We start from the raw sequence: 72,089 nt of genomic DNA, 5'->3' as shown, positions 1-72,089 counted from the left end.
TTTATTTCATTCTATTAACATAATTTATGTTTGTCAGAGAGCCCACCTCTGTGGAAGTCAAATAGGGAGGGGTCTTGCCATAATTCATCGTTACATGGCTCTCCGTGTGTGCACGTATGTGTGTGTGAGACACATGATAGCGGCTGTGCGCGAGACTCGCAGACATTCGACTTCATTACTCAGGTCTGAAACATTGATGAGGCAGAGAATAGACTCAGCCGTCACCATGTGGAGTCTATCATGAAAAGATGAAGCACTTTTTTCTTACTCAGACAAAAAGTTGATGTGATGTCATCTCGATTTAAGCCAATCACGGTCAAAGATTAGACCCATATGACCTCTAGGAAGTGGACAGTGGGTATGATAGCAATAACATCTTTCTGAACTGCCCCTTTTCCTCAAATCTGTACAACATTTTTGTTACCTTTCATTAAATACCAGAAAAACAACTGTTAACTAAAAACAAACGTCTTTGAATATTGGCTTGTCAGTGTTTCTAGGTCATTGAAAGTGTTTTGAGAAGTTGCTATGCTCTTGTTTGGCCCAGAGTAATAATTCATGCTTTTTTTCAATGTTGTTTTGTTTCAAAAATCTCACAATCCAGTCCATGAGATGTTTTCTGTTGAAGAAAAGACTTGAGAGAATGAGATTGAGAATTCAAGCTTAACTGAGACTTGAATTACCTTGGCCACCGCTTCGACGTATTTTCTTTTTAAATTATGTACAGAAATTAATTGACATTTGAGTGTCAACTATTAGCTAAAGACAAGCATTGCAACATATTATGAATGTTGGTTTGTCAAAAAGTTTATCAGTTCAAATTTAATCTACAGTATCAATGCATTTGATCTAGATATAGCCTGTTGTCAGGTAGTTAGAAAGGTGAGTGGTTGGTAGGCTGTTGCTAGTTCCACAGTCCTTTCCAATATCCCACTTTTATTGGGGGAAGAAGTTGAAATGAGATTAAGAATGCGTGCCAAACTCCAACTTGAATTTCCCACATGAGCACCACAGCTCAATGTACCACTTGGCCACCGCTCTGACATGTTTTCCATTTAGAGTTGTCAAATTGGATTCAACCAACCTACTGTACAAACTTGAAAATCTGAAGATGAAAGTGACATTGAAGGCTCTGCACACACAAAAAAAACTTGACCTCAACAATTTAATCTTGGGAAAGATGTATTTGATTTATTTAACAATATTGTTGTATTGATTAGAGCGAATAGATTCCAACAGCAGTTTTCTGTGGATCTATTCAGTTATGTCCCCAGTATATGCAGCAGACCTTCAGTATTCTTCTTTCATGACCCCATTGGGCATACACACATCACACCTGAGACCTTGTGCTGTTACAGTGGCAAAAGATTCAACTGATTTAGCTTCTCCAATGACTTTAAATGCTTTAATACGGCAGATTTGTTATGTATGTCGCTGTGCATGAGAGTGTTATACAAAAGTTGTTTCCTCTGTGGATGAATCTAGACTTTCAGAGCTCCAGGGAAACAGTATGTTGTGCGCTGCAGTGAAGGTGGAACGGGATTGTCTCTCAGCATCAGCTCAGCTGCACCTTCATGAGGCCATGATCAGAGACAGAGCTGAAGCCAGTCTGAGGCCCCTGTTTGGAGCTTCGCTGCCTACTGAAAGAAAATCAATAACCTGGAGGCAAGCTAATTAACTGAAAATCATTTAACCCTGTCTCAGCAATACATAAAAATGTGGCTGCTATGAGGAGCAGAGTTAATAATAGATAAATCTGCCCGGTTTTATGAAAGAAATAAAAGCTCTTTCAGAGGTTGTGAGGGACCTGAGGGAGACCGCTGGCAGCTCAATCACTCTGGAAATATCATTCAAATCCATCCTGTCAAAAACTTCCAATAGGAATAGTACTGGACACAACCAATCCGAGATGTCATGATAAAAGGGAAATTGATGCTGTCCAGCTCTGTCAATTATAGGACCATAATAGACTGCATGTTACAAAGGTGTTGCAGCATTGTACATGCGTCTTTACAGAAGACAGCACAGTCCACTCAAACCATTCAGTCTGACGGAAAAGCAGGGAAAATCATTTTGAACTTGTGGTGCAGATGTTTGATTTCTGCCTGACATTACAAATAATTGTGGTTTTAGCATCCCCATTACCGTCACAAATGTAGGGAGTCGAAGGCATAGCCTAAAAAGTCCTAAGAGAGATTTATTTGGTCTTCGTATACTGTGTTTTTGCTCACCCTGTGGCACTCGCCAATCAATAATTGAACAGACCGAGGAGAATAGCTTCTACGCACACCGTACCGTTTCTGAACATGCAGAAACACGGGAGAAACTCATCTGGAGGTGAAATAAATTGCTTGGATTCCAAATACAGCCTTGAAGGATAGAAAACTTCAGAATGACTGACATGTAAATGTTTGGCAGCACTTTTTTTTTAGCATTAGAGGTAAAAAATCACAATTTTTTTTACTTTTGAGAACTATTAGATATGTTTGAGAATCTAAATTAACATCAAGAAAAGTAAAAGCAAGAAAATAGATAGTTTAATTGCATCAAATTACTGTACTTCCCTTAAAGTTTTGACAATCATGTAAAAGATCAATATTGAACAGACCAAACAGATTTATAAACTAAAATTTATAAATGTATGTATTTATAAATTTTAATGATAAAATGTTTCACATTTTGCGTGCAACCCTGTTTTGCATCATTTTTCTAATTAAATTGAAGTTCAATTTCTTAAAATTGACACCTATGATGTAACATCATTTGGACCTTAATTGATCTACAATTTTTTTGATATATCATCCTTCAACCCTGGTACTCAATTTATTGTTATAATTTTCTTTATTTTATGGGGAATAGAATTTGATCTAATACAGAGTGACTGCTTAATTTTCACTAAATTTGCAACTCTGTTACTCATTCTCATTTATAGTATAATGATTTAGTGTAATTTGATAATCATCATTGTCAAATCCTCTGTTCTCCTATTGTATATGTAGAATTCATTTGGAACAATAAATAACGGACCATGACTCTTACATGAGACTTGCTACTGCCAATACATTCAAAGACATTGCTGTGAGCATGTAACATACAACCGCGTAGCAGATCTATACAGGTGGAGCTGGGGAAGGTGGAGGTTTTTGAAAGCGTGCTGCAGTTTCTTAATGGCAACACTACCGATTTTTGAATGTTGAGCCGCAGCTCATTGGCCAGCCAATCAGCTGCGCTATGTAGACAACGATGTGATCGCTAACACATTGAGTTAAGGACCAATCAGCCTGCACCATTTAGAGTTTCATGACAGAACTTTGTATTTAGTAGAATGTCTAAAGTGGATTAATGAAGTAAAGTGTAACCCTATTTTGTGAACCCTTAATTCTTAGTATTTCTTTCTACACATAAAAGTGTAAATCAATATTTTTGCATTTATGTGATTCTAGTTGTAGGACTTGTACGAAGATCTGAAGATCTAAATGTTGGTCAGATTTATGCAGAAACACAGAAAGTCCACGACCACGACTGTAATGGTACCTTGAGTTGTTGGGAGTTCAGTGTTGTGGTTCAGATCTGGCTTAGGAGATTGTGATCCAAACAATGGCAGAAGTCCTTCTAGACACAAATAGGGATGAACTCCGTGTGCAGGCAGGCAGGTGATAACCAAACACCATTAAGTGCATGACCTGCAAAAGCCTCCATGAGCTGTGAAAAAGCTCCATTACTTTAGGGTAAAGAGGGGTGAACGCAGAAAGGCACTTTTCTGCCGAAGAGCAGGCCTTAATGTGGTGCAAATGGGCAAGAGTGCATTGTCACCTTCAGACTTGATGCACTACCATTTCAGCCTGACAGACGCAGTTCACTTATTGCCTATACATGCCTGCTTCCAAAGAATAGACTGTGTACCACCCATCAATTCTTTCAAAAAATACTTGGGGTTTAGGCTGTGTTCGAGCCATTTTTAACACTTTCTTGTTGAGCTAATGGTTCGGTGTGTATGCCAGTAGATAATCCACAGTGAGCTTTCCACCCAATTACGACTTTGTGCTTACAAAGCATCACATAATTGTTGATCAAAAGGGAACGCCATGGATTCACTCTCATTGGTTCAGCCCGTCAGTCATCTGAACCAATTGTCACAGCAAGGATACATGGTCTAGATTACTCTGGATACCTGGGCTCTCATCCCTGCCGAGACCAAGAGCAGATTCCTGGGCAGAAAGAGGAAGAAGAAGAAGTGAGAGAGAGGGTAGTTACATGAGTGCTTATTACTTCTCACAAACCTTGTCAGTGAGTCCCAAGCGCAGAGCGTCAGATTAATTTTTGACGATGCAATCGATTGCGAAATACTTTTTTTCCCTTCCTCCCATCTCCCTAACAGACAAGTCTAATTTGTTGCTTATCTTACACCAACTTTGAGCATTGTCAAATTGTACCTTTCAGCTGTTTAATATCACTTACTGCCTCTTAAACACTTGATATTTTACTGGCAACCCCCAAAAAGGGTGATGAAGAATGTGAAATCAAGACGCCCAGGGTGCGATTGGGATCGTTCTCATCCTAATATGGCCTCCACCTCCTGTTTGGAGTCTCTTTCATGACCTGAGGTGCTCGTGTGAAATGCTGATGTGGAGTCTTTCCCTCTTTACACTGACTCTCTCCCTCAGGTCTTTCTTCTCCCCATTCTTCCTCCTGGCAATAGATATGATCTCCTCAGGGGAAATCATTACATGGCATCATTACCATCCCAATACTTTCATCCACCAGCCCTTGTTTCAAGCTCTCATCATTTTATTAAGTTTAGGGTGGAGAGTGTGGGGGGAGGGAGGAAATAAAATGGCCGAACGAATAAATAGCTCCTGGAGGACTCTTTTTAAGATCGGGGTGCTCGCAGGATAAAGAGAGTTGAGTATGGTCTAGAGGGATGCTCTTTATCTCCACGTGGTGCTTGTTTATGAGCAAAGAGCTGTGATTGTGAGTGGAGATTCAAACTAGCAGATGTTCTGCACCTCCTTGGCCCATTTGCAATGGAAATGAGAGTTGTGGGCTGCTACAGGAAAGTCATTTGTGTCTAATATTTCCATTAATGTTTCTATCAAGCACAACAAGAAACTAGATTTTCACATTTCCTTCAGAAAAGTTAGATGGTATTTGTGTGAAAATCATCTATGATGCTAGAGTAGTTACCAGGGTGTTGCTATGTGGTTTCTAAAAAGGTCCTGAATAGATTTAATGTTGCTACTTGTTTGTGAAAGGGTTCTGGGTGTTTGCTGGAATGTCAAAAGAGTCCACCATCAAGTCTTTATTGCTGGATTTCCATCCAAATGTTTCGGAGTGCATTTCTAAACATTCAACTAAAGGCAATGCGAAATATTATTAAATATGTTATGCACTTCATCTTTAAGTTCCTTATTGGTCCATACTTCTCCAAGCTCAAATGGTTGAACTACATCTCTGATAACAGGTTTTTTTTTTAAAAGAGAAAAAAAAGAAGCTGTTTCCATTACTATAATGCGCATTGAGTTTTGAGGAACTCCACCTTAACATCAATGGATGGACACATGTTCCTTCCTTCAATGTAAAGGTTTGGTCACATTAAGAAGATTTCAGCAAATTTCACGGGAAGAAAGATTCATTGTCAGTATACAGCAATACATGAATCACAGCTCACACAGAAGTCACTTTCAAACCAAGCAGCTTTCTGTTGTGGCAAATTCGCATGACCAACTTGAACACAAGCAGAATCTGCAAGTGGAACTTTTCCCCCCTCTCACAAAACTCCTGATTGTGTGGATTTCTATTGAATTGAATGGATTTTTCCGAGACATTTTGCAGAGAAATGGTAAATATGACTGCACCTTAAGTCTTAAGTCTTAAATCGCACACCTCTCGTATTATTCATGTCTGTAGAACCAAATATGCCTCGTGAATTCTTGCCTGGTTAGCTCTTTATTTGTTCAAATTCCTAATCCCAAGAAAACTTTGTAAAACTTTCCAAGAAAAATTGTAAACAGAAAACTGAAGAAGGGTATAAGCGAATGGAACTTGTGTTGAACATTCATGTGGTCTGTTGCAACAACTTCTTTTGTGTTGTGCTGTCCAGGTATTCTCTGAATTGTTCTTGTGCATAGTTTTCTAAAAGGTGGTTCTCGAGGGTGACGTGGAGAGACAGGAAATAACTGTGTGCTTTATTTTCCAAAGCCTGCAGTGCGCTGGCAATAGTAAAGCTTTCAGACAACCATCCAAGAACTAATCACTCACATTTAGAATTCGCTATGTGGTTAAGAGCGACACACACACACACACATACACTCTCTCACTCTCTCCATCTCTCTACTGCTCTCTTTGCCCAACCCACGTATCTGACCCAAGACCAGAAAGCACAGCAGGAGTGTGGGCGTACTTTTCCAGCTTCATCCAGAGGTCACAGGTCACCAGTCGAGGAGGAAAACAGACGTCTTTTATCCCCATTTACTAATATAAACACATTTAACCGGCAAATAAACAAACAGCGGAGTTGAGCGGACAGCAACGTCCTTCATTTTGTGATTGAGGGAATGAATTCAGAATTCCCTCGTTGTATTCCTGCTCGAAAGACACTGTCAAAATCTATTGTTTTTGTTGCGCCTACTTTTTTTCTCTTGATGTTAGCTTACAATCTCTGATCAGTTAGTGATGGATCAGTGATGAGACCCCAGTGTAAAGCTAAAGTCTCGTCAGGTATTACAGCCGTCACGAACATGATGGTGAGAAGTATAGATCTCCGCTGCTCTGTGGTGATTCCTGTGTCAAAACGGACGTCGTGAATTTGCAGGGTCCACTGGCCCGGGTCTCCTGGGTGCCCATTAGAAACATGGCTTAGTGGTCTGATTAGCAACTCATACTCTTTTTGTTTTCTCTCTATCTCTCTCTCTCAAGAATGTGCCTTGTGTGAACGGCCCCTCAAAGTTGCAAGTATGCATTTATTTTTTGCTATTACGTGTTGTATTATATCTATAGTATCAGGATCAGTGCAAGCAGATGGTAGTTTTAGGGCACTTAGTCAGTGACACTGCTGTGCATTCACCTATTGTGGTGGCTGGTTTGTTACGTTGAGTTTACCTTTGCATCTGGGTCACACTTTAGCTTGCAATTCATGCAATTAAGTGTAAGAGAAGCGGCATATTTAATGTATAGTCTATTGCTATAAATCAAGCTGAAAGAAATCTATATACATTCCATAAATAAGATATAATTCATGACTTGCAGCTCTGGCACCCCACAAAGTTGAGAACCTCTGGCCTATTGCGTTTGTTGCGACAGACTTTGAGCTTACAAAGTTGAGTCCATGCAAAGCAGTAGCATTTGGTTTACATATCTGAATCCTGTTCAGGCTCAAATCGCAGCAGTAGTGTGCTGAAATCATTGGGCCCAAACATAACCTTCACAGATGTGGTAGTGCACAAGCTCTCCTCTAGTAAATGAGGCCATAAAAGCCAGGAGTCCAATTATGCACCTGAAATAAAGCTCTCATCCACCGAAGGGTTTGGCTTGACGCTCAAGGCCACACGTATGCACCGGCCCGGGGTTTTCTAGCGCTAATGCCTAACAGATCAACATTCTTCTCATATCGCTCATCGGGCGCTTGAGAAATCACAAGCCCATCTGCCGCAAATAAGTCTCGCAGGAGGGTTTGCACTTGTTTCTGGGGTTGCTCGAGATGAGGTAGTGCTGTTCTTATCTCACCGGACTCCAGTTTAACGGGCTTTAGTCGGTTCCCATAGCAGTGCAGCAATGTTTGATTACTCTTAAATCACCCGCTGAGAGAACCCAGAGCTCAGCTCTCCCTGTTGCCGCAGCCACTTCAGCCCGGCAAAATAAGATGTTTCAAGTCGTTACGCCTGTCCAGAGAATGCAAGCTAGAGGTAGGGACGGTAAAAAATTGCCTTGAATAATCTCAAATATTTGCTTTGAAAGGTTTTGTGAGGGTGTTGTCAGGAGCCACGTGTGTCTCACACCCCCTGCTGAATACAATCATCTCTCCAATTTGGTATAAATTAGGTCAAATGGGAATAGCGCGTCATAAACGGCTAAAGCTATTCTCAGCTCCAGCTGTGTAGCTGTACTTGAAAGAAGGTGTTAACTAAGACACTGAAATAGCCATTAGCGGTGCTCTGCATGACTGGATCGCATGCAATCTTCATTTAAATTCCACAAATCTGTATATTTATAACTCAAGGTCTGCAATAAGATGTATACATGCTGACATGACATGCTGAGACTGAGATGTAGATCCTGGTCTATGGTTTACTGAGCTTTCTAAACTAGGGGCCACTAAGGGGTCTGTTGGAAAGTAATGAAACGAATAGTGTAAAATAAAAAATAAAAAATGTAAAAGCGTGCATGCACACACACACACACACACACACACACACACACACACACACACACACACACACACACACACACACACACACACACACACACACACACACACACACACACACACAGTAGTATATATAGATATATATAGATATAGATATGGATATGGATATATATGGATGGATATATGGATCCTTGGTATCAAATTTTGAAAACCCTTGGCTTAGTGCACTATACACTTAATACCTACTGTCACATGACCTTATTATGTGCATATTTAATTTTGGAAATTGTGTCCAGTTATCATTCTCAAAATAAAAAAGGGTATTTAGCATTTTAATTAAATTGGTTTTGTAAAAAAAAAAGAAGAAAAAAAAAGAAAGTCTTCGAAGAACGGTTTGTGGTAATTTAAGGTATACAAAATATTCTTGTTACTGGATTGTTGTATTAATTATTTGATGTAATCAATGCAAAAAATGCATTAAATATACATTGCATACATTTCACAATACAATGCAATGCAATATAATAAGTGCGCGATTAATCAATGTAAATGTAAATTAAACAATGTAAATAAATAAATATATATATGTGTGTGCACACACAAATATATATATTTACAAACTTTTATGTTAGATGCGATTAATCAATATAATATAATATAATATAATATAATATAATATAATATAATATAATATAATATAATATAATATAATATAATATAATATAATATAATATAATATATGGCATGTTTTAGTTCTTTGAAATTAGGCCACAAAGCTTCTCTCTGTATTTACTTTTTGAGTAACATCTTAAATCTTAAAGATAAATCTAAATTAAATCTAATATAATTTCTTATAATTCTTATAACTGTAAATGCTGTTCCATGTCTTTTACCAGGAAATCAGTACATGCATACAAAAGAATTCACATACTGTACAGTACTATACACTGCAGAAATAGTAAGAGCAGTACGCAGTTGAGAACAGACTCTGGTGCTTTTGTTACTTAAATGTGTTTGTGTGCATGTGACAGTTTCCTTATATCTCCATTTGTCTGGCATGTGCAGTTCTGTGTCATTGCTGGGCCTCCCTGGTGGACCAATCCTGGTCCATCTGGAATAGATTAGTGTGCCACATCAAAAGACAGAACTTCACAGGGCTTGCGAACTTCGAATCTCCCTCAGTTCGTTTGTCGGCACTGTGCTATCCAGAACACATTACTGATAATGGCAGGCCGCTTTTGCAGATCCGTCTGTGTCGATAACACGTCTTGCATTCTTTAAATAACAGATCACAGATCAGCTGAATGAACGGCATGGAATAAATTGCCAGTGACATTTAAGGTGAAATAACTAGCATTCTTCCTGCCTAACAGCGTATGATGAGCCACTTATGTGCATCTGCAGAGTTGAGATTGACGTAAGGATGGAGAGGCATGTTTATATGTGTCTGAGTTCAGCCTAGGATGTTGGTGGTGTGTGCATCTTCATTACGGACCCCTGAAGGGCCTTTGGTCATGAACCATGTGCACAGATCACAGTGTTAATTTTGATGGTAATGGTTTAAGCCGTGATAATGGTATCACAAATGACTTCTGTGATGTATGGCTTTCTTCACATTGAACACAAAACTGATTTGTTTTTTTTTATCTAATCTATGTAGGCCCTAAGAAAAGAGTTATCAAAAATGAGTTTGTTAGGACATATGCATGTGTTTGCTTATACAGCTTCACAGGAAACGATTAGAAATGTTTGATAGGTCAAGCATGGATTCAATAATGGTTTGTCCTTATTCTTTATGGGGTTAGGTAGTTTTACAAAAACCGGGCCTAAGTGTGAGAATTTAGCTTTTAGCATTGAATAGTAAGCTACAAACAATATATTTTCTGGCTCATTCCTGACTAGAATCCACGTAAGACAAGTAAAATAAGTTGTTTTATACACTAATCTAGGTTTTAAAATTAGTTTTTGGAAGCAGAAATAGTTCGTAAACTGTCATGTCAACATTTGGCCTATGCTAAGCTAAAATGCTATTTTTAGCCCTGCCATGCCACTGTTACCAGACACAATTGTATTTTATAATGAAGTCTGTCCAAAAAATCAACATCAGATCACAAACATTTTTGTTATAGTGAGAGATTTGATACAATGGTGATTTATTTTACAGTTTGTTATTACAAATATCGATCCTTTAATACAAGACAACACTTATTTCTTTTTCAATTGTTTTCTTTTTTATACTTTCCACGTTGTGCCTGAACAGTTCCTGAAAGTCAGATTTCAAACCACAAATAGATGAATGGATTTGGGTTTTATGTGAGTTTTTCCTGTTCAGACTGCTAATTTGAAAACGTATTTGAGTTGGATGTGCCAATATTTTTTTCAGCTTGTCAGCCAGATTTGAAAATGCAACGTGTGATTCAGGGAAGTGTTTTGTACTTTCTGTACAGTGATTACCATTATCCAGACTCCATTACAATGTCTTTATCAGGTTTTTGTTTTAGAGGAAGCAACTGTCATTGTGTTTCGCCAATACCAGCTAATGATCCGCTAATCAGGAATGGGAAAAGCGCTCGTTGAGCATCCCTTCTAGCCGTTTGCTAATCTATCTGAGGGCTGTTTTCCACTGGGTAGCATACACTCGAATTGGACCAAAAATTCTTAAGTCCATTATCGGCGCAATAAAGAACTAATGACCCAATGACGGGAATATATTTGCAGTGGCACCCATCTCTGCGAAGAGGCCGAAGGATAAGGAGTCATTAAGACAGCGTTATCTGGTCCAGATAGCATTGGCATGTCTCCGCAGATCATTATTTTCGCCCCTGGAGCCGTTTGCCAAACGAGAAGAGCCGTGTGAGCAGAACGGCCGCTCAGACTCGACGGTCAGCTGCGGTGTGGAGGGGGGAGCCGCTAACGATACGTGCCCTGGCAGATAATTCTCTTTCTAAATGCCCCAAATGACTATTTTATGAAAGAATCTTGCATTTTATTATTCGATTTGCTTTAGTCGGCTTTCTGTTTGCTGGAGGTTTGAGGGCGAGATGTTTACACACACAAGCATATTATATATTTTATTCTTTTGTGGAGCACAGGTCTCAAACAAACACCCCTGTGAATAGCCTAGATAAAACAATAACATTGCATTAAATGAGACGGTTTGTGCCGTCTCCCTCAATGCTTTCAGAGTGTTCCTAAGTCTCTCAGAGTATTAAGATGTGATGAAAGAAGCCATATTTACATAAAGAAGTACAGCACTGCAAGGCGAGGACTTCAGACAGAGAAACAAAAACCGAAATTGGTGCACTGTATTTATTTTGGCTTTGCTGAAACATCTTTTTGGTCCATCTGACTTTAAATCAGTTTAGTTTATTTGTTGTCTGAACAATGGCATTTACAGACTTGATTCAAACCACATCCAACAATTGAAATTTTATAAAAAAATGTTTTAGGTAAATGTGCAACATGTTCCTGGAAAAACATTTCAATGCACCAATCAGATTTGAGGGACAAGTTTATGTCAAGTTTGGCTCACAACCAGGGTTAGGTGTTATTTACCAATCATTTCCCTCTGATTTTAGGGATACTTTAGGGGTTAGGTTTAGGGGTAGGGAAAGAGTAAGGACAACTTTTTCAGACATTAATTTTGTTCCAGGATCAACAAAATATGTTGATCCAGGAACATGTCTTACTTGGAAAATCAACCGATCCAAATCCCATTCAACAATTGAAAGCTGATTACATTTTAAATATTCATTTGAATGTCAAGATTTGATCCAAACCACATCTAACAGTTAAAATCGTATTAAATATATTAGTTAGTTAGTAATAACTTAAAAACCTCATGCATGCATTCATTCTTTTCTTCTTCTTTTTTTCAAGATCTGCACTGTAAAAAGTAAACAGTTCTACTTAAAAAAAAAAATACTTCACTTGATAACACCTAAAAAAAGAATTTCAACTTATTTTATTTCTTTTTATCAACTTAATTTCAGTAGATTGTTTTATACACATACTCCCATTTTTTGATTAAAGATTACAAGAGCATTCGAATAATAATAATAATAATAATAATAATAAAACAATGACGTGCACAGATAATTTATAATAAGCACTGCAACATTCTGTTTCAAGAATTTTCCATTTTGATTTCATGGTGACTTTAACTGTGTGTGAACACTCATTTGTTGTCCACCCTTTTCATGTGATAATCACTAGTGAATGAATTAATGAGTCAGTAGTTTTGGACACGTTTGTGCATGAATGTATATAATAACTTTAATAAACTTTAATAATATATATATATATATATATATATATATATATATATATATAAATATAGAAATATATATATATATATATTTCTATATTTATATTTATATTATAATGCACCACTGTATTTTTACATCATTACGATAGCAAACGATTAAGATGCATTGGATATTGATTATTCTGAGACTATATTGAGTAAATGGATTAGATGTTATCACTTACAAACTTGCAGTCTATGATTTGAAACCCAATTGTATTTGCGAGCACAATTAGTTCTACTAATTGATTAGAATATTTATGCATCCTTTTCATCTCTGTGTTGTACTGTTCTAAATTCTTTTATGCACAGCTGTATTGTGTTACAGGGTACTATATTTGAATGTGTTTTACATTGCTGCAATCAGTAATTGTCATGACGTATTTCATACTGTACAGTCACATCACTCTAAAGTCAGGAATGACCACAGTGTTACCGCTAAAAGAAAGGTTTCATTTGTATCTTCCTTCAAACACTTCACCATATGAGACAATTATCGTAAATTAGCGAAGTAGATCCCCTAGTTCCTTTAGACTGGATTGTTATCTAGTGAGGTTTCAGAGCCGTCTCTGCTTTTTATGGAAGGACTTAACAGCTTGAGTCTAATCAAAGACATTTTTCCCTCTGTGTTTCAGGCTAAAGAAATTCAATTAGTTTAATTGGTCTGCTTATTATAGGCTGTAATGTGATGTGAGTGCCGCTGTTGTCAAACTTCACAGGCTACTTTAAACAGCCTCCTTAATTAGAAGGAGAACTTTAATCTCAGTGTTTTGAATTGTACAGTGAAGAGGATCTTCAAGCAATATTCTGGCTTTGCTTGCAAAGCAAACTACAGAAGCTTTTAAATTGCTCGAGTGTAGGCCTTACTTACACAATTGCATTGGTTTATAGGCAGACGAGATTGCTAGTTTGTTACACGACTCCCTGGAATACACCATTCTGATGTTTGTGTGCTAATGACCATTGATATGTATAACTTATTGTCTCAGGCAACCAATTTATAAAGTAGTTTAATGTCTCAAAGCAATATCATACTTGAAGTTGTGCTGTTTTTTGGAATCCCAGCACAATATACATCATGCTATTCAGAACAACAGTCCTCTTGATTGTTGCCATATATGGCAATTTATCAGTTCAATAAAATACCTTACCTGTTTAGTAATAAAAGCGCCAACACCACGTCACTTTGAAAACATTTCAAATCCCTCAGTTCTCGCTATCTCCAAAAAAGCCAAGCCAATGTTGATTCTTATTTTATTACAAGCTCTGTCACATTCTCTTTTTGCAAGCCGAAGCTCCACTGTTCACCGTTTTTTTAAAAAACTTTAAAAAGCAATTCCCCGGAGGTTCGAGATATAACGCTCTCCATGTCAACCATTCTAGCTCTTTGTGACAACTAACCTATGCCACTCCCACATGCCGGAGCAACTTTTCTGTTTACGGATATGATGAGACACACAGGCAAGTTACGTAAGCATTTTCGCGCCAAAAGCATCCCGCTCTGTCTAAAATATGAACACTTATAAAGGACTAACCGTAGTATTAAGACAAAAACATGTTTTGGAAGGATTGATGGTGTATTTGACTCATTATTTAAACTTTGTTAATTTCGAAAAAAACTAAAGTTACATAGTACACCTTAAAATAAACCCCCTCAAGAGCCCCCTGTTTGTTTTAGGGCCTTAATCACCAAGGTAAAGGTTAATTTTGACCAAGTCATTACCTTTAAACCTCACTTGAAATCGTTTAAGATAACGTTGAGCAATTCGCTGTTAAACACTCAGCTGTTTTTAGCTGGACTGGTGGATCCGTTTCTTTCTCACTCGCCCGCTTTCCCTTTGCGCAGACTAAAGGGGAGGGAATTTTTGAGGGGCAATGACAAAAAAATGGATGACAAAATGACAAATTGCACTTATGATCAATCACAAAACCGGAAGTGCAGCATGGTCTGGTGGATAGGCTAATGGAGTAGAGACCTGAAGGTTCACCACTGGCTGTTCGGCATCTACAGTTGTGCCCTTGAGAGAGGCACTTAACCCAAATTGCTTCAGTAAACACTCCGTCTTAGAAATGACAGTGTATGCAAACTGGCCCACTGAAAGAGAGAGATGGCATCCTCTAAAAATCGTTTTCCGTAGGTTTTGGTGTACCATGACATTTTTAATAGCACAAATGCACCATGCATTTTTTTGTGTGAGAGAACTAGATATGTTTGGTAAACCATTAATATTAGATGCATAAAATGTCTGCATACTCTCCTTAAAATGAGGATTTTTTTTTTTTTTATCAGTTCCAACTTACTGGCTGTATCAAACAATTAAAATCAGTTAATAACAATAATATAATTTGGAAAATTTCAGTTTAACCATTCAATCCTATTATCCAAGTTATATAAACAAATAAAAATCAAACAAATATTTTTCTTCAATTACTTTTAATAAAATATGTACTGTATATATTTAAATGTAATTAAATGTTTTAATAAAAAAATTTGGCAAAACCAAAAAATGTTTTACTTAAGCGCTTCACGGTCTATTTTGTACCATTTGTGGAAAGTGCCAAATGCTTTTTGGGAAAAAACAAAAGACACAAAGAAAGCCACCACACAGTGCTAACACAATAAAACTGTATTACATTTGTGCTTAAAATGATTACAGTACAGTATGTACACGTCCTAAAAATAAACATCTCATGCTGAATAACACATAAAAAGAAAATCCATATACAATAGCAAGCAAAAAGGATTTTTTTTTTTTTAAATATGTACAACCACCATATACAAATTAAGTTTGTCCTCATATTTTCTCTAGACAATGCCCTCGGTTTCCAAAGGTAATCATAGCCCATAAAAAGATTATCAACATTGTAGGCTTCAGTAGTGATTTGCGCTTGAGTGTCGCCTTGAATCGATAGTAAACAAACAAACATCCTCCGACCAGGTATTCACGTGCTCCTAGTTTATGCGACCTGATTATGTTTAAAGAGGATTATGTCAGCTGATGAGCCGCACAAAAAAATACGATGTGACGTTCGTCATGTCTGGAGGAGATGCTTGGCGACTAAGCTGTCTTTCAGTTCAAGTATAAACATGTCAATGGACAGAGCCTTGAATTACGCGCAATGATGAAAAGCCTATTAAATAAATACAGTGAAGACAGTAACAAACCCATCGTTTCCCGACCCACAAAACCACATTACATATGTGCCAAACCCAAATGTTCCTAGAGTTCGCATTTTGAGGTATAAAACAGGGTGATTTTTTTTTTTTCAAAATGTCACTAATGAAATCACGTCACTTGATGTTGAAGATGTCGAAGCCCAAAGATTGGTAGTAAAGCGAACACCGTGTTTTAACCAGGTGCGATTTTGTGAAGCTTTCGCCAAGCTGTCCTAAACAGCCAGGACATTTAGTTTATATCTGTGCCACTGTGCTCGGTAGCACTGTGAGACCTCATTGGTTCCCGGACCTGTACACTTAAACCTCAAATTTCTTCTGATTGGCTGATTGTGTTTATTCCAAATAGCTTGTCGCTGGTTAAGACGCAATGTAAACGAAAAATAAATTGTAATTGAAAGGACAGTGAGGAAACTCATTCAACCTGAGTAATTATGTTGACATGGCTCCTTTTCTTCTCGCAAACTTGTTCGCCAATAAATACAGATTTTTTACATATATTTTTAAACTATGTGGTCTTCACCCTGTAAAGCAATTGAAATAGCATCATTGTGTTTTGGACAGAGGTCTTGCAGTGGATTGTATGTTTGTGTTCACAAAAGTCGGGCCATTGAGACATTGAGCCGTCAGGCAGCGTCATTATAACAGAACCACAGTCTTGGTCCGTCTTCAAATGCTCTCCCACATACAAAAAAACGTCTCTATGGCTAATCTGTACAGTACACCATCCCTTATTTGGGCTCTTCGTATATACAATGTGTTGGGGACATGGGGCTGGAGAGGACACTAGTGCTTTTGTGTCTGATTGCATGTCCCCTTCAGGTCCTCTCGCAGCTCTTTCCCCAACTGCAAACGGCGGGGTAGTGGGGGTGGTCAGCGGACCTGCGGCGCATAACCCTCCTTCATCAGTCCTTCCTCGTAGTCTGTCTGGCACAGGATCATGTTGTTCTTCAGGAAGAACTTGTCTCCGACGCAGAACCTGCATGGAGGCGAGAAACAGAAACATTGTGTTTACGTAACTCGAAAGGGACGCAGAAGGACTCATTACTAGCAAAAGTTGCAGGCTTCCCCACAGAGCCGCATTCCGCCCCCTCAAATATTAGCGTACGTTATCCTGCGGACACATCGGCTGGTCTGGAAAGAGTATCTCCAGAGTGCACCTAGCATCTTCTCTACCTGCAGCTGTTTCATAAATATACCCCACAGACGGAGCGCAGGCTTTAGCACTGCCTGATGGGCCGCTGTCTCACTTGACCTTTTGGAAAGAAGATTATGTTGGTCAGGCAGAAGAGAGAGACAAAGAAGGCGGCAGAGGGAACGAGAGCGAGAGCGAGTAGCTCTGTGTGTTTAGCCGTCCTGAGGGCCGCTTATCTTGCTCACAGCGAGAGTTCGACAAGGTCGGAGTGCCAACGAATGCTCGTGTCTACTGGCCAGCTTTGCCTACAGAACCCTCCTGCCTGTGGACGAGGAGGAATACAATGCGTTTGAGTGTCTTCTGGTACCATTTTAATGATTAAAAGTTTGTATTGGGAATGCAATGTTTGGTGAACATTAGACGCTGTATTAAAGGAATTGTAAGAGAGGTTCATTACAAGTCGGCATGAAATGTAAAATCGATTTTCTAAATGAATGTTATTGATCTTATTGTGGATGATTCATCTATGCATGCTTTATTTTTTTTTAATTAGATTTGAGTGTCATGACTCGAGAGACTTCTCCAATCATTTTGTTTGCATAAACCCCACCCATTTCTTACAAACATCTGCAAGCTCTGATTCATATCTGCCTCCAACTAATCAACAACGAGTGGACTGAACCAACTTCCCACCCTACTTATTTTTTTCAATAATCGATAATTCACTCAGATGAATGTCAAAATATGGAAGAAAGGATCTGTTGCTACTTCCATTCGCAGCTTTAAGCTTGAAGCTTTAACAGTTAGTTACCAGATAAAATAATTTTGGCTCGTCCCTCGTTTTCTTTAAAGAAAAAAGAAAAAAGAAAAAAGAAGCAAAGATCAAGGTTACAGTGAGGCACTAACCATGAAAGTGAATGGGGACATTTTTTAAAGGCTTTTAAAGCAGAAATGTGAAGCTCATTTTATAAAGGCAATTATTCTGTTAAAACGTGTGTATTATTTGAGCTGTTAAATTATTTTTAGGCACATGGTCATGGAATCAAAGTTAGTAGTTAGTAAACAGGTTAGTAGCGATTTTTTTCACACTAAAATCATATTGTTTATATGTTATTGAATACCATTAAAACTGTGTATTTTAACATTTACGAATTATCCCTATTTGCTTACGTTGTTAACCCAGATTTTATTTTAGAAGTAATCAGAATTATGCCACAAGTGAGGCTTTTAACTTGTGTTGAACCCGCAATATTCCTTAAAACATCCTCTGGAGGGGTCGGAACCAAATCTGAGAGCCATTACCCTTTCCGCCATTGTTGAATATAATGAGCGAGCGCCAGGATACTTTGTAAACGGCTCCCTCCCTCCCTCGCATGCACTCCGGAAAACTTTTTTTTATTCGTTATGCATGGCAGTGTCAAGCAGGAAGGTGCAGCCATTAGTTTGGACCAAGTATCAACAAGTAATATCCATTAATCGTGCTTGTTGACACGGTGATTAACACAAAGCAGAGGTGTGCTTAATGTAATGGTGTCATTCACTCCAATAAAAACGTCCTGTTTAAATGACACATTCTTGCCAGGAATCCATTAGTGTCTGTCTTCTCTGACATCCTGGCCCTCTCCACCTCCTCTTCTGAGCACCTCCATCTCGCTCGTTCGTTCTCTCGCTTTCTCGACTAATAGGATCTCTCTGTGTTTATTTACAGCCTGTGTTTTCTGTTCCCTCTTAGCCTCGTCGCCGCCCCGTTTCGCAGCGCCAAATTGTTTCTGCTTGGTGAAATGTCAACAGCGTTTGTGACATCTGTGTGCCAATTATGACGAGGATATTGCAGTCAGCCCATCAGAGGTAGCGGTAATAAATGCCCTTGTGCTGCCCTCCGTTTTTCTACTCGTGCAGTCATTACCGATCGCCACATGTTTCCGAGCACCTACATTACCCTTAGCTTGATGCGCCCCCCGCGCCCTCCCCTTTCAATCTCTCCTCCCAGATGAGTTCAACTTCAGATTGCTTTAATTGCTTTTTAGTATTTCCCATCAAGTGGAGGAGAAAAAAGTAAATGCATTTGATATAGTGTTTGCTCAGGTATGACCGTAAATTCTGGGCTTTTTATGTGTTTTCTAAGGCTGTCATTTTAACACATTAATTAAGCGTGATTTAATTATAAAGAAAATAACATGATGAAAGCATGAACACAGTTACCTCCCCCCGACCCATATGCAAATTATGCATTTTAAGATATTATTTTAAATCATTTTTGGTAAAATGTGCCTACCCTTTATGACAAGGTTCAATTTGTTAGCTTTAGTTAGGCTAACAAATCATTAAGGATCATGACCTAACAATGAAAAATACTTTTACTGCATTTATTAAAATTGGTTGAATTCTACACGTACATTTTTAACATTCCAAGTGAATGAACATGAATTTGACATTAACCTACATTAATAAATGCTGTAAAAACATTATTTGTTGTTAGTTCATGATACCTAATGCATTAACTAATGTTTAACAAATTTAACCTCATTGTAAAGTGCACTTTTTTCCCCTACCATCAGAACCATTTAAGTACCACCTTAATTTTTGTGTAAATTTAGCATCCCATATTTGTAATTTTGTAGCTGACCACATGCAACCTGGCCTCAACAAATTATTAATCAAGCAAATAATTTTTTTTTTTTTTTCAGATTGAAAAACTAGACTGAAAAAAGTCTATTGAATGTTTTTGTCTGCCATAATAATGATTTTCATAAACTGATTATTCATTATAATTTAATAAGTTGTTACTGTTAACATTGAGAAAATAAATTATTATTAAAAGAAAGTCGTTGAATTCTCTTAATTTTCTCAACAAATATTTATATTTGCAATTAAATGCAATTTCATGAACTAAATCAATTACATTAATAACATTTCAATTGATTGACAGAGCAAGTTAGTTTTTTTTATCAACAATATCTTTACATTCTCCCCATCTTTCCCTTATATTCTCTTTCCTTCATTTCTACATCATTCCCTCCCTCCGCCTCTCTTCTTTTCCTCAGGTGTGACAGTAATGATGAATATGTCTATTGAGACCCATCTTGTTAAAGAAAAGATGGCTTCCAAGGCAGTGGACTTAATGATGTATGGCTTCGTCAGCTATTTGCCTCTGAGGTCTGTGTTAACTAGAGTAGTAACATTCCTCTTCTGTGAAATAACATGCTGGAGCTGAGTGGAGGAGAGAGGACTTGAAAGAGTGAGGAAAAAGGGAGAGGAAATGAATCACAGAGGGAGGTCTATGGATGGAGAAAAAGAACGTCTACGTCATTGAATGTGAACAAGACATTATCCGACAGAATAGAGTGGATTTGCCGCAGTGTCTGCAATGCAACCGCATGGTTTCTTCTAACGACTGATGGCAAGAACTGAGGTTTGCAGATATCTCTGAGGGGATGAGACTGTTGTCTGTGGCGTCGTTTAGTTACAGCAGTCCCAGAGCACGTGCAGCCCAATTTGGCTCAGGCTTTTCAGACTTTCCGTCAAGGACGGTGACCCGTGCTGGTGAACTCCCTGCCCTGCTGCCCAGGCCTCGGCCTTCTCCCAATCCCGTGGGGCCTCGGAGCGCCGCGGCTCGGGCTCATCACCGGGAACTGGGACTCCTGAGGTTGGCTGATGAGGTCTGAGCGGACGACAGGCTCATCGATTAGCTGTCCCTTCAGGGCTGATCTGTGGCTAACGGCCGGCTAGAGTCTCGAAACCACACAAACACTGCGTTCGCGCTCACCGCTGTGACTGTCACCCCAATCCCTGTTAACCAAGCTGAGGATATATCCTCAAGCCAGGTGAGCAGATTCTATCCTACCCATGAATAATCATGCCAGATTAAGTCCGGCTGCATGGGATGATGGCATACTCTGTGGATGACACGGAGCATGACTGATGTCCTCCGTAATGCCATACAAGTCTGGAACGTACTGTTCAGTCAGTGATTGGAAGTGTTGTTATTGTTAACTAAAACTGTTAAAAACCATTTTGTTAATTCCATTCCAAAATATAATAGAAATATTATCAGGTGGAAAAACAAACTTCAAAAAAAAATTTTAACTGAAAGGTTGAAGTACTAAAACTACTCAAAATTAAATTAAAATAAATTAAAGCTAAATATGAATGCTGTTTGATAGGCAGCTGAGATTTTGATTCTTCTCAGTGAATCTTTAGAGTCCATTCTCAAAAAAATTGTTCATCCGTTTTTTCACCGATTCATTCAGTGGCCATTTCTGCGGGTGCAAATACCTTTGTGTTTTGAACAACCGGACAAAACAGGTTATATTATATTTACTTTATTAAAATTGGCATTGCTTTAATCAAATTATAAACAATTACAACAATAGGCTAAATAAATGAATCATTTAGTTCATTCATGAAAACTTCATGACTCAAAACACTCGTTCAGTGAAGGTTCATGATAATGATTCAACTGATGAATCAAAATTAGAATCAAATTTTCTTGTGTTTTAATTAGTGTTTGAAGGCAAGGAAAGCCAAGCAGTCACATGCTTAAAAAGAGAGAGATTTGAACAGAAAATACGAGATGTGCATGGAAGTAAAGAAGAATAACTCGTTCACTTAAAAGATTCATTACAATATTATATGGAAGTTTCTGGTTTTCAGAGGTGCTATATGTGAGCCAGACAGACATAGTTCAGCACTCTCTTTGTGGAAATCAAGCTAATCACGGGCAGTATTTAATGGTGCTTTTGTGTGGCCTGACTAATGAAACGACTCTGTAGGAGATGATGGCCTTGCTGATGTGTGTGGGGAAAAGGAGGGGTGGCCCAGCTGTATTAAAAGCTTGATTGTAATCATTTAAGCATCAAACGCTAATGTCGGGACATTTCTTATCCTCATGGAGGAGCATAATTATACGGCGTGACCTCTACTGACCCGTTAGCCTGCTCCCAGCATCAGAATGCCTGTCCCACGTCACTGATGGCGAAGAGAGCATTTTGTAAGATGGATTAGATGGCTCTTTTAAAGGCCATGGCCTCTCTAATATTGTTTGAGGAGGGAAAATGAGAAGGGAGAGAGCAGGGTGGGATGTATATGAAAGTAGACAGAAAGGGGATAGATGAAAAAGATGAAAATGGAAAAGCTAAATGCAAGGCAATCGACGAAACAAAACACCCCTTTTTTTAAAAAGGGGGGGGGCGAGGCATTCTCATTCTTGAGAGCATTTAATTGGACAAAAATATCAGGGCCATAAAACTCTTTTTGAATTCCTTGAACTATGAAAATTAGTACTTTTACCTCTGATTTATTCATCATTTTCATTCAAGCACTAAGAGCATAGAACAAAACCAATGGGAAAATTGAAATCGGGCCCAATTGTGGGGCAGTCATGGCCTAGTGGTTAGGGAGTTGAACTGGTAACCCAAAGGTTGCTGGTTCGATTCCAGAGCCGGTGGGAAATGACTGAGGTGCCCTTGAGCAAGGCACCTAACCCCTAATCGCTCCCCGGGCGCCACACAAAGGCTGCCCGCTGCTCTGGGTGTGTGTATCCACGTTTGCAGTGTATGTGTGTGTTAACTACTCACTACTCTGCTCCTAATGTGTGTGCATTAACTTGGATGGGTTAAATGCAGAGGTCAAATTCCAAGTATGGGTTACCATACTTGGCCGTCACGTGTCACTTTCACTTTCACTTTCACTTTCACTTTCACTTTCAATTGGCTAGTCAAAACAATAATGTGCCGTGTGATTCTCTAAAAGATCTCCTTCCATCAACGTCTCGCTGTTTGTGTTGATGTTTATCAAAGAGCATCACTGGACTGAGCCTGTACTCGGGTAATGTGCCGAGCTGTCACAATGACGGACGCATCATGAAAAGCCCTGCCGTCCTTTTCTCTTTTGGAGGAGTCCATCAAAATTTGCGAGGCTTTCTCGAAAGGCACTGACAGAACAACAAAGTGTCTGAGACGTGTCGGGTGGCGGGTGTCTGTGGAGATAATGTCTCGTCAGCTTGTTGACAAATGAATTTTCTCTCGGTCAAATGGGGGGTATTTGCATATCAGACTGTTGATGCGGTGCTCTCAGACTGTAGGAGATCTGATGCAGGTAGTTCTTTCTGATCTGTGTAAATTAAATTCTTGTGTTTGGTCAGGATAAAAAGTAGTTTAAGTGGTCTGTATATGTACAGTGGAAAACATGATACAGGATTCTTTGATGGAAAAAGTGCATTTTTTTTTTATACAGAAAACTTCTGTAACATTATAAATGTATTTACAGTCACTTTAATGCGCCCTTGCAGAATAAAATGATTATACTTCTTTTTTTCTTTTTTAAATCATACTGACCCCAAACTTACAACGATATTATAATTATAAATATTTTTTGTGTAATGCAATACATTTTTAAGCATGGAGTAAGTATCCAAATACTTTTTAATGTACTTGAATGTGAGTTTGTTGTGAAGGACACCAATGCAGGCTACATCTATCTCTCCAGCAAAACATCCAATAGTGTGAATAAACTGACAGGAAATTCAGGTTCCGGTCTGAAATATGGGCAATTAGCACCAGCTCCATGCTATAAATCTTGTGGTGAACACCAGTGAAATTGTGATGGGCGAACGAAAGATGCATAGAGGCCTCATCAGAGCGTGCAAAGCAGACTGACACATATTTTATTAAACAGTTGATCGGCTGGCCTAATGTAAAAAGAAAGATTTGCCTGGCTCTAAATGGGCTGTAATGCCAGGCAAGCGGGTGGACCTGTCTGTGGCTCTGCTGATGAAGATTAGCTGACTTCTTAGATTAGGTGAGCGTGGTTCGTGCAGTCAACTGAAGTGGCAAGACAATAACCCAGTGTTAATTGAGCGTAACCGGATCCTGCAATTGGCCCCCACTTGTGTGTACTTCTCTCTGGCATCTGTGTGTTTGTATGAAGCAGGTATCTAATGAACAGCCCATGCATGAGTTTTTTTCTTTATTTGACCACATTCTAAGACAAATGGCCTCTTCTTCTTAGAGTGAATGAAGACAAACAACACAATTTGCCCAAAGTAATGAAGAAAACTGCAGCCCACCGAATATTTAAGTGTTATATTGCTGTCTGTTTTTGATGTTGAACCACAGCAACAAGCAATTTATTTTGACATAAAAAGATAATTTAAAATTATTCTTGTTTTAACATCCATAGGAAAATTACTGTAAAAACATGATGTGTGGCATATGATGGACCTCAACACAAAGGGTATAATATAGTGTGTTTTTATATATATATACTGTATATAGGGAAATATTCAAGATTAGGGGCAACAGAACGTAAAACAAATATACATGTAACCACGTAACACCTACAAAGAAATAAGATAGTTCAGATAAAGGCCAAATTAATTTTTACTTGTGGTAACCTCTTTCTTTTTGAGCCTAAAATGATCAGCTGTGGTTGCAGTTCAGTGGTTAAACCATCCAAACTGTCTAAAGTCATCAGTTCAAACCCCAGAAGAGGCGATTTGTGATTTTTTTAGGGTTATTTTGTTACTGATCATCACTACCCTTGAGCAAGGCATGAAGTGATACTTTGGATACAAAAGTGTCTTATATCAGTTTTTGTGGTAGGGTGGTAGTTACACAAATGGGCTTGTGGTTCAGAGGTTGTTGTTTAGAATCACTATAAATTGCATCTGATGGGGGTTTAATATATCAATACAACTGTGCTAGAAATCTGAAGGTTGCTAGTTCAGACCCCTGATGTTTCATGGGCTGGAGAGTTTTTTTGTCTATATCACTGTTTTGCCCTTGAGCAATGTACTTCTTGCTCCAGGGAGACGGTAACTGTGGTAAACATATTGATGTAATTTGGATAAGAAAACATCTGCCCAAACCATCTTTCAATGGTAGGGTGGTGGGTTTTTAACCGAAGGTCATTTTTCAAACCCCAGTACTCTTGATTCATGAACCAGAGAGTTGCTGGGATTCCCTATCGCCATTGTGCCCTTGAGCAAGACACGATAGTGGGGTTAAGCGGTACCGTCCTTGTAGTAAATGTACTGTAAGATGCTTTGGATTCAAGACAACCTTTGAGTTTTAAGGGGCTTAACACATCTGCAAAGAGATACATACATTTAAGTACTCGGAAATGTTTAAGAAAACTGAATTAACTAACCTCTGGTTGCACAGCTGGCAGGCAAAGCAGTCCAGGTGATAGACGTTCTCCTTGGCTCTCATGACCATCTCAAATGCTGGGATGAGTTTACTGCAAGCCGCACAGTTCCCTGTCACTCCGAACAACCTGACAGATTGAAAAAGATGTAAAGTTTTAGGGTCAGAATCATTTGATCAACCATATCAATGCTCAGAATGAAATGGGATTGTAAGGAGTGATTTATAAACAAATCACTCGGTTGATTTTAGTTATTCAAAAACACAGAGCAACCAGTGTAGTTGGATTCACAAACAAATGACTCATATTAACCGATTTTTTTTATTGAATCAAAAACATAAAAGCAGTCATTCACAAACAAATGACTCAAACTATAGCTTTCCTGTAGCTCAAACAGTAGGGCATTGGCGCTTGCAACGCCAAGGTCATGGGTTCGATTCCCGGGGAAAGCAAGAACTGATAAGAATGTAAATGTGTACCTTGAAATGCAATGCAAGTCGCTTTGGATAAAAGTGTCTGCCAAATGCATAAATGTAAATGTCAAACTCTTTAATGAATCATCCAAAAAGACAAACCTTTTATTCTTTTTTCATAGGAGTTTATATAACACTTTTACAAATTATTAGTGTTCACACAAGAAATTTGAACTTAGTATCAACTGGGCCACGTTCACGCAGCAACAGAATATGGTTGTGAACGGAACCGGACTGGACAACTAGTCGTCACATCATACAGTGCGAGAGAGCCGCTCTGCGCTGCACAAACGTGTGTCTACCTTGTGTTGTGGGTTTTCATGTGTGGTTTACTGTAACTTACAGCGACAGAGATATGAACTGTGTGTCATCTGAAGAGTTTAGAAGCAGTCACTGTTCTCCACCGGAGCTGCTTGTCAGTTTCGTGTTCTACGCTCGACTCAAATGTTGTGCTCTCCACCCAGATATAAACACTGCTGTTGGTTAATAAAGATTTGACAGATGAACTCTTTGACTCGATTGGACTCTTGTTGTGCCAAAAGTTATAAGACTTTTCAGTTTTATGGACATTGCAATCTTTAATATTACTGGTCACTGTCGCTGTGGTCCTGGTAAGAGAATTCGGGCTTGACTCCCGTTGCACGTTCATACAGACACTACTGTAAGTTGCTGTGTGAACTGGATATTTCGAGACTCACACCTGAGTCTAAGTACATGCGGTTGTCAATCCCAAAAAATGACAGTGTGGACGTAGTAAAAAGTGTTTGTGTTGATTAATATATCTGCAACTTTTTGCTGAAAATTTTTTTTATTCATATTTTTTTGTCACCACGTTAGAAGGTTCACCTTGTAATTCACGGCATTAGCTGAAAAACTTATTTCATTTGAATACATATGAAATTCATTTCATATGAACGCAAAACATACATTATAGCTGAAATGTGCCCAGTTGAACAAAGTGAATCGAGCTGAATCAAGAGCTTGTGAATAGAAATGGAAAACTGTATCGATACCAAGTCCTACTCCAATTTTCCCATTTCCGATGATGCCGCCTTTTATGATATTTTGGCTTGAAAAAGACTTTGCAATGGATAAAAGCACAAAAGCGGAGTGTGATGTGACCATCATGGAGATGGCCGGGCCGGGTGAGGTTAACGCCACAGAGCGGCTGCCCAGGGATGAGCCTATTATCTTCTTGCCTGCTCGCGGGACATTACAGAGAGGATTCATTAGGGATTCATGGCTGTTACTCTACTGTGACCTAGACCGAGTAAAGGGGGGTAGGGGGAAAAGAAATATCTGATAACGAAATCATATAACAAAATAACCTATTAGGCGGACTTCTTCAGGCACTTTTAGCCGTCGTTGTTAAAATGATAAAACTGCATGCCACTCTCCGGCTCTGTAAGAGATCGCAATCTGATAAATGATCTTGGGGCCTGGGATATGCAGGGTTGTTTATTAACCTTCAGAAACTATGTTTCCCACAGGCAAATAAAAAAGAGCTGAGCAGATAGATTGTACTCTCATGAATACCTACAAAATTAAGGGCTACTGTGAACGCACCTTGAGACGATGAAGGATTTCTCCAATAGCATTCCAGGTAAGAGGAGAAAGGAAACGAGACTTCGTCCTGTGGATTGGTGCCGATTTAATTAAAGGAATTATGTCTTTCCCTTTGAGCTGTCTAAATATAAACACGTTCATGTTATCACGTCTCCACTATTTTCAAAAAAGTGCATAGCCAGAAGGCCTCCGCATGAAACCGATGAAATGATGAGGCATATTTTTTCCACTCCCATCTTGCAATTAAATATATCATAGATCTGCATGTAAATAGAAAAAGGATGATAGATTCACTGTGTTCAACTCACTTATATAAAGAAAATGTTTATGCCGCATGTATTTAATGCATGTTCTGGAAAGAAAAGATGCATTAATGCATGTGCTGGATTTCAGCTGATGAATGATAGATGATATCCATATGAAAAAATGATGCTTGAAGGTCTTTTTGTCATCAGGTTGAATCAAACCAGTATTGGGTTTGCCACTCTAGCAAGCTGTGAGCTCAAAACGTCTCATCTTGTGCAAATTTAAAGTAACCAATACCTTTCCTGGAATAGGACAGTCATGCCTTTTTGCTTTGAGAATTTGAGGACAGAGGTCTGTGCTTTGCAAATACACTAGGCATTGAGTGAAAACGGGTGCTCTCACCTGAGAATCTGTCTGTGTAATACATGCGCTGCACAGAGAAATCAATAGGTGTTTTTATTTAAAGAACCAACTGTATTTTTTTTTTTCCAATGAAATGGATTGTAATCCATCAGAAAGTAGCTGAGAGTATCTTGACATACAATGGGGAATTTGCTTTCTTCCTTTTGACTGCTGATTTGAGCTATTCTCGTTTTAAAAATGACATGACACTTGGCTCATATTTACATTCACATACTCCTTTATTTTTAAGTTTCTAATTGAGTTAGATCATGTGAAAAGGGAGACTCTTGAGTTTTGGTGAAAGTGAAATGGTTTGCCGGTAGATTTATGGATCTGAACTTTTCTTTGGAATATAAACACTGGATCAGATTAAACAGTAGATAAAAAATGTTTGAAGTTCAGCTCTATTTACAGCATTTGTGGCATAATGTTTATTAACATAGAAAATTTAACTGACTAAAAAAAACAGCATGTATTTGTAGATATTTTTTTGTAACATTATGCATATCTTTACAGTCACTTTTCAATAATTTAATCCATCCTTTCTGAATAAAAATATTAATTCCTTAAAAAAAAACAAAAAACTTTTGAATGGCAGTGTAGATAAATAATATACCTATATGCTCTCTAGATATTGGTCGACCACTAGTGAAGAACTTCCATAGAATTATAATTACAATTTTTTTTTTTTATAATTTACAAAATTATAAAGACCCACTGCTCTCAAAACTAAGGAACTGTGCGGTAACCATCCCTCTGTACAGGAGACTCTCAGAGAGCTCTGTTTCCCAGCCCAACAGGAAAAGGGGAGGGGCGGTAAGACGGATGAAGCCCTACCTGCCACTTGTCTTTCACCGGTCTGCCAGTTTGATGCCACAGACGCTAATGGCTCTCAAGGGAGGCGGCAAATTAAGCGTGCTTGGCTTGTAATGAATTTGGAGGTGCATGTTCTCTAAATGCAGTGTGTAAGAGAAGGAACTGAGTGTCCAGAGACAAATGCAGACCGGCCTTCCCATTTATGTTCTGTAGGGTAAAGAAAACGTACCATGGTTCAACTGAGTTTATCGCTCAGTCCAGTTTTCCATCAATGGTCAGTGGCTGTGTAATATTTTAATAGTATTATGGAGGAAATCAAACTCACTTGGACATAAATGCTTACAAAATAGCATTTATATTTTATCAGGCTGAAGAGGCAGCTCGAAATTAAAATTCATAGCGGCTCTGGATTCATAAGTTAAAAGAGAATGCGCAATCAGTACCACCTGATTGGACACAAAAGGTGTTGGAGGTGCACAGCGGCTTTTCACAGTTGAATGGCACCTATTTGATGAGAGGAAAACAGACACCAATTAAATTATTCCACAAGGCTTTATCCTAGTGGTCGCAGCAGCGAGGCTCAAGCGTGCAGCTTTACTGTAATCATTAGACAGTGCCCCAATGGAAAATGCATGAGCGATGTCACCTCAATATCCTCATCCAGCTACACAAAATCCTTGTAAATTACTCTCTATCAAACGAGACCCCTCTGGGACTCTAATATGTAAGTGATTCAAATAACACAAAGAAATGAGACGCACTGATATGGTCCAAACTATGCCATTTTGGGAGAAGTCCATTTCCATGGAGAAGATAATTAAATTTTTCATGAAATTTCTAACTATTAAGTAATTACTTCTGTAAGTAATGATCCAGTGCAATCAGGGTTGTGATCAATTCACAATTTAATTAGTATTATTAAATTGCAAATCAGTTTAATTTTAATTGAACATGATTTAAGGTAGCAAACATGATGCAGCACTGAAATTCAAGTTTTAACTGTTTTTGAATACCTGCGATGTACGAAATGCCACCTATGGAAATTTTTATTTAGTTTAATACATTAACTTTTGAGGGCCAGTGTGGAAGAACACTTAATTTTAGGAAATACATTGCCTGTGTTGAATCTACAATTCAGTAAATTACGCTTCCTGCCAATTCAATTCAAATTTAATTCAACTTCCTGTCGGGTGTGGCCAATTCAATTCAATTCAATTCAATTCAATTCAATTCCACGCTCTTGAATTGAAACAGAGCTTGAATTCTGTACAACCCCGGTAGATAATGTTTTTAATGAAATATATTATGGAGAAAATATAGCTTTTTTTTTTTACTAGGGTTCCTGGCTCAGAGTCTGGGCAGGGGGTCCCGGAGCCTGTAAAGATTGAAAAAAATAAAAAATAAATGGGATTTTGAACAAAGCAAAGCATAATGTTTATCTTAAACGTCAGGCCTGTATTCTTTTCGCTTCATTTGTTTGGGTATTTTCTGAACATCAAGGGCAACAAATAAAGCATTGCTTTTTCCTTTCTGCACCTTTTTTCAGGGAAAAGAGAAAGCATGATAACGCCACCACCTCCAGAAGCATTTGAAATTCTGACAGTGGCTCCCTCTCTCCATCTTGCTCCTCTCTCCCGCCGCCACCCCCGCGACTTCAATCGCTCTGGCCTCAGCGTGCATTCATCAGCTGCCGAATTAGAATTTGTTTCCTCACAAACCATTGATCATCGGCCTATTACCAGGCAAATGACAGTTAATTACCCACTACATTAACCACCGGGACCCGGGGACCGGCCGCCTGTGCCATCAGTCACAGTGATGAATGTGGCAAGTTCAGTAATGCGCGGCCGTTCTCGCGTCCGCCTGCCACGCTGAGAGCAACCCCTGGATCTCACTTCTCGGCACCCAGGGAAAATCTATGGCAATCTGCATAATTACAGGCTCAGGGTTAATAACAGACAAATGATTTGTTGCGTCTTGAGCAGCAGGCTCTCTTGCTGCTACCGTGAGGCGATGTGTCTGCGGTTAGCGTTCGGCGCTAACTTTTAACGTCAATGTTTGGGGTGCTGTGAGTTAAAAAAAAGTTAGATTAATCTTGAAATATTGATGCTCATGTTACTGATGTTGTCGAGATGATTGATCCTCACGTAAAAATTTCGACTGTAAGTGTTCTGGATCCTGAGTTAAAAACTTGATAGTGATTTTATTATTTATTAGCATAAAATGTATGCATATCATTAGCGTCTATGTGAAAAAAACCTGCCCGACAGTAAAAAGAAGCATGTTTGAGTTATTTCGCTACATAAGCTAAATGTGACTTTTTAATAGGAAAATTTATTTTATAATATAACTTTTAGAAATTATACAAATTTTAAATAAAAAAAACTTAATTATTGCAGTTTTCTGTCCTATGTTGATATTTCCTATTGAATCAAAGTTTTTCTTGGGCCTTTGTTGTTGTTGTTATTGTTGTTGTTATTTTTAAAAAGCCAATGGGCTTCAGTTTTGTCAAAGTCATGATTTTCTACTTGCTTGTCAATTTCAGTTGTGTTTAGGAGAAGGGACATTCTCATTTTAGACAGCATTTGATTGGACAGAAATCTGCATGGTACAGGATGTGTCATGTCATTTTCCCGATAGAGAATTTAGAGTTTTGTTCTGCTAAAAAACGTTTTTGACAGGATTTAGAAGTACAATAACATTTACAGTAGATAACCTCAAAAACTAGTACACATGGACTAAGGGCCCTTTTACACCTACCTTGTTTGGTCCGGATTTTCGGACTTTTCAGTTTGATCCGAATCAAAATTACAGGTGTGAAACCTCCCCCGGACCAAACAGACGAAATTTGGTCAGACGAAAAGAGGTAGTCTCAGTCCGGATCAAACTGAACAAAGGTTTGGTTCGTTTCTAGTGTGAAAGCATATTCTGTATGGTTCGGACTTTCAGACCATTTACAGGCAGTCCCAGTGGTTCTCGCAGGATTGCTTGCAGTCTTCTCCTCCTTTCCTGCCAGCGACGATAAAATGTTTGCAGAACGAGGACATTTCATTTGGCGAATTTGAACTAGCCTCGAGTATAGTTGGTGCTGCAGGTAGAAATGCCGTAATAATAACAGTATAGTGCAACGTTATGCGTCTGTTCATTCATTCTTGTCAAAGTTACCAGCGGAATTGACAACACGCTGACGTCAGACGCATGTCCGTTTACAAACCAATCAATGTCAAGATGCAGCCCTCATAGATGATGACGACAGGACGCAAGTATGTCATGTAAAGTTCTTTAGTGCGATCGCATAATTGCAATGTGAAACCAAACCAAAACTTACCGAATGTATAAAATCTATCAAAACATGAACTTTGGTTCGGACCTTGGTGCAGACTTTCAGGTGTGAAAACGCCCTAAAAGGCTGAAACACCAATTTAGATTTAATGTGGTCTTTAAATGATTGATCATGCACTATAATTATTGTTAATAAAGGTAAAACTAAAAAAAGAACCTGATAATCTGCAGATTAGACCAATTTAATTATGATTTTTAAAGGTAAATAGTTGTCATTACCCATTTTATCCTCAGAAATCACAAAATCACATGTTCGATTAAATAAAGGTATTGGTTTTGATAGTATTTGGATTGAAAAGAAAAGATGCCTGGCCAGTTAGAACGAGTTGGCAGATGCTATCAGACGTGTACTTTCTTCAATCTAGCGCCTACACGTGTGATTTTCGAAGATTAAACAACTCTTGGGGCAAAATTATTTCAATTACAGCGGGCGTGACCTGGGAATTGTCTGTGGGATAAGATTTTCCTCCTTGAGTGCCCTGACTTTGCCTGGCTGCTGGCTCAATCAGTTCTAATCTGCACCTGGACTCTGATATCCTAATGATGAATTATGGGCCTCTTAGCTTTCCACTGCAGGGCAGATAGAACAGCTCTCCACTGACCTGTCAGCTCGCTTAGGCTGAGGCAGAGACCCACGATAATTGCCCAGAAAGACCATGTGCGTGTTTAAAACTCATGAGCATCACATGAACATCCTTCACTCATTAGGCCCTTCACTCTCTTCCTCTCTCTCTCTTCTCGGTAAAAGCACAGTGAAGACAGCTTTTACAACCCGGGCGTGAGATCGAGCACAGAAATTCTTCCTGAAAGTAAAGGGTAATTGTTTTCTGACATCGAAAGTTACTGCCTCAACAGGGTAATTACTGTAAACAGCCCTCTAAGAAGACAACAACTTGAGGAATTGACTTGAGAAACTGCTATTATGAGATAATAACGTAGATGTTCTTATCAGGAGATAAAACACAGACTTTAATGGACTCCAGAAAAACAATGGCAGTCAAATATTTTCACGCATCTGTGTATTCAATAAACAACCAAGATGAAAGGTGCGAAACCTCTTTCAAGTGAAAATCACAGTGAAACCAAAATAATTATGCCCTCACCACACAAAAACCATCCAAAAGCTTTGGAGCGCTTTTCAGCAAGAAAATCTGGCAGGGGTGTGCGGGGATTCGGAGGGGTATTTTGAAGAGGGGTGTAATGAAAGTTTTCAACCCCCGCAGGGCCCAGATGTGCACTTTGATAGGCACTTCTCGGTGCCAACCCACCTGCAGTTGCAAGCTGGGCACCGGGGTGTGCCACGCTAGCCCTGCAATTATCTGCACCAAACATGCTCAGTCCCACGAGTCATTGCTCTTCACAGTTAATTAAGCTAATCTCAACTGGAGGGGACCATCCAAAAACATAATGTGTCCAGGCGAATGATCTCAAAAGCGTTTAGCGCGAATGGAAATGCCAGCGTTGTGAGCTTTACGTTCCCCAATGCAAACAAAATGGCGGCTGATGCAGAGACTGCATTCACAGAGTCAATGTTTAGAATTGTATTTGCTAACAGGTGTAAATCTTGAATTGTCTTGTTCATACAACAGCAGTCAGAAGCTCATCGAATACGAATAAATCTATATGAAGGAATAACTGAAGTCAAGCACCTGTTCTATTCTTGCAATATCCGTGAAAACTGATAGAGAATAAATGATGAAGATTCCAAAAAACAGCGAAATTTGCAATTGACAAATTCATCAAATCTTAAATTATAATACTAAAAAATATAAAAGTTATTTAAAAAAATGTAAAGCTTCTGTCATTTATTATTAATGTAGAGTGCTTAGCATAGCTCAGGCTAAACAATCCTCTCTGATTTACTCGACAATTTCAGGCAGTCCTTTTTGTTTTATAACAAAACTGAGTGAACTTTTGTACTTTAAACCAGGGCTGACAACCTTATTCTGCTGCTTTGTTGATCGAGAAAGGGGTTCCTGAAAGAGCGTCCTACAGTTGTTTATGGCATTGCAGAGTAAATGTGTTGAGCTGTCGCGTTAGGGCATTGTGTAGGTGTCGGCAAATGGATCATTCTAAAGGTCTAACTTCATAGAAAAATGTTGGAAAGATGCATGGCAGCATATGTGGCCTTTGGTGAAGGATAGTTATGGCTACATGAAATGCTTCAGAGCATACATCACCTAGGAGTGAATGTCACTTTTAGAGCGTGAGCTACTTTTCGATACTAAAATTCATAATCTACTTGAGAGATGGTGACTTTTGCTCTTAAGAAGTTAAAAGGACTCTGTCAAAAAAATAAGTGTTTGTTGTCTGTTCTTCTATTTTTTGCACAACTCGTATTCTGCCAAAGATTGAAAAGAGGGAGAAAACAATACCGTCCAACCCCTGACCCCTTAGCTGAATCCCTGACCTCCCCAACAGGACAATTTAGCACGGAAGAAAAATAGAAGATTAAGTATTTGCACCTCTACTTCAAATTCGATCAATGGTGATTACAAGTGCCCATTTTGACCTCTCTGCGATTTCAGGTTACATGTGAAAAGCCCAATTTAATTACAGGAAGTCAAGAACACACACATTTGCAAGAATGGAGCATTATTGGCCACGTAATTGCCAGACATGTGAAGTGAATTGTATTGAGGAGAGGTTAATGGTGGCAAAGCTTTTTTCCAAGCACAACATAGCAATTACAGGACGCCTTCAGAGCTTTTAACATCTCCACGCCATCTCATTTAACACAAAATAGAGGCGAGAGGGTATGCTGGATTTCTTTGTTCTGTAGCTTTATCTGTTAATTTATTTCCTGAGGACGCAAGACTTAAACCATCTGTTCCTGAGATGAAAATTTGTTCACAATATGGAGGCCTCCTGCTTAGAGCCGCTGTTTGAAATGTCACAAGACACGAGAAACTGTGAGAATGGGAGAATGAGATGAAAGAAAAATCATCTTGTGCCTTATTGAAGGATCATAATCATTCGTTTGTGGCCAGAAACTGGACACTGTCAGAAGTACACAAGGTTGTATTTAAAGTTGGCATAAAAAGGAAGTTGTGATCCTTTTTCTCCCCTATTGTTTTGTAAATCTGAGTGAAACAGCTTCTTGAATGAGAAAAAATGTAGGGTGGGACTTGATTTTGTCGAGAATTGATTGGATCGTTGTGGTTTGCTTTTGGAGTGATCTCATGTGAGTGACAGGTTGTTTCAGGGATTTTGATTAAAGATTACGAGGGCACATGAATAAAAAAATTTAAAAAGATGGGCACAGATAAATCATTTATAATAAATACGGTAATATAATAATATGATATTTAGTCCTAATAAAGCTGGTAGCCTATCATGTATCAGTGCATAAGTTTATGATTGCAGGATATTTGATGTCAGCTATGTCTAAAATTTCTGTTTATTTATATTTTTAATTAGTGGAATCAGTTTAGATCTTTATAGGTTTTTGTATTGAGTCATTTTGCAAAATAATTTTTATTTTATTTTATTTTTTACTTTTTTCCTGCATGCATTGCAAGCTTCAAGACTGTCAGTACAATTGAAGCAACAAATGCTTTTTTTGCATTTTCAAAGGTTCTTTTTTTGTACTGTACAAAGTTTACAGAATTTTAATAGATTTTTTATTGTAGATGAAGGATGGACAATCGATCCGTTTTTTTTTATTTTATTTTTTTTACTGACTTTCAGAGAAATTTATTTTAATTAAAGTAACAAAGCAAATTTCCTAAATATATAACTGAACAATTAAGGATTTAAAATCAATGATGTGTAAATCTGAAAAATCAGATTTTTAACTAAGTAGAGTTTTGACTGTAGGAAACGGGTAAACCAACAGCGTCATATTGTTGTAGCACTAGATTTGCAGATTTCATCTGTGGAAAGGTCTTCAAAACCATCCTGATTAATTTTCCTTTCCTTTCTTTAACTGAAAAAGATAATTAAGAAATATTTAATGTAGGATTTTAATTAGACAGAATCCTGAATGCCGCCCCACATTGAGCTTGAGGGGTGTTTTTGTGGGCCCAATGATTGAAATGTTTTAATCACTGATAAAATAGATTGGATGTATTTTTTTCTCTCTCAGGAATACCCATGGCAGTTAAAATGAAAACCACCTTGATATTATTCAGAGTAAAGTAATTAGTCGAATGAAGATAAAGCCAAATGAACTCTTGATCAATACATTAACTGGCACCCCTCTCTCTCCACCCACCTCAATGTTTTCAAAATCAAATTAATTATACGCACTCCTCTCAGTATCAAAACCCTCTGTCGCTTTGTGCCGGGGACATATGGGTATCAGAGTAATGTGTTACGGACAGCAGCACCTACACTTCCCGCGGTGTGATGATTCTTTTTTATGCAGATTTGTGGTAGAGAGAAGCGAATCAGTGCAAATGATCTTGCTATCCAAGCCTGACAATGGAGAGGTCTCTAATGAACAGACCAAGAGCAGACTGCTTTTTTTAAATGAGAGCTTACAAAGGCCATGGGTCTGATCAAATCCAAATAGCTGGAATGAATAGTGTGCAGGGATGACACAGTAACTTTGATTGCAGGGAAGATGCTTAGCTATTTTACGACAGCATGCTTTGCCAGTTATGTTCTCTTTTTCTTTTTTTTTCGTGTTAATGTATCATCTCACTTTAGAATACAATGTTAGTTCTTGTGACCCTGCTTATACTTAATTGGTCAGTGCTATACAGCAACAACACCAGCAACAAAAAACAGGCAAGACTCTGCAGTTCTGTTCTGTCTCTGTCTTTGCATTTAAATAGCCAGCTGTGATAGCGTTTAGCATGCAATATGCACAGCAATATGCACAGAGTGCTAATCACAGTACAACAGTTTAACACACTCCATAAAGGAACAAACCAGTGTGTACGATTGATCAGGATGTACATGGCTAATGCAGAGGAGCTAGGCTGAGAAAACACAGGGCCTGTGAAGTGCACAGACACCAGGACTTTGATGCAAATGCTAATGCAGACTTGAGGTGATGATACATGGGGCAACTTTTTGCTTGGGCACTTTCCCATTGAGAATGGGCAACAAATTTCTATCTGGATAGTTTAGATCGTTCGTGGGCCCTGTATCTCACCTGGTTGCCATTTGACGGCAACATCGCCCGGCAACATTGCTCAAAAAGCTGACCTGTGTATCATCATGCAGATTCAGCACAATCAATGTGGTGGTGACAGCGCTGAATACATATTTTCTTTTTTCTTTTCTCTCTCCCTCTCTTTTTACACGTTGAGTAATCCTATGTGTGTAAGCTCAGATTTACATGTAGTGAAGAGGCTGGTTGTGATTTTAGGAATGCATTGATTATATCAGTATTATAAGGAAGGAAGAGAGATAAAGAGATGAGGTGAAAAGGTAAAAAAAGAAAGAAAAAAAAAAGAAAGTCATAATATGTAAGAAAACTAAATTGAAGATCTAATCATCTTTGTAATAAGAACATTCAAGTCAAGTGAGGTGGATATCATCTCTAGAGCATTAAATGTTGAAATAGAGTAACACAGGAAGTATCCGACACATTTACATGAGCTCTTGTCAGATGATTTAATAAAGTTGTTCGTTCTTTTGGTGAGATGGACTTGTTTGTGGATGTGTCCGGTTCAAGGGCAAACTTGAGAGCCTCATTTGCATTCTTCTCTTTCTTTTGGCTCTCTCATGAATAAAGTAGGGCGTTAAAACGGCTACATTTACATCTCATTTTACACAAGCACAGTTGAGCAACTAGGTCTGACTAGTCTCACCCACACCATTAACATAAAGAAAAAGATACTTTATTTACAACTTAAATATAGGGGGGAACGCAGCATTTTGATTATAGTCAGAATTCTCAAACAATTTTGAGACGAGAAAGCATTTAAAGTCTTGCAAGCAGTGCTCTTTAGCGAATGCATCTGTGTTTACCAATACCGAAAAAATAGTGTGCCTTCTGCACTTTTCAGTCAGGCTACGCTTTGGTCTGCTGCTCTCGATAGAAGCATGTGTATTGATGTAACATCCACAGCAAAATAAGCCTGACCATGTGATCATATGAGATATTTTGGCAGATGCTGTGTGCCTGGAGCTGAGGGGCTGAGGTGAGGAGCATCCAGCAGCGTCTCACAGTTCCGCTAGGCAGCACACTAATTGAGAAGTCGCTCAGGGGTTGAGCACAGGGGGCTCGCTGCACTGTGCTCCCTATCCAAATCAAGCCCCTGTAAGTGGGGCTGACATGGACCAATCACCATCTGGAGGTTCCTCCACTAAACCCCCACCACCTCCAGACTACCATGAAAGGATCTTCTGTTATCTTCCCCCTTCTTCATCTCCATAAAAGGCTCATTACTAAGGTGCTGCAACTGAGGGTCTGAGGCCAAGCATGTACTCACGAACTGCAGTGTAACTCTCTGTGAGTGGAGTTGACTGCCTTGTGTAGGTCCGTAGAGCTGCCAGTCACACATAGACGAAGATAGTGATGTATTCCAGAGTGAACTTTGTTATGTGAGGGTAACACATACATAGCATTGCAGAGCCCTAAAGCAAGCATTTCAGAGAAGGTCAGAGGTTTGAGTTGGGGCTGGGGTGCTTTGTTCTGTTTGGTTGTTAAACTTGCATGTGAAAGAGACAGCCGTTGATGCTCCAGTTAGATACTAAGAGGCATTGTGGTCTCTTGAAAACTGCAAACTTATCACAGTAAAAAGGACTCATGCCATCAGCGGCTCTTCAGACTAAGGGTGTAAGCATAGCAGACAGGTCTGGAGAGAGGGAACTTGCCTGGACCAATGACCCACCAAGCTGTACTAAATAATTGGATGTTTAGAAAGTGCGAATGCAAGGAGTGAGAACGCCTTAAACAATAAGCCAGAGATCTTCCATTTTAGCCCTCGGTGTGTTTCTCAGCAAAACAGCTGGGATTTTTTTAAAGAGCTTGCGGATTTACAGACTACGACACATGCACTTGAAGAGAAAACCGTAAACTGGGGGTGTAGGTTTTATGAGATTGTGATGCAGCCCAAATCGGGTTTACACCTAATGGCAAAGGGCTAGCCAAAATAACTTTTTTTGTGCTTGCGTCTGATCCTACAACATCATGGTTGTCTTTGTTACTCTGCACAATACGCTATGAATAGTTTAAAAGCTACCAGGCCATGCAAAATAATGCTTCAGAAGAGTGGGGTTTATTTATTCGGCATTACTCTCAGGGCAGGGAATCCATTCCTGTCTTGTTTGCTGGATTGGGTCTGTTGCTTTATCACAGGTAAAAGAGGAGTTGGTTTTGGAGGGATTGTTCTAGGAGGTTGGAGAATGAGCTGCAAGGTTTTCAAATGGCTGTGTCGTGAGCCAAGATGGCGGATGGCTTCCAAGCTCGCAACCCAGAAACAAAAGCCGATCGGTGTCTGCCAAAGCTCTGGGGGCAGCAGAGGGGCTTGCATATCTCGGCGTGTCAAGCGACAAGGCTGGTTATCACACTCTCACATGCCGGCAGAGAAGAGATGCCAGCCAAGGATGCAGTGGCACCACATCCCCGACCACAGCTGTGCCAGGCAAGGCAATGCTGCTGCTTGTAAAAGAACACTGAATTTCAAATTAAAATAGAAAATTAGAAAGAAAAACATGCTTGACAGTTACAGAACATACAGACCTATTAAAGTCTTCACAAATCTCTCGCTTACTAATGCTCAGTCAGGCCTCCCTAAAATGATATACTTGATCTTCAATATTTTCCCCCCAACAGCAGATATAATATGTGGCCGATATTATTCAGCCGCACCTCTGCCTAATCTTTAAATCCAAGCGGATCATGGACTCACTAGAAGCAGAGAAGAGCTCAAATGAGGTAATATATGCATGGAAATGACCTACGGCAATCCTCACAAAGAGGGGGCTGAGAAAGGTCAAATAGCCTCAAAACTGTGCTCAAGTTTAATTAAAAAGACAAAGAGGAGCGGTAAGTTCCATACGCTTTGCCCAGATTATAGCTTCTCGCTTAGGAGAGCCAGGGCCTGGGTTCTTTGAGGAAGCTCCCGGACTTCTTCCCAGAAGGCCTTGCGCCATTTTCCCCGTTCCTTTGATGTCAATATAGAGCATTTATCAAGGGCATAAAGGTTAATCTCTGAGGAGTAAGGATATCAAATGGTTGGGAGCAGAGGAAAAAGAAATCCACATAAATGTCTGCTGTAGAAAGTTAAGTTCAGGGTACAGGAGTGATCGCCCCATTGAGTCCAGTCAGCAGGTGCAGGATTTAATTTTGGCATTAAGCGACGGCTACAGTTTCTGAAAATTAATGTAATGACAAAAGTGCTGGGAAAAATGAAGCGCCCATATGGTCATAATGCCTGTGGAGGCTTTTTCGACAATGAGATGTATCACGACAACTATTTTGGGAAAGTCATCTCATCAAAAATGAAGCCTCATAAGGTAATAGTTGACTCAAGCTTAATATAACCTCGTTCAACGGCTTTAGGGACTCAAACAGACAAGGGAATAATGAGGGTAAGAACATATTTAGGTGCGTACGCACCTATTCATCCAGTGGAAACTTAACATTAAAACCTTTTCTTTCAATGTCACTATACATTATTGAGGCCTAATGTAATTGATGCATGTACACAATGTCATGAATGTCTTGGCAGCCTTGCTTTCGACTGTGTTCAAATCTGTGGGTATATACAAAGAAAAAGCAAAAAAACGAAAAAAACAGAAGAAGTCAATACAGCAGAATACGCTGAAAGGTACTATGAGCAGCAAAAAAACAGTTCTTCCAGCGTTACTATAACAGATAATGTCACACCCAGCAGGTAGTCGTGTTTTAGAGCATGTGTTCCTAAGCTAGCAAGGTGTTTTTCCACAGCCGACAATTTTAACTGTAGCAATCCTACACGGTATCACCTGCTACCGTCAGGCGTCATGAATACAAAATGATGGCTTTCTGCAAACAGAGTATTTCAAAGCCATTTGTCTAATGCTTTGTGATTGTCCATCTTCTGCAAGACTGTCCGGCCAATTTCACTCTTGGGACAAAGTAAACACATTAATTTGGCAGGTGCAAGCTGAGATATACAGTAGTACAACAACTCAAATAAAAACTCCAGTGAAGCGAAACACATTAAAATAAAATTACATTTAGAGGTATAAAGCAATAAAATGAGGCAAATGATGGACATTTAACCTCAGTGAAAAAGGCTCTAGCTTTCGTTGTTTCGTGGGGAGCGGTGGCAGTCCAAGGCAATAAATCCACAGGGGTTCCTATGGGGCTCTGGACCAAATCAAACCCATCTGAAGCCCCTGGGTGGCCCTTTACTATCAGCAAGCAGGGTCAAAGTTGACAGTTAATCTAGCCTTGGCCTCATGGAGTCTGTCTACTCGTGGCACAGTTGAAGCCATCCAACATTTTGCATGCCATAAATACACAAAACAAATAGGACTTGAAAAACAGACATCCCTCTTTCCCCTCCTTCCTCTCTCGGCTTATTACAAGGTTCCCATACGCTGGCACAAGAGTGCAGCAGCGCCTGGAAAAGGTAGGGCGGATTAGGTCTTTATAGTCCTCTCCCAGATTAGATGGAAATCATAACACAGACCAGTGCACTGAACTCTGACCCCTCCAAAACCAATTTCATTTGGAGAGATTGGAGTGATGTAGCTGGATGTCTATGTGGTACAGTGGAGAAAATTAAAGCAGGATTTGTAATGCATTCAAAGTGAGAGTGCACGGGAGAGGAGGTGAGCACAAATAAATTGCTGTCACTACCCTCCCACACACATCTCCGGCACCCTGTTTCAGTTATAACATTCATTTTAATGGAAACTTGTTGGATTAGAGGTGGTGTAAGGAGATTGGAGGAACACTTATTTGGAATTGCTCTGACCACAGGAATGGAACTATGCAGAGAACGACAAAAGCCGCTATTTTTAAAAGAGAGATTCAGTGCAAAGACAAAAAATTGTTCAGAGCCATATTCATTTTATACATGCTTTGAGCTGTAGACTAATATATTGTGCCTCAGTGTAGGAAGTGAATACAGTAATAAAACAATTTACAAAATTTGTTTAAAGGGATTGATCAGAAATACTAAACGTATTTTATTCTTTCAAATCATTTAAAAAAATATTTAATCATTTATAATATTATATTATAGTAATAGTTATATTATTAAATTGTATTATATAGGAACAGTTGAGTAAATGGTAATACATTTGAATTATTTGTTTTCAATACAACAAATCTATAATCTATAATCTAATCGGGTGGGACGACAGGGGAAAATGTGACTGGAGGTGGAAGTGGGGAGTGAGACATTCAAACACTCTGTCTTTGCCCTGTCCTGTTCTAATAGATAGCTTCGTGCTCTGGCAAAAGGTATGCTTAACAGTGCCAGGTGGTGACATCTTAATTTTTCACGGCTGGAAACATGGCCGTGCCCTACTCCCCAATCGCTCCCATGCATTATTCCTGCCTTAAGCACTCATCCTCTGGGGAAGCAGGGAGGGGGGGGGGTGGGGTATTGTTTTACAAGGCGCCCAGCTGCGGCCTAGTTGCCTTGCCCTGGGTTCTTTTCAAGGAGTTGTCGTGGGTGACCCCCTCTGGCTGACAGTTATTAATAATAACGCACAGCGGGGAATAGTTCACCTTGTGGCGGTGGAGCGGCCGTTGCTGTTTAGAGGCTCGCTGTGCAGCCTCCAGGGGCACGAATCATACAGGACGCTACGGGGAAACAAATAAACAAACAGTGGGCAATCGCGTAAAAAGACGGTAAAATTCTTACCTTTTAAACTTTTTTTGGGGTCATAATTGTAGCTGTTGTGGTAGATTTATAGCTTGTGCTATGTTATATTAGCTTGTATATAGCTTGTACTCTGTTATAATACTTTTCACGAACTCTCGGGTGACTACATAGGTGTTTGAAAACTACATTTTATATTTGAATTTTATACACTGATTTACATTTATCTCATCAGTGTGGCTTAGTTTGAAAGTGTCCCAAATTCAAGAGCAAATGATAAAGAAATAGTGCACCAATCGGAGCGTTCAATCTTCAAGAAAAATGCAAAAGCATTATTAACCTTAAGTTTCTGTTCATTGTAATTGGATGTAAAAAGGCGACTTGTAAGTTCTTCATAATTTCTCCTCGTGTTCCACAGATGAAGGAACGTCATACGAGTTTAAAACAACACGCAAATGATTCATTTTTAGGTGAACAAATGTACTCTTGAGTTAAAATGAAAACCTGGCTTGCATGAAAACTGGTCATAACAAGGTTTCATTTGCAGTATCAAAGCAGAAAGAAACAAGACGGTGAGGGGCTGTCTAATGAGACGGGGGGGGGGATAAGGAGGTAAAGTGTCCAGAGCCGCAACACCATTAAAACCTTCACCGGGAAGAAGCCCTTTTGTACACGCTGAGTGCTCTGTTGTAACGAGTGCCGTTGAGACTGAGCGCTATCCGCTGCTGTGAGAGACGGCACACCCGCTGAATCCACACCTCAAGTGCCTGTGATCCCGCAACACTAAAGCCCACTCCTATTGGAGCCCATCTCTTTGAGGATTTACCTCCTTAAAGTCATCAGAGTTCATAACGCCAAAATGAAGGTTGGATAAATCAAAATCTCCAGTGAGCTATGGTTTGGACATTAAATACTTTCGGAAAGTTGATGTCAAACTTTTTTAACCAACACTTTGCTAATTGTTTTTAATTATTATGGATGTTGTGACCAGTCACAGTATTTTACCTAAATTATACATTTTCCCTTAGACATTAATTAAAAATTGAATGCTGATTTAAAAAGTTCATGGACATATTATGCATCAATGTCCCACATACTAGAGATTTAGACAATTGTTTTGTTGGCTAATTATACTGTGTTGTAAAAACAAAGATGAAAAAAAAAAAACATGCACAAGACTTTAAAACTAATTAATATGTTATGTTACATCACAAGGCTGTAATTATAAATGACAATAATACTTTCTTTTCTTTCATTTATTACTTTAATACTAGTCTTTCATTAGCTTTAAGAAAAAGCCATTGTTTAAAAGACAGGAAAGGGAAAAAACAATTACAGCACAGGTGCACCCACAGAAAACAGCTTTATGCAGGGTGCAGAGTGTTTTCAAAAGCAGACCTTGCAAACACGTCCCCCAGGGCCTAGAAATTTGTCAGCTAGAGATGACGCTGCCAACAAAAGTAACACAGGATGCTCATAAAGATTCTTAATGTTTTAAAACCAAACAACATGCGTTTGAAGTGTTGTGTAGCATTGTAATCGCACTGAAACATCTCAATGTGAATGGTAAATTGTTCTTCTGTCAACTGTTTTGTTTTATGTGTCATTAAAGGATTTTATCTTAATAGTCTTTATTCAAAGAGCATATTTCACCTCAGTTTTATGGCAGTCGTTTTGCTGTAGACTAGAAATGGTCTGGGCACGGATTGTATTTCAAAACAATATTTATTATATTAACCTGAAACATATACTTTAAAGTGTCTCACCATGTAGGTACATAAACATTAACATTACCTCAAATATGTCAGAGTTTATCAGTTTATCCTAATTTTTAAACTTAGCTTTCAAAGCATACTCTAAATTTAAAGTTGGTAAATTAAAGATAATTAAAAACTAAAAGTAAGTAATTCCATTGAAGCCATTTAAATTCTTATTTTTCAGAGTACTTTTTATTGGTAAAAAAAAATATTTATTTTAGGATTAGGTATTAAACTTGAATAAGTAAATTGACAACAAATGCCCCTAAAATACCTTAATCTATATACAGTACGAGTCAAAAGAGTGACAAACAGCAGAATTGAACTAGATATTTCTTTACCAAAATTTAAACTTTTTTGTTTCATTTACACTTACCACCCAAATAAGCTTTTTAACTAAAATTAGGCTAATCCGAACTTTAATTTTTTTTACCAAATTAACAATGCAATTCATATCAAAGTTCATATGAGATAGAGGTCAGCCTGCTTGTCTCTCTCTAGTGTGTGTGTATGACAAAAACCAGCAATGTGCCATTTTATCATGGTACTGTACAAGGCTACTGATGTAAAAGTTCCTGGAAAAGCTTGAGTATTTTGACAACAGCGAAACCATTGTCACGTTAGTAACACCTCAATATCGATTCTGGCAGTAAAACACAAAGTAAAATGCTAGAAATGCTCTGTTTTAGCACTCTGTGTTTGCTATAACCGAAGTCCTGCTTAAAGCCCTTCAGAGACCGAGAGCACTGCTCTGTTTGTGAACATCTGCACTGGTCATTAGAACGAGAGATGGCCTCAATCTTTCAGCTAGCTTCAAAACAACTGAAGAAAACACAAGACAAACTACACCGGGCTGCACTGCGCTAGTCCCGCCGGAGAGACCAGGCTAACCTTTGACAGACAACACAGCAACGACTTTGTTACTTTAGTGTCATGTCAGCTAACAATAAATGTGTTTATATTTGAGAATTATTGCTCTTATCAGCTGAGGGCGTAAACTAGAGCACAGGAGAACTAGAGAACTTCTGAACCAAGAAGTTATGCATTTGTGACCTTTTCAAAATTACAAGGAGAGTGTTAGCAGGTTAGCTGAGGGGGGAAAAAATGAGCATTGCACACCTGCACAGCACCCAAAACATAGATTAAACTAAAATAGCTGATTGGACACAGTTTGTGTTGAGGTCCACATACTGCGATTTTTCAAATAATTTGTCTCTGTCTCCTTAGGTGGTGACTCTTTGGACTGCTCAATGGCACAAACCCAAGTATGATGCTTCTTATATTTTCAAGGGCGATAGTAGCCGAACATCACTTAGCATGGATGCGGAGAGCAACGACTGCATCCAAGGTACACCATTTTTTCTTTTATAAAGTATGTAAGCCACCTGCAGTTTTTAATACAACTACTTTATCTTGAAACCGTCCTGTCGTTTAAAATGTACATCCTGAAATCATCATTTCATGATCAAACAACAAAGTAATTATATCTTTATCTGTAAGTGTGCAACCAATTCTGTTCAGCATAAGTTCCTGACTTTAAAGATTGCTCTCATTTTGTTGACCTAAAGATAAACATATGGCACATACATAAATGCATACAATCTACGCGTGACTCCAGATGCAAATACTGTATGAAAAAGTGAAAGATACATTTTTATGGTTCATTTCCAAAAGTTTACACAGCACAAGGTAGATGCGGACCACAGAGTGGTTCCTGAATGAGGGGCGAGAGGGGAAAAAAATACAAGTTATTACAACCAAACCATGCTTTACATGTTGGTTATCTTTCACCGATAGCCAGCTTTCCATAACGGTAATAAATCCAGTCATGTTGACTGCTCTGTGAGTTTGCTTGCATTTACAATCTTAGTAAAACCACTGTAGAGGAAAATTGAAGTTGGATTTAAAAAAAAATGAATGAATAGATAGATAAATAAATAAGTGGTCACCCAGCGCTGTCTTTAAAATGGATGCCTGAAATTTACAGTTTTCCATTAACTGATGCCTAACAGCTTCCCTCTCCCTGCTTGCATCATGGGCTTTCCTGTCTGTAACTACTTTCTGACAGGGTTCATTTCTGCCCGTTTCTCAACTTAAATGTGTCCGTCGCTTTTTTGTCTGTGCCTTTTAACTTTATCTCTCCCCGTTATAAAAATGTAACCGCATCAGCATAAACACTGGCACGCCGGTTATTACTTTTATCATCAATGGAGATGTCCGCACAGTATCAAAAGAATCATTTGTTGTTAATATGACAGGCCAATACCATTTACCCATATTTTGAGAGCAACACAAGCATAGAGTCGGACCCGATAATGCTTTCCATCAATAATTACCTTCTTGATGCTTTGAATATGAATCGAATGATATTCTATCCCCAGACCAAAACGATTTCAGCCTCTCCCTTCGACTACAAAAAACCCCACATCATATTTGATAATACGTACTAAGGGAGACAGGTCCGGGAAGGCATAAATCTTTTTTTTTCTCTTATTTAATTTGTTTTTGTGTGTGTTGCGATAGGGATTATTATTTCTCAGCTGGTGGGATCACATCGCTCATGGTTGTAGACCCCTGAAGAATTCTATTAACCCTGGTTATGTCAGCCTTAATAACATGCCACACTGCTAAACAGGACTGGATTGATTCTGTGCAGACGTGGGGGTGGGGAATCTTGTATAATAAATCCAAGCATAATTTACTTGGAATAAGAACGAGCAAAATAGAACACAGAACAAAGAGGAAGGGATTAAGTCTATCTCTTATCTCGTCGGCACTAACTTAGGAAAATAAATAAGGAAACGATCCAATCGAGGGGAGTACGTTGGAGCGCTCTGTAGAACTGGCGATTGATTGGCTCGTCAATGAAGGCTGCTTTTCTTTTGTTGTGTTGCAGATGTGATTTGAGGAACTGGGACCGTGCCACACTCGCCCCTAATTTGCTGCTGGCGAGGAGACGGCGAGCTGGAGGTGCTAGAAGACCACTCATGTGATGGCCAGAGTCGAATCAATTCAGTCACCTTGAACTTTGAAGATGAAAGAATCACATGGGCGCAGTTGGCCTCTCTTCTCCCTCGCTATCGGTGAGGTGTGTTGTCAAATTATTAAGAGAGATATTACAGAACATACACATGCACAAGAATCTTATCAGGTGCATCTATTTCAAACCGTCACCTCACCACAAAGACTGATCTACACGTCTCCTAATGACACATATGGAGCCATCTATCTCGTCGCCGTTGTTGTTTGAGGCACAAACTTGTGAGCGTCGTCGTGAATGAAGATGCAGTTTAGCAGGGCACAGTCAATGAGGCTTACTGCAAGATGGTAATCTCAGCCTGCCTCTGGCCCTCTGGCGATGCTTTACAGTCGCGTTTCCCCAAAGCCTGCTTGTGTACCGCGCCTAATGGAGACTCTCTCATCGCCCATGCCAAAATTAAATGAACTGTGCCATTTCAAAGCGCCTCCTGCCTACTGTAGCTTCTAGCACGCTCACAAAGCTGTGACTCCCTGGAGCGTCCCGTTGAGCATTTACATCATTTTATATACATACAGTAGCACACACGTGTACACGAGTTTACTAACATGAGCGTGTGTAACTATTAGGTAGAGACACTAAGAGAGAACAAAATGCTGCTTTGTAGATCTAGAGTACAGCTGCATGATTTAATTTTTTTAAATACTGCAAAATGAACAGCGTAATAATGCTGTGGTAGCTAAATGATTTGAATGCATTCATTCCTAAAGTTTAAGGAGATGCAGAGAATATCCTGCCATTGTCTTAGGTTAAGTGTGCGCACTTGTGACATCATATATGTAGTGTAAACAAGTAGTAGCAATGCCAATGTGAGATGAAAAAATATATATATATCATTTGAAAAAATTATATAATATTTATTTATTCTTTTTATATTTCATATTATGTATTAATATTAATAATGATACATTTATAATAATGACAGTAATAAAAAAATATATATATATATTTGTAAGTTGCGTGTGGCCAATCAAAGGTAAAATACCACAAATCTCTTCAGTCATGTAAAGTCAATGAAAGACAAGCTATCAGATTATTAGATTTCAATTTGATTGTCATGAATTCTGGAGGATGCTTTTTGTAGAATATTACTATTTTCTGGTCACTTTGAGAAGTTTGGGTGATGCTTTCTTTGCACATAGAATGTGTAATTATTTTCTGGCTTTAAATCTATTGAAAATAATTGAAATTGATTTGATTGCTTCAAAAGTTAACTGCATATCATATTTTTCCTACATATCTTACACCCCTACAAGAAAGTAGCTTATGCACTCTTTCCTTTTTACTCATTAGGAGAGAATGACCAGACACTAAAGATTTTAGAGTCTATGTTTATCTGTTAGCCAAAAATATATAAACTAGAAGACTTGTTGCTTTAAAACTAATACATGTTGGGGACATACATAGAGAAAAGTATGGAATTGAGAGGTTGGGTTTCTAAGAGAAAGGTACAAAGGTAAACTGATTGAACAAGAACCAGGGTGGTCTTTTGCTAAACAATGTCCTTCTATCAAGCCTCAGTGTGTTGATTGAATCCAACAAGTGAATCCATTGAAAACTCACAGAAATGGGAGCAGTTTATAGGCTCATAAAGATCCCCTTTGAGCTCCTTTTCTATTATGAAGAGCAAAGGATATCTAACAGCATGGGAGAACTCTGGGCGTTAAGGGCGGCCATTAAAGCCAGTGTTAACAGCAATATGGCTTTTTGTGGCACTTGCTTTGTTTGGAATTTGACATAAGGGCCTGAGAGGTCTCTTTTGAATGTGGTACAGATTCAGCTGTTTTCAGTGACATTTTGTGCGTGTAGTGTCTAGAGTGCATGTTATGATACAAATAGTGAGTTTTTCCTCTTACCGTAGGTAGTCCCTCCGACAGAGGATGAGGTTGGCTTTGGTGTACAGCGTGGAGCCCACCTCTCCGAGACGGCAGTCGCAGCAGGCGCACTTGAGGCAGTCTTCGTGCCAGTACTTGTCCAGGGCCTTCAGCAGGTAGCGGTCCTTGATTTTCCGGTTGCAGCCGGCACAGCCCTTTGGCTTGGTGTCCGGCTGGACGGAGAGCATTTGTATACCTGCGGAGAAAGACAACAAGGGGCGACACGAAGGTGAGAACATGGTTCCTGGTTACTTTTGAAGGTAAAAATCATGTGCTCTGCATTTCAGTCAAGAGATGAACACACACTTTTTAGTCAACAATAACAAGAAGCCAATGTAGCTAACATCCTCCTCTCCCCCCTCTTTAGGGGAGGGGCCAAAGCTTGCCCCCAGAGCAGGCATTGTGTAGCCCTTTACAGGGCGTGAAAGGGCTTTGTTGGGTAGAGAGGGAACAATGTGGGCTCATGCTGAAGGCCTGTAATTAGTATTCTCCTTCCATACAGAGGAAAGTAAGCTGTACCCCACTCCCCCCACACCACCACTCCGGCCCCTCTTTTTGTCCTGGCCCAAAAAGTTTCTGTCCTACATTTTTACAAGTACGTCTGATTCTGAACCGTTGTCCTGCCACGGAGACGGTCCCCATTTCTCACCTTGTGCAGGAGAAGCTGTCAGAGCCATAGATTCCACCTAATGTATATGCTGCTCTTGGAGGGGGGTGAGAGCGCGAGCAGTGAGAAATTGCGAACTTTGAGTGAGAGGGTCACCGAGAGATTTCTCAGCTGTGGTAAATTGAGTGTCTCTGTCTGAATTGAGGACCTCCCTCGGGATAGTTATAATGCGCTCTTCGCCGCGATGCGTTGTCCGGGCAATCTCGCTGAAATACATTCATAGAGGAATATGAGATTAAAAAGCCTTGTTTGGAATTCATGAATCTCTCTTGACAAGAAAAGTTTGTGAAACATTTGGTGTAACATTTAGGGTATTTTTGTTAGATTTCCCAAAAATGAAATTTCTGACATCATTTACTCACCCTCATGTCATTACAAATTTGTTTGATAGCTTCATGGCATGGATAAAACATACGCAATGAACGTGAATCAAGGCTTTCAATCCCTAACATCATCTTTTGCGTTCTGCAGAAGAAAGAAAGTCATATGGGTTTGGAATGACACGAGGGTGAGTACATGTTGAAATTTATTTTTGGATGCATGTCAACACATTTGGAGACCATTAAGACTCTGCCCTGCCTAACAGAGAGAGAGTTTGTCGCTCTCTTTTTTTTTTCTTTTTTTTTTTTTTACATGTGGCCTTGACGATAATTACTTTCAAAAATGATTTGCCAAAAGCGTGGCAGTTGGCCCTCATAGAAAATAAACAAGACAGTGCACCAATTAGTAAGACTGAGGACAGGTGTGAAATTGTTTCAATTCAACTGAGCATTACAATGCAGGGAAAGGAACAGCAGGTAGCCGATCCCTCTAGGGTCATAATTATAGCCTAGAGCAAATATCTGATGCAGTACCATAGGCTTAGACTGTGAACAACTTCTTTCTGCTGTAGGACCATGCTCGTTAAGATGTAGGAACGTTCAATGAAAATGAGGCAAGGGATAATGATGATTCCTTCGACCTCGCTGGTGTTTTTATGTCGATTTATTTTTGAGTTTATTCAAAGGAGAGGGCTTGATGAGGGGAAAACAGCAAGGAGGCACATCAGACAGGTAGCACGGCCACGCTGTTTGTCCCATTGTGTTTAAGCTGTTGAGCTTTTAATTGGCTGGATTGGATTGTAAGAGGAGCACACGGCTGATTTCCTCTGCTATGCATCCTTGTTCTGTCCCACTCATCCGCACCGTCCCTGGTTAACACAACAAAGTAACCGCCTCTCATTACCAAGCCAAAGAAGTTAGTTTCGACTCCCCTCTGTCCACAATCATGGTTGGTCCCAAATGAATCGATTGTGGGACAAACTAACTAACCCTTCTATTCAAAAGCCTGGATGTCCAATTTCATTTTATCTAATGGGAGTGTGGGATGTTCGGGGCCTCATTGATTTTCCTATATCAAACGGTGAACAAAAGATTAATCTAACACACTGGAATTGGGCCTAGGTAGCCATTTAAAAAAATACAGTAACCAAATGAATTTTCTACCAATGCAGAACAGTGAACAGAACTACTTTGATAGTGCACTAATGTTCTATGAATCTCCAACGTAACCGATTCCTGAACGCATGACTCTTATGGACCGGTTCTTTTTAGTGAATTGGAATCATACATCGTGACCAGTGTAGTTCGATTCCTTGCCGAATGTCTGTTATGAGTCGGTTCTTTTTAGTGACTCAAAAATGTAGTCTACAGGGCCACCAGCATAGCCCAAACCCGGAACGAATGACTCGTATGAGTCGGTTCTTTTTAGTGAATCAAAAACATGCAGCGCAACCAGTGTAATCCGAGTCCTAAATGACTCTTATGAGCCGGTTCTTTTAGCGATTCTAACACAATTTTGAATCAGTACGAGCTGTTACTGAAATTATCCTGACGCTTGATTGAACCGCAATTATTACTTTCGTCATGTTCGACTCGAAATTAACCAAACTGTTACTGTGATATGTGTTAAGGCTCGTGAGACTTAAAACAGTGTTTTTACTGATTGAATGTCATGTACATAAAGATACGCATTATGAGTTATTGTACAGTAGGCTATGGCTATTTCATAAAAACAAAAACAAAAATCAATAGCCTACTTAATGAAATGTCACCACATGCCGCCTCTGAGAAGTCTATGAAAAGTATAGCCTGTGTAAACCCATCTTTGAAAGAACTGGAATAAATTAATTTTATTTGTTATATCGGTCTGCTGAAATCTGAAACTCGTGGTTTGGCAAGATTGCTAAGGGCAGTAAATGCAAAACGAATCACAGTTCCTAACGAAATATTTCTTCCTCAAGAGTATAGGCTACACAAATAATCATTAATGGAACCGTTAAGGATTCGGAACCGTTACGCGCAATGGACTTCGCAACTAAAATCGGTAAATGCTCATCCCTTGTAGGTGTGGGACATAAGTGTCTTTTTTTGTCTTTGCTCGCTCACTCAGATCTTTCATTATGTCCCGTTCGCATAGTGATACGATGCTCTTTGTGCGCTTCACTGTTCGCAGATACTGAAGGGGAAATTTCAGGCTAGACTTGGCAAACACCGAGAGCAAAGTACCAATTTGATTTCACATCACAGCTGCGCGAGCCGGAGATGCTGACATTTCACCCTCTTATCAGTTTAATTACTGTTGCCATGGCAGCGTAGTGCACGGAAAAGGCCAATAAGATTTGCAGCTTGCAAAATGACGAAATGAAACCGTTAACGTGTTAGACACAATGATACGAAACGGCACACCATATCAACGTTATACAATTGTTTAAGCAAGCCACGAAAATTCACACAAGGGGAAAATGACGAAAATGCCTGGCTTCGGTAAAATGCAGCTGTATGGGGTTAGACAAAACTGCTGCAATACGCATAGAAACATCCCAACTACTCAGCCACACATTTAAACACATCACACTCACGTTGATATAATGCAAAACAGAGCTCTTACCGAAACTTTTCTCCCTTTTCTGCATTGGTTGACCCGCTTCGGCTCCCAGAAACACCATGCAACAAGACGAGGCGCGAGCCAAAGATGCGCGTGAAGTGAGCAGCTGTATGCGCGCGAGGGTGCTTCGCTTTTGTTACAAGTAACAATCCACCTCGCTTCGCCAGAAAAGAGTGAAAACGTCGAAAACACCAATCAACAAAACACGGGAGGGGAGAAAAAAAGAAAGAGCGAGCCGCTATCGCTCAGCGCCACACGCTGTTAAGACTCCGTTTGTCACAACAGTGCTCGACTATGAAATTAGATCGACCAGCAGCCGTGGCGAGGCAAGTGGCGGCGAACAAATGACAGCGGATGACAAAGGCATATGCTTTACCCCTTCGCGCGCGCCGTAATCTTATAATCCTATCGTGCCTCTCGCTATTCGCCTATTTCAGTGCGCGTACAGTAAAAGGCACGAAGTTGGATGTAAACAAGGGACAACAAACAGGAACTCGCATTGCCTATGCTAAAACGAAATCATATTTTGTCCAGCATTTACGAACTACATTTGTTCAGAAGCATGCCATATTTTTTAGAATGTAAACACGATTTCAACCTTGACTACATTACCAACACCTTTTGCAAATTCTCTCAAGCTTTAAAAAGAGCTCTGAATCCCCGACTTAATCGTTATTTTTAATTTACAAACTTTAATGCAAATAAAGTGCGTACATTAAAATGCTCATAATGCTCATGCACATCCTATTCGTATATGCTATATATCCAGTGCTGTCTTATTGAGTTAATACTGTCTATCTATTGTTTGTCATTTATATTTGATAAATTGCAGATAGCTTTGATGTATGTTAAGCGTTGCAATGTAGTAAAATAAACATCATTTATTTTTGTCCATTGCTCTACAATGTGCAAAAATGACAACACACCTAACTTTGACTTTGCTGGATCAGTTTATCTGAAATAATTTGAATCACATGCGCAAATGATCCGATGCATCTACGTGAGGCACACACTGCATTTCGTATTAAACACCAAAGACCACTTAAAGCAACCTCGGCTGATTAGGCAATTAGTTTCGCAGTGTATGTAGGAGCAAAAGAATGAGAACAAGTCCGTTCGGAAAAGACAATTAATGCACAACACACTCACCTTCTTGACCAAGTTATGCAGAAGGTTAACTTAGGATAGAGCACCGACTCCAACTCAATATTCCTCGGAGCAAAAGTTCACGAATCTGACATTGCACCGCGGATAAGAGTGATCTTCAGGTTGTAAATAATGAGGTCCACATGGATCATCTACGAGTAGTTGTTCGCACCAAAAGCTACAGGTGTTCTCGCGCGAGCAGTCATATATTGAGTATTCTGAGAAAGCTCACAACAACTTGCCCATCAGTGAGTGAGGAACGAGCAATAGTGAAGCCTAGCTTTATTATCTTCAAACCCAATCCCTCACCAGTGAGACATTACACGAGGAGGAAAAGGTCATTCGGTTATTACAGACAGCCGGAGTAACGGAGCGCGCGCTCGCTAACACAAACTTAATGCTCACCTCTCTGAGACGCGCGCGCAAACATGCTATGAGCTCTGTTCTACACGTTTAGACTCGCTCTCTCTCTCTCTCTCTCTCTCTTTGTTTTAGAAGCTCGGCAACAAATTCGCAGTGCTAGTGTTTTATAGCAGAACCGGTCTAATTCATAAAACACATAAATTAATGTATGCATAGACGTGTCTGTCATTTTAACGACAGCTTTTTGTGCACGCGCAACTGTTTAACCAGTAGCCTCATTGTCTGCCTCTAAATGCAGGCAAATACACTATAATAAATACACTTTTTTTGTAAGAACCTTAAGTTTCACAAATGACTTTTTATTCTGATTCTTTAGTAAACCATCTGATGCTTTAAAGGAACCAGAAGTCAGTATGCTGCTGACATGAAGAACCTATCATTTAATTTCAAAAACTTTTCAATAAAAAAATAAATCATATAAATAAATCAAGAATCCTTTAAAACAAAAATGGTTCTTGATAATGACAAACATGTACTTTGCTGATCACAAGGAGCTGCAGTAAACCACTGAGGAACATTTAATTTGAAAAGTGTAAGAAAAATGTAGACTATATTACAATATATGACATTGGACTTGCACCCCGCTGAGCACGCCAGGTGCAGATCACTTTTCAAATCCAGGGATATTTTGGTCTTATATGAAATCAACACGCCTAATTCATTCACTATTTAAGCGATTAATTTCATAATTGTTTATAGGCTATGTTGGTTCAGACCATATTAATCAGAGCTGTCTTGATGGATTTTGAAAAACAATTGATGTAACCTAAAGCAGTGCCCTTTTTTCTCCCATTTATCTTTAAAGTTCCATCAGTAAGGACACTTTTACTTGCACCAAACCAGAAATGTGTTATTCTGGTTCATGTTGGATATCATTTAGCATAAAAAGTCACATCAAAAACAAACAATACTGTTGGTGTAACACAGACTCACCAAGTAGTGCCTTATAAAACTTGTACTCATTACGCACATTATTTAGTTTTCTGTCATTAAGCCAAAATCTTTCCAGGTAACCCCTTAGAAATCACTGATCTAAGGTACTTCAAAGGCAAATTATTTTAGGCTTCAACATGCTGATCATTCACAGAAAAATTTAAATTAACAAAGAGAAGAGCTGTGAGGGGGGGGAAAATCATATCAGCTTTCCGACAGTTTTTAATCACTAATCACACATTTAAAAATACCCTTTTTAGTTAAAAAAAAAAATGAAAAAATCTGAATAAGCCTACGGTATCTTGCACTTTGTGTGTGATCTCTTGTCTGAAAGTGTTAAGTGTTTGTCTGCCTCCACTTATAGGCCCAAATCAAGCTGTATTACCCCAGGGCCAAACAATGAACATTTTCCCTTATTGAACTTTCATGCTATGTGATCACTGTGCACCTGCAAGATCAAAGTCCATGAATATCTGGACACAATTTTTAGCTTTGTATGTAGGTGAGAAAGAGAGCACGCAATACATTTAGCTGTTTTTCACAGTTGCATTTTCAGCCTGTGTTTCTAAAGCCATTCCTCGCCCATTGGTTACACCTGTTCACTCTAATTAGCACTGCTTGATGCCCATGTTACCGAGGTTGGATGAATCACAGGCCTTCAGTGCCACCTACCCTCCCTCCCCACACACATACACACGCAGAGAGAGAGAGAAAAGGAAACATAATCACACTCTCACTGTAGAGTTTATTTTCTGTCATGGCCAAAAAGAAGTAATTTATCGTCAGCCCAGTTTGGAAGTGACTAAACTGAGAATGTGGAGACAGAGAACTGATGGTAACAGAGTTGAGTAGTGGTAAGATTGTGGGCCCATGCCAATCACTCTCTGCCTAAAATACAGCAGTAATGAGATGGGTCATAAAATGCTCCTCGCTTCCATTATGAGTGATGAGATGCATTAAAGCTGACAGGGTATTACCTGCCAGTAATTAGGTTTTGTCATGGATTGAATTATTTCAAAGCGGGCTATCTTGGTAATCATGCAATTTGCGGGGGAGACGGTTTAAGCTGAGTAAAAGGGAGCGAGCGAGTGTGTGTGTGAGAGAGAGAGTGAGAGAGAGAGTGTGTGAGTAGGGGACGCTGTAACCCCTTCTTCTTACTCAACCCTCCCGCCACCACTTCATCTCACGCATTATCACGTCAATTATTCACCGAAGATATCTGAATTATTGGGGGTGATGAGCTAGAGAGTGCCATCATCAGACTGTGCCGCGCGAGGTGAACACAGCCGTCCGTCACGTTACGTGACGCTCGCGCGGAACAGTCCAGCCCGCGTGGAGGGAAGCGCGCGCAGTCTTGACGAACGGACGTCGTTAAAATGAAGAGCAGCTTATTATTTCACCTCACTCACTCGCTCTCTCACTCACTCTCCCCTCTTTCTCTCTCTTTCACACACAGACTTGCAATATAACGTCAGCAAAGAGAGGGATATCCGACAGACGACCACCCCACTTCATCCGAGCACGAGGAATGCAGGTTCGTTTTTGTGGTAGAAATGAAAGCGGGAGTTTAATTACAGGGCTTCACAAGGGAGGAAAATCTTTCTCGGGGAGGATTGGAGTAAAAAAATATATTTCCTGGTACTCTTACCCTGGTTTAAGCCTCCTTTGAGCATCTCCAGCGACCATTCATTTCACGGAAGCTTCAACTTAATCCCAGTTTTAAACCGCTGCTAGTAACGTACAGAGAATCTAATGCTCTCGCGCACCCACCACAGCCACTCACAATGTAATAGACGCAACCTACTCTAACTCTTCGCTTCCTTATTGAGGAGAGAAAACAAAGTAGTTGGATATTATCCCGAGATCCTTTATCCTTACAACCTTAATTAGAACAAAAGATCATCACCAATTAGTTCCGGTTTAGGGTCAAATTAAAACACTGCACGAATAAAGAGCTTCCAAGCTGCTTAATGAGGCTGCAGATCAGACTATGTTTGAAGAGGAAAAAATCTGATTGAAAGATACTGTACCGAGGAAAAGTTGCCGATTAAGACGAGATGGTAGTTCAAATATAGCCGGTTCCCTTGTCAAGTTCCAGGCGAGCGGGTTAAAAACGTGCAGCCCGCCTCAGTGCAACTCCTCCTCGCTCCCGCTCTAAAAAGACTCCCCTCCTTCTCCCCACGACGGCTGTTTCTTCGCTCGTGGTCTCGTTCCCTCCCTGGCAGCAAAGCAAAACAGACCTGAGCCGGCCCGCACGTCTCCTCGCCTATTTAAGCACCTTCACCAGGTCCCTAGTTAGCAGCACACTCCAGCTCATCCAAGAAGCTGACAAGCACCGTTAGGGAAGGCAGCGCATGTTGCTCTAATGGACCTCATTAAGTTCTACTTACAGATGTTCTCTTAACATAATTGATCTGCAGCGAGTTGAGAGGACGGCAACCTATTCCCTAGCCCCCAATTATGGCCCGGTAATTAGATCCCCAACCTCCAGTTCTCCACATTCACCCTTCTAACATTCCGAAATATCAAAGTATCTCTTTCTCTCAAAGCAAACCTTCCTGCCTCCCCCACCACCTAACCTTCGTGTCTCCACCTCCTTTGCTCCCTCCCCTCCCTAAGACTCCATTCCTCTGACAGTATTGACAGTCAGATCTGCTAACCTTTGTAGTGAAGCCAGACTTAGTAGTGCACTCACTCCAATTGACAGAGCTCAGTCTAGCTTTTTTCCCCTCTCGTTTTTTGCTCTCTCTCTCTCTCTCTCTCTCTCTCTCTCTCTCTCTCTGGTTCTCCTTTTCTCTCCCTGCTGAAATACCCAGGGAAAGAGTGAAGGATGAAGCCTGAGACACATATGGAGGGGGGAGACGGATGGATAAAAAACAAGTTTGCACTTTTTGATAAAAGGTTGTAATGATAATATCTGTCAGGGGAGGATCTCTTTTTTTTTGCACAATGCCTTTTTATCTTTAATAATTCCACTGATGGTGAATGCGTGTGTAGAAGGGAGAGGCAGGTGGTGTGAACGGTGAGCAGAGATGGTGCAGCGTTTATAATGCCAATCAGAGCCACTCCCTCCACCCGCTTAATTATCCGCCGTACTAAAGCACAGAGCACTTTAGGGAAATGAGAATGTCATGCTTACGCACTTAAAAGAGGAGACTGTTTCGTCACACATAGAGAGGAGAAAGCAGGGCTGGGTGCGCCTGGTGCCAATCATCTGCGTACATTTTTCTACATCATGTACAGTTCATGATGTGAACTTGACATGACCGTGTAGGCAGCGGAGCTTTGCGAGAGCGCAAATATGGCAGTAATATGTGATTTTTGTTTTCTTTTGATGCCTTACAGGTGTTTGATTAATGTTCAAAGAGGTCCAGTCTGTAAATTTACTTCCATGACTTGAACTGTTTCAAAAGCCGATATAATGCATAAGCAATGCACATTTTATTGCTGGAATGATTATGCACATTCTTTGATTATAGGAAGTATTCATTCAAAGTTTAGTCACTTTAGTGAAACTTTGAGGGGAAAAGTAGATCCATTGTACATTGTCAATAGGCTAGCGATGCATGAAGCACCACTTACTCAGAGTTCACTTCCAAACCAAGCATCTTAATATTGGTAAATGCAGAGAATTCACTTGTTAAAAGATCAGCCAACCCGAATCCAAATAAAAAAAATCCAGTCAGTATCATTGATTAGACTAACACAGCACATGACCTTTTGTGCATCATTTTGGCTTATTTACTCCCAAATGTAGTGTCCAGTTTTTCCTGTAGACTTCTATATGTCTCTTCTCTACAATTATCCTGTTTTCTGTTACTGGTTGATATATTGATTTTTCCCCACTTCAAACTGAAACAAGATTCAACAAAAAATTCAGTTTCTGTGACAGTACAAAGCACATGCATGTTTAATAAAGCAAACACTGTTCAGTTATAATTGGTTGTTTTTTGCTAAACAACTGGCCTCTACATTCTAAAACCGCGTTGTTTCAGACTGTATACCGGTAGCAGGGTTTCATAACCCAGACTTAAAAGTGGTGGTAACCAAATTTCAAATTCACAAGAGTAAAACAGCTTTACCCAGGGTTTAAAAATTGGTTATATAAAGAGAGATGATCTTGATCGGATTCAACCAATCAGGGGTTTTAAGTATGCATTGCCTGCAGTTGTAATATAGCATGTGTTAATGTCCAGGCTCCTTGCCATTTGTTGTTTTATATCCTTCTTTTAGTGACTTAGCTGTTGCCCCATTGAGATTGTAAAGCATGCACCTTTATATTCATCCAGCACATCTCATCATCTTTTCCAAACTAAGTTGCACACACTATACTTTCACAATCTAGTAAGCACCCCCTGACTCTGGTACAGATTCACCCTCAGTCTAATTCCACATACTTTCCTAGAGTTCTCTGCTCCCAGTGGACACAAAGGGACACATGTGACTTTTCACTAATGACCACAAGAGCCTCTCCTTAAAGAGATACCCAATAATTGCTTCAGATAGGTGACCCTCAAACTAGGGTCAACGGATGCCTAGTTTTTAATGACAACTTTCGTGCTCCCAACCTCACTTTCTCTGCCCTGTAGACCAATTTTAGTTTTTGGCCAAGAGACAACTAAAGCGAAAAATAGAGACTCCTTAGCATAGTCTGAAGAATCACCTTTAGTAATGGGCCTAAGAGGACCCCTTTGAAGTTAAAGAATACCCAAACCACGAGATACTGTCGCAATGGGAATCAATGGAGATTACTTAATTCAACCAGCAATTAATTTGTTAAGGCCAGTCTGAGAGCTAGAATATCCAAGTGCAACGTGACTCCATTGCAGAAGGAGGGCGTTCCTGGACTGCCTGAAGGCTGGTTGGAAGTAGGTAGGTCTGCAGTGAGATCAGATCATTTTAAGGTGCAACTACCTTTCACATTCAGGATGCTTTTATGGATTTTGAGGTGTTATTGCTCATATCTGCCTTACTGATTTTTGATGTTTGTACTTTTAAGTAAATTGCTGTTTTTTGTTTGTTTGTTTTTTCATACATTTTCAGACAAAATAGACCCTTAAATTAATTGAGTGTCTCCGCAATCCATATATAATTGCTTTGAGATACATAAAACATTTGCAGCTAGTATAATAAAGTGCTTTGTTTTTATATATAAAGTTGTAAAGCAATTGGATTTATTTGCATCAAACAAAAATGATTTGCACTGTTTCAGTTAAAGGTGCATTGTGTAATATTTAGGAGGATCTGTTGACAGAAATACAATATCATATACATAACTATGTATAGAGATCCTATTTTCAGTGGTGTATAAAGACCTTACTTAATGAACCGTTATATGTTTTTATTACCTTAGAATGAGCCATTTCTATCTACATACACCACGGGTCCCCTTACATTAAAATGCGCCGACATGTTTCTACAGTAGCCCTAAACGGACAAACGCGTTTCATTACCATGTTGTTCTTCGTGCAAGGAAGCTAGCCACCATTCGAGACGACCACCATTCCACCTGAAAAAAGTCATATAACTATTCCAATGACTCCGAAGCTGTTCGGTTAAGGTAAAAAAGATACTTAGTTCACCTTTAAGCAAAGTTATGCTACAAGTTGCTGTAAGTTATTTGTTAGGGTTTGTTCAGTTTTAAATTGAACTTTGTATGTGTAGGTTTTAACCCTTGTATGGTATTCATTTTGTATTTTCATTTTTATCAAGAGAAAAATGACACGATTAATTATTTTTTCAAACTCGGACTCATTGGCCTTGGCTCATTTTCTGTGAAAAATATATATCTGAACACATTTTCAATGACCACACACTGCGTCCGTGCGTGCGTATGTGCGTGTGAGAGAGAGATTGTGTGTAGGCTAAGTGTGAGTGCAAGAGTGAGTTTTATGTTTCTACCCCTGCCGTTCCCGCACAGGGTTGCAATTCTTAAATGTGATCTAACAAAGGTAAAGAGAAAATATTAAGCATATATGCAGTTTATATTGCTTGTAATTTGGATGAAGTAAACATCTGTTGAGTATTTTTACATACAATTTTTGATTGTGTTGAATTAAAAACCCAAACATGCAGCGGGTTCTCCAGACCCACGAACACTGGCTGAATAACAAAAACATGAACACCACACAAGGGTTAAAAAGGACAGTTGCCTGCTCTTGCACAGAATGGGCTTTAGTTATTTCATAAGAATCCAAGTAACACAGAGCCCACAATTTGACACTTCTGGAGTTTTGGAGGTCACTTTTATGCTTTCCAATTAAATCTTCCGTCACAATGGAGCCTTTACAGTCAATAAACCAGTCAGTGCCTTTTGAGTGTTAGGTCGACACACACATTTTTAAAAGCCATTGAATAATATTTCTACAAGCCTTTAATGGTAACCTTGAGCAATACTGGTACCTGCTACATAATATCTATTGATTCTATCCAGCATGATTTCCTTGAGTAGCTTGGTTGAAATGACTTGTGTGTTTGGAACTACGCATTTCAAACAGACTGCTGTATACCTCTGTGGCAATCAATCAGCCTTAATCCAAAACCAATTTACTTCGCCTGAAGAGGAAAATATCTTTTAATCTCTTGCCGACAATCCCTGATTGCAGTGCTGAGCATCAGTTGACAGTAAAATGGAGGCTCGCTTGTGATGGAACCTTTAGTTTATGTACTACACAAAACAGTCTTTAACAAGACTTGTTATATTCACACTATAGCAAAGAGAGGCCATGAGTTGCAGTATAAATGTATTTTCATTCTACTCAGAAAAAGTGCAGTTATTGGTGTATATGTGTTAGGGTCAGTTTTTAATGCAGTCCAAGGTTTATCTTTGAAAACTCATAAATAAATATATATATCAATATTTCATTTCAAGCACAACCACTAGTGCAAAATGAACAAAACTACATTTTTTTTCCATCTCCTACTCAGTCAAATCCATTAAAAATTTGTGGACAACAACTTACTATTAATCCACTTTGCCGGGCGTCCTTTTTTGTCACAGACCTACATTTAAAATTGCAATCTCTTAAAATATATATCAACTAGCACCAAGCCATCTGTCATATATAAAGTTCATGTATCCGATGTCTATTGAGAGGGAAGAACGATATATGTTTTTTTTTTTTTATCATACTACAACTAAAAGCTTACTTTAACTATTGAGTGCGCTTAACCTCACCTTCTGTTTCCTTGTGATTGTGACACAGCAGTTACTGCCATGACTGTTTTTGTTTACTGACAGTAAACTGTCAAAATCTTCATGTATGTATGCCAATGGGTGGCTTGTCAAATAAAATTAAGTGTTGTATCAAAGCCCACAATAGCGCAAAAACAGAGGCTACGGTGCACTTTGTCCCTTTTTTGACAAAGTGTCTTAATCACATCTGCTTTGTCTTGATTGTAAGTAAAATTAGTAAAAAAAAATGCGAGCAACTTTGTCTTGCTGAAGAATGACTCCAGAGGCCCAGGAACAAAACCAGACACCTCGTTGTGAAGTTTTGGTGTTGCTGATGCTGTTTTGGAGGCTGGGGGGTTGATCTCAGAGTCTGTCAGCCAGTTAGATGAGGCTCTGATTTTCATCTGCATGTATATCTGGGAGCACTAATTGGCAAGATGAAGCAATGATTGATGTCACTGATGTTCTCCTGCGCTCTTTCTGCAATTTTCCCACCCACACGTGTCAGTCAGTGTAATGACATGGTGTTGCTACCGTAAAAGTTGCCCTTTTACATTGATCTGAGATCAGCGCTGTGCCATTTCTTAAAATAATTAATCCTGCGATTGGAGGAGGGGGAGATAAACCTTGATCAGCACACAAGAGGCAATGACACGACGGTACCATCCTCCATCTGCTTTGACGTTGTACAGTCTCTCCCTTTATTTGAAACATTGAAGGACATCACCTCTCTGTTCAGTGACATTAGCCTCTAGCTCATTCTCTTCACCACTGCTAATTGACTCAAAAACACACAAGGTGAGGTCCGCGGGATGAACTAAAGCGTGCAGAGACGGGCCTTACAATAGCCTCATTACAAAAATTAGATGGAATATAGTGCGGAAGCTTTGGTGAGCTTTTCAAAAACATACTTATCATGAAATTAATTTTCTGCACATCAATAGGTGGCATTCTAAGCACCTACTCTGCTGTTGTTTGAATGAGAAGCATTAACCTTCACCTCAGCAAGAACTACGAATCCAAAGTTCCAAAACTCATAGGCTTAAAACATGAGAGAGATAGTCAAAGCATTACACTTATTTCCATGCTATTTAGTGTTGTCAAGGTAAGGCCATGTGAGCAAGATTGAATGGAAAATCAGCTGAAGTGGCTTTTATATGTCATTATTTGACTAATATTTTAGACCACTATGGCGAATCTCTCTCATATAGCCTTGACTAAGTTTGAAACCTATTTTCTAATATGTAAGTTGGAGGAGTATAAAAAAGGATTTAAAGACGATTGTCTCCGCTTTGCTATGATCGATCCCTGGAGAACAACGTTCCATCATGCAGAGGGGGGCTTGAGCTGGAGACGACAGCTAATTAAGATGGCTAATCGCCACATTTCACAGTGGCTAGAGCAACTGTCACTCTTTACGATCCACTCGATGGCTGTTACACAAGCGCGTGACATCATTAAACTGCGCCAAATATCCACCGAAGGTCCAGAGTCAAGTCATGTGTGTGAATGTGTACTTCCCTGGAATGCAGTGTGCAGAAGTGCTAACACAGTATTCCATAATCCCACGGGAGGTGAGGAACCATCAGATCCAAAGTGATAAAAAATGGCGGAGCCAGGTGACTCTTATCATCATTATCCTGTGCAGACCCTAGTACGGAAGGCAAATTATATTATAAACATCCGGCAGACTCGCGTGACGCACCCGTTCCCCCCTTTTTTAGAATTTGGTTTCTCATGTCACAACCCCTGTGAGCTTGATGGGAATGTGTTCTGGCATAAAGCTGCAAATTAGGTGTGTAGTTCAAGCTTCTTTTGGTGGTTCAAAGCCACCCAGGATTGAGGCTTTTTTCCCTGATTCATATGGTACACAGCGACAAAAACGGGGTTGATGTACAAGCAAACTGAGAATCTTTACATCTCACTCCTGTCTCTACGTCTCTCGCTCTTTCCCTTTTTTCATTTATTTCCGTGTTTTTGTGTAGGAACGTGCGAGTCCCCTCCTTCATGTTTTAATTGGCCGCTCTCTTTGCATGTCAGGGGACCCGGTGGAATAGTTACTAATCCTCCAGCGACGATCAGACCGGATCCCGTTCTCAGGAGGGCGCAGGAAGGCGTTTCAAACTCCCTCCTCTCGCATCGCTCCCCATTGTAGTTCAGATTGCTCTGACGCCATCTTAACAGTATCCCAATCTAAGGTGCACCTTCTTCAAATGTGCTGAATTATCACATGTAAAAACAAGTGGAGTGAATGTATCTTTGGTTCTGTCAAGAAATGCAAAGACTTTAATGGCAGATGAACAGAAAGAAACACCAAAAACAGAACAGTAGTTTAGTCTAGTGAGACTGTACAGCCCAGGTAGTTCAAGGCCCATTATTTTCCAATATGAGGCTGTCTGTCTTTGCTGAGACTCTTTCGCCATGATAGGAGAAGCAATATTGAAAATGGAAGTGGATGCGCAGCTGAGCTGAGGCATTGGGCCCACCAAATTGAAGGCAGGAGACAGAGGCCTATGAGCCTGCGTCTCATCAAATGGCTCATGAGGCCTTGCATTTTTTTTTTTTTTACTAAAGCGATTTGCGCATCCTCTGTGCGGAGATGAACACCACCCTGGCTAAGCCCTGACGAGTGCTTATAAGAGAAAACTGTTTGGGAGTGATTTCCCATCTGGATTCAGCTCGGATAAGCAGTTTTAAATTGCAGTAGGACTTATACCATTGACTACATTACTGAGTCCGCCAGGCCACGATATTGCATCACTTGCTCATTGTCTGATCTCAGAATACAGCTAAGGTTAAAAAAAAAAATAAGGATGCCAAAGAAACGGATGTACCTATTTCAAAGGAGTACAAAAGTATATCACAAACTCGCAGTTCTTGCGGGTGAGGTTAGAGCAGAGGTTGTCTATATTTGGTAGATTGAAACATTCAATGAAAGTGGCATAATCATAAAAGATCTGATTGATCTTCTTACTTTGGGAATGTCATGTATTGAAGCCACTGCAATGTTCTTTCAGTTTTTGGTTCTTTCATATCCTAGCAGAGTGAGTGATATTCTCAAATGCGGTCATGAGGGAGGGAGAAAGAGACGGTTATGATCAGCTAGGGACTAAGTGTTCTTTCTGGCAATATTTTAAAAGTCGAGTGTCGATCTGTTGAGATTCTGAATGTGTTGCAAAAAAGAAAAGCTCCTGGAACTCATAACATGTCAAATGAGCTTTTGTTTCACTCCTCGAATCATAGTCCCACACATTTTTGTAAAAAATCTATTTGTAAATATTCAAAACATGTTTTACATTGAAAACACTGAAAACATTATATATATATATATATATAGATAGATATTTAAATACAAAAATAGGGGAAAATGCCATCATAGTTTTTATTTTTATTATTTTTTTAATCTAATTTGATTTATTTTCATATTATTATTACTTTTCTGCTAGGCCTTATGGGTACTTCTGCAGACATTGTAGTCACCTTAACTGACAGATCTCTGTATTCATCCTAAGAGGATAGTGCTGTTGAACGTGTAGCTAAAATTAAATATTTTAAAATAAATAAACAAATAAATAATCAATCAACCCTGAAAAAATTCCAAGAAAATACTAACAATTGAAAAAATGTAATGGTTAACAGTAGAGAGCTGTATAATGTATAGAATTATGCATTTTTATGTATTTTTATCTTGTGCATTGTTCACAGCTATTTTTGGTGGTTATCAACCACAATTGTTTATATTAAGAATTTATATGAATGTATTTTACACAAAATGGATGGCATAGTGTGTATTGTATATACTTCAGAAAAAAAATGTTTTCATGAATGGAGCATTTGCCCTAGAATTGCCCCCTGCAGAGGGGCTTTTTTATTTGATATTTTTAGCTCCTTAATACAGTATTATAAACAATATACTCTAAAATCTGAAATATATTTAAAATGTATCCATTGCAACATTTTCCCCTATGGTGTGTAAACATAACTGGAGTCAGAACTGGCCAAAGACTTGGGACATCCAACGTATTAATGCCTTTGTGCAGTAGAAGACATATGATAGGCGTCTTTGAGTTCTTCAATCTCCATTTTGATGTGAAGGCACTGTAAAGGCAATGCTGACTCAGTTCCTTCATTTTCAAGATTGTTTTTCTTTTTAGCTATTGCAACGTTCTGTTAAAAACTGAGTGATTCAAACCTGTGCTTCTGAATACTGAAAACTGGGTTGACATCAGGGTACATCGAGTGCTTGTTTGTGGGTCTCCAGTCTGTTTCCATGAAATGAGTTCCATCCTTCTCCTCCACTTCCTTGTGTCCTTCAGTCAAATGCATTCTCCTCCAAACACGGCATAATCTTCCTGTTTGTGAGGGTAATGCTCAACTCCAAAAAGGGGTCGCCTCAAAATAATTGCTTCAAATAAATGAGCTCTTAAAGGTCCATTAGCCCAGCCTCTTCCTCAGCTAATAGCATTCAGTGATATCAAAGATTGCTGGAAGGGGCCTTGCCACAGAACAGATGGGGCCTTCCTCTCCTAGCTGTAAATGAGAATTCTGAAAGGATCCTAGGCCTTCATCATTACCTGGGCCTCCTGATAAAAAGAAATCTAAACCTCTCCGATTATGTCACGCTTCACAAAAAGTAAATGCCCTTCACATGGTTCAGTCAATCGTTTTAGTGCATTTAGGTGTAATTGCATGCACAAGTGGTTGGAGGGAGAGGGGGGACTAGAACTGTGTCTATGAGAGCACAGGTGAAAGTTCTGCTATCACATTCAAAGAGATGCAAATTCTTTCATCGTTCACTTGTCGCTCTGTCTTAAATTATTTTATTTTTTACAAATACATTTTTCCATACACTTACAAAGAACTGGCATGGAGCTTCCAAGCTTTAAAAAGGATACCAAAGCACCATAAATGTATCAAATAGGTTGTAATTTATTTTTATTTGTTTTGTTATTTAATTGACATTAATTAACACTGAATATATATATATATATATATATATATATATATTTAATATTTCATTTATCATTTAATTTACATATATCATATAAATATAAATATTACATAAATTTAAGTCATTTAATGTAACAGTGACAATTCTTGAACTAATTGTTCTTTGATCTGAATGATTTATTCACAAATCAGACTCATCCGGTTCTTGAATTCAATGGTCTGGCTATTTAACAGGCCACTGGAGTTATCAGTGAATAATGAAATGCTTACATTTTAGTCTAATAAATATATTTTTTTGTTTTGTTTTTTGAAGTTACTATTCATTTCATGAAAATAAACAACCTGTAAAAAAAAAGTTTTTATTTTTTTGCTTTAGAAAGAAAGTCTTTTGAGTGTGGAATGACATGAGGCTGAGTAAATAATGACAAAACGTTTATCAAAGGAATTGTTCACTTAAAAATGAAAATTCTGTCATTATTTACTTGCCCTTAAGTTGTTTCAAACCTGTATGAATTTCTTTCTTCTGCTGAGCACAAAAGAAGGTATTTTGAAGAATGTCGGTAATCAGACAGTTGATTGACCCCATTGACTTCAATAGTAGAAAAAACAAAACAAAAAAAACAATGGAAGTCAATGGGGCCCATAAACTGTTTAGTTACCGACATTCTTCAAAATATATTTTTTTGTGCTCAGCAGAAGAAAGAAATTCATACAGGTTTGAAACAACTTAAGGGCGAGTAAATAATGACAGAATTTTCATTTTTAAGTGAACTATTCCTTTAAGTGAACTACCCCTTTAACAAGTTTTTGTTTGCAAATGTACTTTTACAGGATAGATATAAAATACAGAACATAAGGTAAAACCTTAAAAAATCCATTCCTTTCCTGAGAGGATGTAATTTATTACACCTCTGACAGATTTGGATCACTTTAGAACAGAACTAGGGGGGAAAAAATCTTTCTTTCGAGGGAATGCATTTTTCATTTGCCACATTTGTGTTGCATTTATAAATGCAACAGCGTCATTAGCATGTTCAAGCAGATGTCAGACTGGTAGAACATCACTCAGCCTCTCAAGTGACCAATAAATTCCTCTGGGCATCTTCTCCCTAATCAGAATTTAATCTGTTAGCTGCCTCCTCCTCCCTCTTAGGTGAGTTATGTTTTTTTGGGGTGGTGTATTGGTCTCCAGGGGTCAACACCCACTTTTCCTTCCGGTAACCAATCTGGTTCTGATCTAAATATCCTGAGGCTCTCTGTCATCTTCACCTCAGTCCTCCTGTAGTAATAGCACATTAATTTGGGCCCAAAATATTTCATAACGTGTCCTCAGACAGATACCAAGCAGCAGTTTGTTGGCAACAGGGCAGAAATGCATTGGAATGAGAAATGTGACGTGCACGAGAGAGACATATATAAAATTTGCTTTTAATGAGAAAAACAAATAGCATTTCAAGAGAGCATCACAAGAGAGCAGAGGTGGGATGACAGCAGCGTGTGTGGCTGCAAGCATGTGTGTTTGTGGTGATGGGAGGGGTAATGATTTTTGAGAATTTCCCAGGGTGTAGTTAGAGAGGCAACAGAAGGCGGCCCTGGCAGAGTTCTCGCCTTCGATTATGTATACTCTTTTATTCAATCATTGCATCTCTCTGCGCCTGACATTTGGTCAATAGTGCAATCTTCCAGTGATCAGAAAACGGCAGACAGCCCACCACACAGAATTCCATTAGTTTTGCTTTCAGTGGATGCACTTGAACAAGATAGAATATAGCGACACATGGACTGATTCTGTTTTCTCACTTATTGAATAGTGTACATCATATAAACCAGATTTTTTTTAATTGTTACTTCTCTATCTTTTCATCAGTTCATCTATCTATCTATCTATCTATCTATGTATCTATCTATCTATCTATCTATCCATCTGTGTGTCTATCCATCCATCCGTCCGTCCGTCCGTGTGTCTATCATTCCTTCCATCATCCATCCATCCATCCATGCATCTGTGTGTCTGTCTATCGTTCCATCCACTCATTATCCATCCATCCGTGTGTCTGTCTATCTTTCTATTGATCCATCCATCCATCCATCTGTGTGTCTGTCTATCGTTCCATTCATCTATCTGTCCATGTGTCTGTCTATCATTTCATCCATCCATCCATCGTTCCATCATCCATTCATCTGTGTCTGTCTATCGTTCCATCCATCCATCCATCATCCATTCATCCAACCATCCATCCATCCATTTGTCTATCCGTCGGTACGTCTATCCTTCTGCCCAAATCCATCCATCCATCCTCGTGTCTGTCTAACGTTCCATTAATCCATCTGTGTGTCTGTATATCCATCCATCCATCCATCCATCCATCCTCGTGTGTCTAACGTTCCATTAATCCATCTGTGTGTCTGTCTATCGTTCCATCCATCCATCCATCCATCCATCCATCCATTTGTGTGTCTGTCTATCGTTCCATCCATCCATCTGTCCGTGTGTCTGTCTATCTTTCCATCATCCATCTGTCCATGTGTCTGTCTATCATTTCATCCATCATCCATCGTTCCATCATCCATTCATCTGTGTGTCTGTCTATCGTTCCATCCATCCATCCATCCATCCATCCATCCATCCATCCATCCATCCATCCATCCATCCATCATCCATCCATCCTTATGTCTGTCTAACGTTCCATCAATCCATCTGTCTGTCTGTCTATCGTTCCATCCATCCATCCATCATCCATCCATCCATCCTTATGTCTGTCTAACGTTCCATCAATCCATCTGTCTGTCTGTCTAACGTTCCGTCCATCCATCCATCATCCATCCATCCATCCTTGTGTCTGTCTAACGTTCCATCAATCCATCTGTCTGTCTGTCTATCGTTCCATCCATCATCCATCCATCCATTTGTGTGTCTGTCTATCGTTCCATCCATCCATCCATCTGTCCATGTGTCTGTCTATCATTTCATCCATCCATCAATCATCCATTCATCCATCCATCTGTGTCTGTCTATCCTTCTGCCCACATCCATCCATCCATCCATCCATCCATCCATCCATCCATCCATCCATCCATCCATCCATCCATCCATCCATCCATCCATCCATCCATCCATCCATCCATCCATCCATCCATCCATCCATCCATCCATCCATCCATCCATCCATCCATCCATCCATCCATCCATCCATCCATCCATCCATCCATCCATCCATCCATCCATCCATCCATCCATCCATCCATCCATCCATCCATCCATCCATCCATCCATCCATCCATCCATCCATCCATCCATCCATCCATCCATCCATCCAAACTGTGAATCATTGAGCAATCAGCAAAAAAAAAAAAAAATTGTGCAAGAAATTGTATACAGAAAGCAAATAAATGTGTACAAAAGGCTACACAGGGCAAAAAAGCTTAACAAAACCCCCTGACAAAAGCCTAAAATGAGAGACACAATCATGTCATTAAATAAGCTCCTATGGCATTTAAAGGAGATATGAAGTGCTTTCATTAAAAAGCAGCCCATGGTGGAGAGTTTTATTAAGATTCCATACATCCTTTCCAATTCAAGCACTATGACAGCCTTGATTCAAATGAGGCCACCTTGAAGCATCTCACGCACAAAGCAGCGAAAATAGAGGTGAAAGTAGTTTTCAGTTACAACATATGTCGGTAGGATGGAGGTCATGTTTTAACCGTCATTTATTGAGCCTCTCTGTAGCAGCTTACAAAACCATTCCTCACTGCATCTGCGAGAGTTTTTGTTGCATTGCTATTAGTGGCTCCCATATTGCGCCTTTGACCTTCTGAATAGAATCCAGATATTCGCTACAGGTTTGATGACAGTGGTGGTTTGCAGGGAGTAAGTGATTATTTTGGACATTTTTAATAATTAACTGCCGTCTGTCCCTTTCTCTCTCTTCTCTGCATCGCTCCGGCCAGTCCTCAGGAGACAGCCAATGAGTCTTAACAGATTGTCACTGTGTGAATATTTAAAGGAAAAAAACATGAATAAATAAATGCCCCACAGCTATTGTAAACGGCTTGCGAACTTCGACAACAAAAAAGTACTGTGATGTAAGAATGCTCTTTAGCGCTGTCCTAGACATGAAATACTGAAATGAGAATGAGATCATCATATTTTGTGCAATCTGCCATTGGATGTTAAAACATTGTAATTGCATTTATTGCATTTGCTCTTTCTATATTTCTTCCTATATCTTTTAAATGGAAAAGTTGTGAAAACACAGATACACTGTAGTGTTATGGACTGCTTTTATGGTGTCTTTTTGTCATTTTTGGAGTTAGACAGCCCTATTTACTTTAATTTCATGGGCAATTTTCCCTTTAGTGTACCTCAGAAGAAAGAAAATAATACAGATTAGGAGCGACATGTGGGTGATCAAATGATGCCAGAATTTTCATTTTTGGTTAAACACTCCCTGTAACATTTACACCTCTCTAATTTGCTGTTTGACTTTTGAATGAATCTCGTTTGTGTC

General features: G+C 39.3%; 1 protein-coding gene across 5 annotated transcripts; it reads right to left on the bottom strand.

Moving 5' to 3' along the window:
• Positions 1–15,282: 15,282 nt before the first annotated feature.
• lmo3 (LIM domain only 3) lies at positions 15,283–57,887 on the bottom strand. 5 transcript variants are annotated; one of them, XM_082168552.1, is made up of 5 exons: positions 52,956–53,365; positions 50,010–50,233; positions 49,343–49,556; positions 25,127–25,252; positions 15,283–16,822 (listed from the first exon to the last, which is right to left on the bottom strand). In XM_082168552.1, exons 2-5 carry the CDS (start codon positions 50,035–50,037, stop codon positions 16,717–16,719), a joined length of 474 nt encoding a protein of 157 aa, XP_082024678.1. In that variant the 5' UTR covers positions 50,038–50,233; positions 52,956–53,365; the 3' UTR covers positions 15,283–16,716. The 5 variants fall into 5 exon arrangements, with proteins under 5 accessions (XP_082024678.1, XP_082024681.1, XP_082024679.1 ...); XM_082168555.1 differs by lacking the exons at positions 50,010–50,233; positions 52,956–53,365 and adding an exon at positions 57,485–57,887; XM_082168553.1 differs by lacking the exons at positions 50,010–50,233; positions 52,956–53,365 and adding an exon at positions 57,103–57,237.
• Between the last annotated feature and the right edge of the window lie 14,202 nt (positions 57,888–72,089).

The sequence above is a fragment of the Leuciscus leuciscus genome, assembly GCF_965113295.1.
Source record: "Leuciscus leuciscus genome assembly, chromosome: 4".
NCBI classification, from domain to species: domain Eukaryota; kingdom Metazoa; phylum Chordata; class Actinopteri; order Cypriniformes; family Leuciscidae; genus Leuciscus; species Leuciscus leuciscus.
Note: the sequence above shows the minus strand (reverse complement) of the source record. Positions and strands in the feature narration are given on the sequence as shown.

Excerpts from the sequence above, each read along its gene's own strand:
- lmo3 (XM_082168551.1), bottom strand. The coding sequence starts at position 53,013 with ATGGTGTTTCTGGGAGCCGAAGCGGGTCAACCAATGCAGAAAAGGGAG. Across the intron at positions 49,557-52,955 it reads GAAAAGGGAGAAAAGTTTCG|GTATACAAATGCTCTCCGTC; the intron begins GTAAGAGCTCTG and ends CTTTCTCCGCAG. Across the intron at positions 16,823-25,126 it reads TGCCAGCTGTGCAACCAGAG|GTTCTGCGTCGGAGACAAGT; the intron begins GTTAGTTAATTC and ends GCCTCCATGCAG.